The 70,486-nt window shown below is 48.9% G+C and overlaps 3 protein-coding genes across 3 annotated transcripts in view; 2 read left to right on the forward strand and 1 right to left on the reverse strand.

The window, feature by feature from the left end:
• The first annotated feature begins 23,524 nt into the window (after positions 1-23,524).
• Positions 23,525-27,538, forward strand: FPGT (fucose-1-phosphate guanylyltransferase). The gene is made up of 4 exons (XM_059478233.1): positions 23,525-23,611; positions 23,731-23,898; positions 24,749-24,841; positions 25,597-27,538. Exons 1-4 carry the CDS (start codon positions 23,542-23,544, stop codon positions 27,057-27,059), a joined length of 1,794 nt encoding a protein of 597 aa, XP_059334216.1. The 5' UTR covers positions 23,525-23,541; the 3' UTR covers positions 27,060-27,538.
• Positions 27,539-31,773: 4,235 nt separating this feature from the next.
• TNNI3K (TNNI3 interacting kinase) lies at positions 31,774-57,770 on the forward strand. Its single transcript, XM_059478231.1, has 25 exons — positions 31,774-31,813; positions 32,386-32,494; positions 33,830-33,915; positions 35,680-35,777; positions 36,230-36,340; positions 39,911-40,009; positions 40,294-40,432; positions 42,355-42,499; positions 42,588-42,692; positions 43,232-43,326; positions 43,899-44,048; positions 44,569-44,655; positions 45,044-45,100; positions 46,114-46,206; positions 46,292-46,349; positions 46,463-46,657; positions 46,998-47,102; positions 50,964-51,016; positions 51,185-51,237; positions 52,398-52,530; positions 53,257-53,366; positions 54,897-54,956; positions 55,171-55,340; positions 56,978-57,057; positions 57,179-57,770. Exons 1-25 carry the CDS (start codon positions 31,774-31,776, stop codon positions 57,247-57,249), a joined length of 2,502 nt encoding a protein of 833 aa, XP_059334214.1. The 3' UTR covers positions 57,250-57,770.
• Positions 57,771-61,696: 3,926 nt separating this feature from the next.
• ERICH3 (glutamate rich 3) overlaps positions 61,697-70,486 on the reverse strand; it is a 22,205-nt gene continuing 13,415 nt past the window's right edge. The window contains 7 exon segments of the mRNA XM_059477713.1: positions 61,697-61,897; positions 62,300-65,040; positions 65,808-65,954; positions 66,235-66,705; positions 67,537-67,758; positions 70,003-70,021; positions 70,097-70,382. Coding sequence (XP_059333696.1) covers positions 61,832-61,897; positions 62,300-65,040; positions 65,808-65,954; positions 66,235-66,705; positions 67,537-67,758; positions 70,003-70,021; positions 70,097-70,382 — 3,952 coding nt within the window. The 3' untranslated portion in view covers positions 61,697-61,831.

The following is a 70,486-nucleotide window of genomic DNA, read 5'->3' on the forward strand; positions in this document are numbered from 1 at the left end:
TGGAGAACGGGACACAGAACCTCGTGCTGCAGTGATGAGCCTCCTTCAGCTGCACATTACAGGCTGGGGCTCTCAGGAGCAAACAGCAGATGTCCTGAGAGCTGAGGAGAACCAGCAAGGCTGGAAACTCAGCCCACGCCTCACACGGGCACAGCCACAGGCCACGAACACCTCGATGCAGCTGCTGTGATTTCAGGCCGTGCTCATCTCCTGCCTGCCTCGCTGTGCTGCTGTGCTTCCAGCAGCATTTTCTTCCCTGTCTCTAATATTTTAATTGCTGTTTTAAAGAGCGGTATTTGGAAAGAGAGTCTGGTACGAGGTGCACAGGTCAAATAAACTCCATGTTTGCTCATCTTACAGAGGAAAAAAATAATTAGCCACAAGCTGGAGGTGTTTTCTTTCAGCCTCAGGGACCTTTCAGCAGCAGCCAGCTTTCTGCCTCTCGGCTCATTTACATATAGACATATATAGATTAATTAGGCAAAAAGAACTTACACCAAATTTAAAACCATTGACCTGTATTTTAGGTTGGCTGTCCTGGTGTCCTCGGGGTTTGTTCAGGTCTTGCTGTGTTTGGCTGTGCTGAATGCATTAGAATCTTTCTGTATCACATTGCTCACTATCTGGACATAACATTCAAAGATCTTAATCCCTGGGTCAGTCAACCCACTTCTCAAAGGGTCACCCTGTTCTTCCCCATGACAAATCAATAGCCCAGAAAGCAACAAATGCCTGAATGTGTAGGATTACTGTAGCCCCAGGTCTCAGCTATGAACTTCTTCAGTCAGGCAATAATTCCATGGAAGCTGTTGCTGTGCTCTGCATCTGAATATATTTCTTTGATAACGGTGCTCAGCACATGCACCCGCACTGAAAGCCTGTATTACTCAACAGCAAGGTATAAAATGAACCCTGAAAACCACTAAATCTGAATGTCAAAAGGCTGCTCCCCAGGCATCATGGCATTCCTGTAAATCACTAGTTCAGGACTTTACAACACTCTTACTATAGACACGGGTATTTATTGGGGTTTGAGATGCTGGAAACAGGATCCCTGTGCACATAAAATCCCAGTGATTTATTTTAATGCATTTTGTAAGTAAATTCTTGACAGATGGATGAAGCACCAGAAGGGTGACACAAGGGAGTCAGCAGGTGGACAGAGAAGCCAAGAACGGACTGGCACTGATCAGATTATCCACTCCAAATACCTTGAGACAAGCACAATCTGCCCACACAACAGACTGGCGCTGACCAGATGAACAGCAGAAATAGTGTGGAGTGGAGCCCTCCCCAGTTCCACCCTGTTCCAGACGTGGCTCCTGCCCGGGCTGGGGGGCACAGGGACCCTGGCAGCCATTCCCAGGTGCCCAGGCCCCCGGGCTGCACAGGGACACCAGGGCTGTGCCCCCAGGGCTGTGCCCCCAGGGCTGGCACGGCGCCCTTGCCAAGCCCTGCCATGGGCACAGCCCCTGCCCCAGCTCTGTGGCTCCAGCCTGTGCACACACATGCCTGGTGGGAGGGCTCCCCATCACCAGCGTGTCCTCATGAAGGCCCCTGCCAGGGCAAATCCAAGCTAAAGCATCAGCTGCCATTCTGTTGTACAAATAATCCTTGTGATTTTGCTCGAATGAAAAAATGGAGGCTTTTTTAGAACAATTCTAAAGCTAATGACCAGGTATGCCAGTGTCTCCCCCTGCTTTGTGATGTACCTGTCCCTGGTGCTGACTCCTCCAAGCAGCCACGCCAAGGGCCCCGATGCTGCCCAGAGGTGGGGCTTCGTGTCAGTCCACACCAGCACCACCAGGGCAAGGTGCTCTCCATCTGGGGGCAGAGCTGGCCAGGACTCAGGTCTGCACTCCTGCAGCTGCAGAGGGTTTGAAGTGTGTTTCTGACCCGCAGCCTTGCCTTAGAACCACCAGCTGGGAATGTTTGGATCAGGTCATTCCAAGCACACAGTACACCATGATTACTGTCAGGTCTCATTCACCACTTTTACTGCCTTATCATCTCATTGCCCTACTGAAAAAAATAACTTCACCTTCCTGTAACACTGTCTTTAAAAACCGAGGGAACCTGTGGCTCCAAACAAGCCGAGCCCTTGCCCATACTCTTGATGCACAGTCCTTGTCATGAATGCTGGACTTGGGGAGGGACTCAGCGTGCAGAAGGAAGAGCAATGCCCTGACTGAGACACAGAGAGAAAAAAACCTTGAAGTGTTAGCTGCTCGAAATAAAGAGACTCAAAACCACCTGCAGAAGAAATCGATCCTTCTGGGTCTCTCCTCCGCTGCAACCATGGTAGGTGTTGATGTAACAATCACAAATAAAACTCCATTAAAACCTGTAGCATGTATGTCAGTGGTGCCTTTTAACGAGCTCAGCCTGAGGGACAGCCCCTGTGTGCTGTTCCACTCGTTACCTCACGTCTTCACAGATGTCTCTTGACAGGTCCTTCCACAGTTGAACAGATTGTTTATGATGTCCTAGAAGAAAAAGAGCTTCGACGGGTGAAACCAAACTCCCAACCAGGGCTGAAGGTTTGTTTTCTTCTTTTATCCTTGAAAATAATCATTTTCACTAAACACATTTCCAGAGATTTTTATACCCACATTGCACATCTGCAAAAACTCAAGGAGTTTTGCTCACCAACAGAGAGGTAAGAGCTTTACATATTAAAAAACAACCGAAACAAGGTTTGGCTGTAAACACTTCCTGGATTAAATCTTGCCTGCTCCCATGTGGTTCTGAAGGCAGTGGCACAGTTTAATGCACCTGGGAAGGATCACTGTCGTTCCTGTTGGCATTGCCACTGCAGAGGCTGCTCGTGGTGCTGGACACTGCAGCTGGGACCACCAGAGCAGGGTCACCACCAGGCTCTGCCAAAGACCCTCCCTCACCACAGCACAACCTTCCTCCGAGCTTCCCAGGCAGACAAAGCTTGAGAACAGCTCACCAAAGTGAGTTTTAACTGCACACTAAGATCACTAGGGCCTGGTCTCACAGCCCAGGCTGCAGACTGAGCACTCCTCTCACCAGGGCTGAACTGCTGCTCACCATCAGCCTGCAGTGAATGATTTGGACAGTGCACTTTGCCTTTTCGTTTTGGAATTTACTGCTTTCCTGTAGCTCCTTCTCACAGATCTTCTTTCCTCTGTTTGCTTTATTTTTCTCTTTTTAGCAAAAAAAACTGGCCTCATCTACCTAAAATGCAGTTTTCAGCCACAAGTTGTTTATTACTTTCAGTGTAACTGTGGCAGCATTCTCTGAGTGACAATATAAATAAATAAATAACACCTTTTCATGATGCTGTAAAGACTGATTTTTGCCCTTGGCTGAGTTCTCTACATTCATTTATTGACTTAACTCTCAGTGATGAAAGCACACATTGGCTCCAGGACATGGCAATAAGATGTGTAAGCTGAGCAGTGCCAAACAGGGACAAAATATTGCTGGTCAAGATATGGCTGTTTTGTGTAGCCAGCTTGCAACTTTTTCAGCATGTAATTTCCCAATATGTTTCTTTGTTTGTTTGTTTGTTTTTAAATGGTGGCCCTCAAAACAATTATTGATTTTTTTAAAAAATTTGGCTGCCCTCTTAGTGCAAGCAGCATTCCCACTCAATAGGAAACATGGAGTGTTTATGTTTAACATAAACCAAAGGACAGTCCCAGACATCGCAGAGCTGTGAGACACAACAGGTCCTTCAGCATCCAGGCCTCGGTGGAAGAGCCCCTGGATGTGCCCAGTGACTGCCAGCAGTGCTGGTGTGGCAGTCCCCATGGCAGGAGGATGCTCGAGAAGCCAGAAATGCAGGGAGAAGTCACGGATTTCAGTAAGCCAAGGAACAATTGACTTCTGAAATATCTGGAGAAATATACACAGCTCCTACGTGAGAACCAAGAAGGGAGCAGTAAATGCTCTGTGCTGTCACCTCTTAGGGAGGAGTTCCCAGCCTGGCCTTTCCCAGGTGATGGGCGGATCACTGTGAGCTGCAGGTGCTGTGCTGCTCCCAGTGCTCCTGCCCCAGCTCGTGCCATCAGGGTCCCAAACCCACAGTGCAGGTGCAGGGCAAAGCTCTGCCCCAGGAGTGCAGGCAGGAGCCAGGACAGAGTGAGCCTTACATCTGATTAATTCAGTCTCGCTCCTCAGCAGCTGCTGCCCGGGTGAAGTCAGCACCAACCCAGCATTTCACCTCACTGGTTTCTGAACACCTCAGCACTTAGGTTAAGCGTGCATTAAGTGTTTGGCTGGACCAGCCCTTCCCAGGCAAAGCTCTGCATGGCTCCAAGCCATGGCCAGGTGACACACAGGTACAGCAGTCCCTTCAGCCAGGTGTCAGGCAGCAGCAGAGAACAGCCTTCAGCTGGGGTGTGCTGTGGGGCAGCGAGGTGGGATGGCACCAGGGGAAAACCCCAGCACCTGTGCAAGATAAGCTGCCAGGAGAGGAGCTGGCACCTGTGCACACAGGAGAGCAGGAATGCCTGTGGGGGGCTGGAATAGGCACCTTTGAGATGACAACCTGTCACCCCTCCCAGCCTTGCAGATGTGTCTGCTGGCAGTGCAGACAGAGATGGCATTCATTCATTAGAGTTAAACCTGTTAATGGGGGACACCCCAAGGTACCATTCCCTACCAAAAAACAAAATTTTAAAAATGCCCGGTACACACACAACTGCAATGTGTTTTAGCTTTTACACAATAACTAAATCCCAGCTCCCAGGATTCAGGATTCAGTATTCTGTATCAGCAATAATGACTAAAACTATTGAAAGTCATTAAAGAACTTGCTAATCAGTCTCTTAATTGAGGCTATCTGTTTTGCTTTACACAGAGACAAATTAAGCAGGTTAAAGCAGCTCCCAGCAAACATCTGTTGAAGCAATTCAAAATTAATGACAAATAAAACCGAGTTCCCTTTGTGGTTGATTTTTCTCCCAACGGTACCTATAAACATGCTGTCCTGACTTGTCAATTCAAAACAACTTTGCAGCACATTCCCATTCCCTCAAAACATCTGGGAATCACAGAATTGTTTAGGTTGGAAAAGCCCTACCAGACCACCAAGTCCAGCATCCCCCAGTGCTGCAGGGGCCATCACTAACCCACATGCCCAAGTGCCATCCACAGGGCTTTTAAATCCCTCCAGGGATGGGGCAGCTGTGCCAAGGCTGGTAAGCCTTCCCAGGAAGGAATATTCCCAATATCCACCCTGAGCTGCCCTGGCCCAGCCTGGGGCCGTTCCCTCTGCTCCTGTCCCTGTTCCCTGACTGTCCCCCAGCTGTGCCGTCCTGTCAGGAGCTGTGCAGAGAGAGATGATCCCCCCTCACAGGTCAGGGCTGGAGAGAGACATTAAGGTGTGGAGCCTTAACCCCCAGCTGTGGGAGCTGTGTGCCAGTGCCCCCAGTGCCCCCAGTGCCCCCAGTGCCCCCGGTGCCCCCAGTGCCCCCTGTGCCCCCAGTGCCCCCAGTGCCCCCCGTGCCCCCAGTGCCGTGGGATCCCTCCCTCAGCCCAGGGCTGCACACCTGCCATGCCATGCTGCAGATGGCTCCACAGGCCCAGGCCTCCGTGCATGGGCACCAGAGCCAGGCCGGGGCTGCAGCTGGCACCTGCCAGATGGAGAGCAGTGGCCAAGGAGCTTTTTGAAGGAAAAGCAGTAAAATCCCAGCACTAGGTGCAGTAAGAAAGCACCAGGAGCCGTGGGCAGTGCTCAAACACTAATTGGGACCTTGGAGAGCTGGCTGCAGCACGCCATCAGAGCAGGCCTCGGAGGCACTTTGGAGCAAGGGATGCTCAGCACCGCAGGTACCAGCCAAGGCTCTGCAGCCAGGGCTCTGACCCTGCCCCAGAGCTGTCCCTGTGCCCCACACAGCCCCCAGGGCTCTGACCCAGCCCAGCACTCTCCCCACACAGCGCAGTCTGTGTGCTGGCTGCTCCCTGTGCCCCACACAGCCCCCAGGGCTCTGACCCAGCCCCAGCACTCTCCCCATGCCCCACACAGCGCAGTCCGTGTGCTGGCTGCTCCCTGTGCCCCACACAGCCCCCAGGGCTCTGACCCAGCCCCAGCACTCTCCCCATGCCCCACACAGCGCAGTCCATGTGCTGGCTGCTCCCTGTGCCCCACACAGCCCCCAGGGCTCTGACCCAGCCCAGCACTCTCCCCACACAGCGCAGTCCGTGTGCTGGCTGTTCCCTGTGCCCCACACAGCCCCCAGGGCTCTGACCCAGGCCCAGCACTCTCCCCATGCCCCACACAGCGCAGTCCATGTGCTGGCTGCTCCCTGTGCCCCACACAGCCCCCAGGGCTCTGACCCAGCCCAGCACTCTCCCCACACAGCGCAGTCCGTGTGCTGGCTGTTCCCTGTGCCCCACACAGCCCCCAGGGCTCTGACCCAGGCCCAGCACTCTCCCCATGCCCCACACAGCGCAGTCCATGTGCTGGCTGCTCCCTGTGCCCCACACAGCCCCCAGGGCTCTGACCCAGCCCAGCACTCTCCCCACACAGCGCAGTCCGTGTGCTGGCTGCTCCCTGCAGCCCACCACAGCCTCCTGCCCCCGAGACAGCTGTCTCCAGACACCAGTGCGTTAGAGTCTCCTTGACGCTGACAGACAAGTTGGCACAGAGCTGTTGTTCTCTCTGAGGGATCTGCAGAGAGCTCTGTCCATGGAGCTGGCTCGTGACAAACGGCCCAGGGTGTTCATTTGCTTGGCTGATTACTTTGCTCATTAATACCTTTGCTCCCTGTACCTGCACTGCCATGGCAGCACAGCACAGAGCCCCACACGCCCCAGGGCAGCAGCTCCTCTGGCAGTAAGGTACTCAAACTGAGGGCACCAAGGTCAGGTACCTCTGCAGCAGCCTCTCTGTCCAGCAAACAGCGACACAAACAGTGTTTTCCATTGAACCCAGGAGGGAAATGTCCTCCAGCCCCCAGCCCTGGGCTCGTGGCAGCTCTCCTTCCCCACCTGGCAGCACTGCCTTTGCCCCAGCTCCAAACACAGCCTGGGCTGGGGTCATGGCTGGGCCTCCAGCCAGGGATGGACAATGCACCTGGGAGCTCACCCCTGTTGTCCATCATGGTTCATTTAAAAACATGCCTTTTGAGGGTGTTTGGGTAAAACCCTCGCCCATAACTGCCCATAAACCTTGCTCATAATTGCCCATAACTTCTCAGATGGATTTTCAAACTAGGCAGATGCCCAGCTTAAAAAGAAGTTGATGGAAACATTTACATTAGTAAGAGTTAAATATATTTCCAGAAAAAGTAAACCTTGGGAAAATCCCAGTGATCACCTGGCCACACCTCTAGGAGACCATCACATTTTACATCATGTCTGTCAGTGACAAAAACTGCCTTTTCTTATCACACTGGTACAAAAACTCAGATAAAACTGCACAGAAGAGGGTGAGGGAAAAGATGCATTGTAGGCTGACAGGCTGGGGTGACCCCAGCCAGGGGAGATGGAGGTCTCTGAGAGCACCTGGCTGCAGCCCCCAGCCCCTCTGGAGTGTGGAGTGACCCAGCCAGGGGAGCTTGGGGTCTCTGAGAGCACTGGCCCCCTATGGGGTGGGAACAGCCCAGGCACTGAGCATGGGGTGACCCCCAGCCTCTGTCAGATGAGGTGACACCATACACAGGCTGGTAAATCGGGAATCTCATGCTTGGTTATTGCCGAAACAAGGTCATTCAAATCCAGTATTCTGGCATTTACATTTCAACAACAGTTTTCCCCTCCCTTCCATGTTTTACATGTGCAGATGGTTCTGACACATGCTACCCAATGCCTTTTTGTGGATGTAGGTTTTTGGGTTGTTTTTTTTTTTCCTTTGCAAACCAGAAAGCTGCTCTAGGAAACCTAATGGATGAATTGTCTGTTCTCCAACATAATGAAGCTGGTGCCAAGTTTCCAAGCAAGAGCCATCAGGAAGCTCTCAACCATAATGCTCAAGACAGAGCTTTCAGATATGAAGTGGAACAGGAATCTCGGTGCTGCCCCAGCCCAGCAGGGAGAGGGAAGGCTGTGGCACAGCTGGCAGCAGTGGCACAGCATCACCTCACTGCTTAGCAGGGCTGTGGGCAGGAGCAGGAGATGTGCAGCAGGATGGCAGCAAGGTGAGGAGAGCTGTCCTGGGGAGCACACTGAGAGCTCCCTCCCTGCACATCTTGGGTGAGCCAGCAGCAGAGACACTGGGCACACCAGCTGGCACAGCCCCATGCCAGGCTGCTGCTCACGCTGGGGATTTCTCATCAGAGACCTCCCAAGGGAAGGAACTGCTGCTAGCACCCTCAAACCAGAAAGCTTGAACCACCTTCAGTTATTGTCTCAGCTCACCAAACACAGCCCCTCAGAAGAGGAGGGTTCCCCAAGCCAGCTCAGCTCTTCCCAGCCACATCGGGAGAGTGCCCAGCACCTCCTACGAGCACACCTGGAGCTCAGACCTTGGGCTGAGCTCACCTGCCCTCTCCTGGGAGAAGAGAGGGTAACTCCTGGCAAACAGGGGTTCATCCCAGTGCCGACACTGCTCTGGGGGCTGGCTCAGAGCCCATCCTGGTACCTGGGTGATGGTGCAGGTGGCAGTGACCAGGGCACAGGTGATTAAGGTGTGGCTTCCTGCAGAGACAGGCAGAGCAAACCCTGGGGTTCTGCTGCAAAGTGCTCTGAGCACCCAAACCTCGGGCTGAAAATAGGCCAGGAAGGGTGCTCTGGAGGCACCACTCACAGGCAAGAAAGAGGGAAATACCTTTTCCTTTTCTTTGCTCTACCACCAGCAGAGTGCCAGAGTGAATCCATGCTGTGGTTGTGTCATCTCCTCCTCCTCCTCTTCCTCCCAGGTGTGAGCAGGGATTTGCTGCCCTCAAACACATCTCAGCCAGGTCCCAGCTGGACTGCACAGCTGAGACACACCATTTCCTACAGCAGGAACCTGCTTGGGCATATCAAATGGGCCTAAATAGGAAGACAAAACCATTTACATAGTAGAAATTCCCCAGCTGGACTCTCTGCTGGGTCTTATTACAGCCTCCATGTCTGGACAGTTTTGTATTATCATATTTTCTAGAATATTGGATAAAGATGACAACAGGAGAAACAGTGAGGAAAATGATAATAACCTCAGAAAAAAAAAAAAAACAGATTATTGATCATGAAACGGAGACAGTTACAGATTCAAAATGAAAGTTTGGTTTAATTTCTCATGTTCTCCAGTCTCACAGGTCCCAAACAGAGTCTCTGTTTGATCATTTGAAATATTTGATTGTTAGGTTTTCCAGAAAGAGATGAGAAGTCTTAGTTCCAAGTTTATCCAAGTTGATCCACATGTTCATTTACCTTCGCAATGAAAGCGCACAGGATGGAAGCAGCCTGGCTGGGCAGGTCCCAGCACAACACAGCAATCATCCTGCCTCCCACAGAATGGTAAGAGGGCTTTTGCTCCTTGAGCCATCCCATTGGAAGGATGGGGCAGACATGATCTGCCTGTAACCACTACTTTTGACGGCTAAAAAAAGTTAATTAGAACTTCCGAAACAATGACATCCCATATCTCAAATATGATTCATCCTGCGTCTGCACGAGTCTCCTGAGGGTCATTTTCATAGCAAATTAATCTCTCTAATATCAGACTGAAGTTATCAGCAGTGACACCATGGCCACAGTGGTGGCAGCAGCAGTGGCCATGCTGCAGAGGCATGGGGGTGAGGCTGATGGTATTGAGTCTGACAACACAAAAAATTAGATAAAATTAAAATAGCTCAAATGGCACCAAGTACAACAGAGGCTTTTTCAGCCCCTGGCCATGTCTCTGGACACAAGCTCTGTTCCTTCATCCTTCCCTCTGGAACTCATGGGGACAACACCCCTGGACTGTCCTGCAGCACTCCAGAGGTGCTGCTGATGGAGACCAGGACAGACCCCCCAGTTCCAGCTGCTCCCAGCTGTGGAGACAGGAGCTGCAGTGGCTGCTCCTGGGGCCTTCTGGGGGCAGAGGGGATGAGGGGGTACCCAGCTGGCCAACATGGACACAACAGTGGCCACTCTGCCCTGCCTTCTGCCCCCAGCCATGGAGGAGACGCCCTGGTGCTGCTGAGTTAAACACCATTTCCTTTAGCTTGCCTTCCAGCGCCCGGTATTGCAGCTGGAGGTCCTGAGCAGTGTTCAACAGGGACACTTCAGCAGGCACACCATGCACTGGGAGCTGGGTAAATAAACTACAGCGAGGAGCTGCTCTAACTCCTCAGCAGCCTCTGCCTCGGAGACCATCACTGCCTTTTTGGAGCTCTAAGCCATTCCCTGAATACATCCTGGAAGTAAATTTGTCTGCTGCCTGCTTGCAAGCAAGTCAGATAATAGTTCATATTTTTCTTGGCAAGATGAGCTTCATAACTGGGTTCTAGCAAATATACTCTGGGATTTATACACTCATTTCATAGGCCATCAAAATTCTACAATATTTGACCAAATTTTTCTTTTTTGGCAAGCACTCTTGCCAGAAGGTTCATTAGCCAAGATTTGCAAAACTGGAGGAAAAATCAATGTTAGTACAGGCAGAGCAAATTCATTTGCTGATTAATTCAGGGATTGCGGGTATTTTCTTTAGCCCCAATTGTCTCTGGCAATACACAGGATGTGGCAACTGTTGAATCTCAAAGCCTTTAGCGTCACTCACAAACCAGGCTGAAAACATGGCCAGGCTGGAATTTCATTAAGCACAGGGAGGCATTTTGCTCCGAGGGTGACCAAGCACTCATTCACCATGCCTGAGACAGACACACACCCACCAGAGCCTGAGAGCAGCCCCACCACCACCACCACCCTCCTCCTGTAATTACAAAACAAACTATGCAACAAAATAAATGAGGTTGGTAATTTGTTATCGTTCTGCTGCTGCAGCAGCATGCTGAGGGTTGTAAATTAGGTGCTGTATTAAAAATGACAGAATCACTGTGAGTTCTGCACAGAGAGGGGGATTTCACTGAGGTGTTTGTGCATCTCAGCATTTGCACACAGCAACAGCATAGAGGGAAACAGCAACACAGAAACACTGAGAGGCCGCGATGCTGCTTAATAATGCACAAGAACAGAAATCAGAGGGGGAATTCTTATGTGGGTGCAGTGTGTGTTGGAGCAGAGTCCTGACAGTGGCAGCAAGGCAGGAAGGTGAGGGGAGGTGGCACCGGGTCCCCAGTCAGTGGGCAATGGGCACTGGGCAGACAGCAGGGGATGGCAGGCAGTGGGCATCCTGAGAAAGCCACATTCCACAGGGATCCCTCCCGAGCTGCACTGCTGCCCTGCAGGAGCAATTCTGAGCCATCCTCAGACAGTGCATCACCTGTCAGAATGCCCTCTGTCACCTGGCCCCAGGGGCACAAGGGGCCCATAAACAGATGGAGGTGGTCAGAGCCATCACCTGTGCAGCACCTTGGGGAGCACAGCACCCAGGGCGTGCCAAGGGCAGCAGGAGCACAGCAAAAGGGAACACAGGGACAAAATGCTGGCAGGTCAGCATGATGCTGAGACTGCAGACCAACGCAGCCAGAACAATCCAATGAGCCTGGAAAGCAATAACTGAAGTGCTGTCTGGCTGAAACACACAGAGCAGCAGCTCAGACACTGCTTGTTTATGACCCTTTGCACTTCCCAAGGGGTTTTACTCGGGGTGATCCCACACTCTGAGGCAGGATTACCCTCCCTCCCTCCCTGGGTTCTGCCGAGCACACAGCCCCGTATGGATTATTGAGCTCCTCATTTGCCATGCACTCTGGGCGATGGCAATCTGTGTGCTGAGAGGACAACCTGCCGATTACTCAATTTCCATGTGCATTATTAACGTGGCACATCGAGTACACACACATCAACAGCCCACGGAAAACCCTGTTTGCTCCAGACTCACACATTATGCAAAGCAAAGAAATTACTACAAAGAGGGCTTCCCCCCATTTGTTAGCAGGTTCAATTACTGGGCCACTTAACCTGTTTTAATGTTCATCTCCTTCTTGCTCCACATGAAAGCTTTATTGCCAGCACTACAATCATATAAATATAAGCTAAAGCCTGAGCCTGCTGAAGGGTGTTGGTTCCAGAGCAAGTAGAGGAGCACAGCAAGAGTTACTGAATGGGAAGGAGGCCAGCGTGCACCATGCTGTGGGTGGGTACATCTCCATTGCCATTGCAGGGACAAATTAACTCCTGGGTTTAATTAAAGGTGAAAAGCCTGGTTTAGCTCTCCTGATGCCAGCACGGCACAGGGAGGCTTAGCGAGGCCCCTGTCCCCCAGCATGCACAGAGAGTCTGTCTTTGTATTTGCCTCTGTCAGTCACACATATCTGAAGGGTTGGTAGAAAAGACGGCCATATCTCATTTCTTTCCAGGAATCAGAGAGCAGCTTTCATTCAGGCACCGTGCCATTCCCTGGAGGTGCTGGCCATTCCCTCAGCAAGCAGCAAGGCTGCACCGAGGGCACCTGGTGCCCCACAGGGCTGGCAAACCCCTCTGGGCACCGGGCTCACCGGGCACCCCTGCCTGGGGCTCCACACGGACAGCTCAGCCCCGAGCTTCTTCATCAGCAGGGGCGGCAATTAAACACATCCCACTGCGGCAGCGCTTTGACCACACTGCTTTGGAATGCCACCACAGCTTGGTCACAAAACACAGAACAAATGTATGTGAGAACTTTAGAAAACTCATCAAAGTAGCACCAACATTTCAGTCTGACTCTGGGACTTTCACAGTGTTCCTTCATTCTCTTTTAGACTTCATGAAATATATTAAATACCTGAAAACTTTTTCCTGAATTTGAAAGAGATATCTATTTAGGGAGACACAGAGATGCCATCATGATTTAGTAGAACAATTCATATAAAATCAAAATTTTCAGTAGGCTTACTCAATCACACTCTGTCTTTACTTATGTAGAAGAGAAAGATCTACTTATTTGTTCAACACTTCACTTTTCAAAGAGTAACATAATAAGTGAATTGATAAGTAGTGAAAGCATTAACCGTCATATGAAGATTATTACTCTGGTGCTTGGTCATACAATTAAATTTAGTGTTTGTTTCTCTGTCTCTGTGCAAGACAATAAGATTTCCCTTATGAATATCAAAGAAGGGACTGATAACATGAGGACAACTGCTCTGGGTGGCCAATGTAATTCATTACTAACCATGCATGTCATTAAAACTAAATTTTGCAATTACCTTAAGTGACCTCAAATGCTAAGGAAGAAGGTAATATTTAGGTGTGATTACAATAAATATGCATAAAACTATCCCCAAACCAGGTCACCCATTAAAAAAAAAAAAAAAAATCAGAACTCATTTGAATAATACTGAGGTGTAAAGCTGCATCAATTTTTTTGTTGTGTGTTCTGTGATGGACAGTAATAGAGGTGTGATTACATCCAGAGATATGAATTTATAGTTCTCATTTCTGGATAATACAGCCAGGAATGCATTAATAACAACTGAGGATCAATCAAAACCAGAAATGCTTTCTGAAAAAGGGGTAATTGAGAAACAGAAAGCTAGACACCTACAACAAATGGTTCTTGAGAGAGAGACATTATTTGAGAAATATGTTGACTGTTATCTAATTAAATAGAGGAAAACATGCTGGTGGCTGGACGCGCAGAAGGCAGCCTGCAGTTGTTGCTCAGAAGTGCTCATTAGCCAGGGAGCCGTGGTGGGCTGGAGCAGCCTGCAGAGGAGCTCGGTGACTCAGGAGCTTTGCTCACCCTTGGGAGACAAGGAGCGTCTCGCAGAGAGAGCAGCACAGTTTGGAGAGCAAAGGGCTGCCTCACCAGCCAGAGCCTCCAGCACAGACAGTTCCTCTCACTCCCGTTGGAATGTCAGCGCAATGCTCACTCCCGTTGGAATGTCTGTGCGATGCTCACTCCTGTTGGAATGTCTGTGTGATGCTCACTCCCGTTGGAATGTCTGCACAACGCTCACTCCCATTGGAATGTCTGTGCAATGCTCACTCCCATTGGAATGTCTGTGCGATGCTCACTCCTGTTGGAATGTCTGCACAACGCTCACTCCCATTGGAATGTCTGTGCGATGCTCACTCCTGTTGGAATGTCTGTGTGATGCTCACTCCCATTGGAATGTCTGCACAACGCTCACTCCCGTTGGAATGTCTGTGCGATGCTCACTCCCGTTGGAATGTCTGTGCAACGCTCACTCCCATTGGAATGTCTGCACAACGCTCACTCCCATTGGAATGTCTGTGCGATGCTCACTCCCATTGGAATGTCAGCGCAACGCTCACTCCCATTGGAATGTCTGTGCGATGCTCACTCCCGTTGGAATGTCAGCGCAACGCTCACTCCCCACTGTCTCTGGTTACGTGGTGGCCAGCTCAGAGCAGGCTCAGGTGTCCGGATGGAACAGCAGGCTCCAGCGATGACAGCAATGATCGCCCTGTCCCCTGCTTCACCAGGCTGTGCTTCACAGCTCACACATAACTCTGTGACAGGCCCTAACAATGGGAAGAAGCTGATCCAGTTCAAGCCAGCTCAGCTGTAATTGCGCTGTGTAGATGACCAGGCTGTCCTCCCAGCAAAGCTGGGCTCTGTCATGCTGCCCCGCGTGCCCGGGGGCTCTCAGGGCTGCTGCCACATCCTGCAGGCACCAGATCCTGGTGTAACACTATTCCTGGCTGGTTTTCCAGCCCAAGATCTTCCTTTCCATTCATTTTTACCACAGCATCCCTGTATACCCAGGCCTCACAGCAGCAAGCCACCATTGCAGAGACAACTGAGCACTGCCACACTTATTGAATCCATTGAATGCTTCCTTGATCACCTGAATTGTTGGTGATCCAAACCCATTTAATGTCCCCAGGAGATTCAGTTCATCAAGGTGGTACAATATGTGATCTACAGGATGTGACTGGTGCTGTTAAACTGACTACAAGATAATTAGATGCTAATGTCACCACTGTGTCAAGACGACAAGAATGTCACCCTCTAACACATCTGTATAATTTCTGAGTGACTGCAATGTCACCTTGGAGGTTGTGTAAGGCACCCTGATGGCATGATTGCAGGGCTGCCCCATGAAGGGTGGGCAGAGCAGGCACCAAGAGCAGTACAGGGGTGGAAAACTGTCTCACCTACCACAGCACAAAACCTGCAGCCAAGGGCAAGGACATAAATGCTGGCCTCAAACATGTTAATTAATGTCCCCCTGAAGAATGAGGACAAAACCTGAGATATTCTTCTACACTCTCTATTTAAATGTCACAGATACATAGAATAATGGAATCACTGGCTTGGGTTGAAAGGGGCCTTAAAGTTCATCCAGTTCCACGTCCTGCCATCGGCAGGAACATTGTCCCAGGTGCTCCAGCCCCAGTGTCCAGGCTGGCCTTGGGCACTGCCAGGGATCCAGGGGCAGCCTCAGCTGCTCTGGGCAGCTTGTGCTTTCTGAGCTCCTTGCCAGGCCAGACACTGATTTCTCCCAAGGGGGATTTGGGTGACAGCCGCCTCTGGGGAGCCCCGTCTCCTCACACCTGCCGGTCTCCCCACCAGCTGCAGCCACAGCAGCCCAACACAGCCCCTGTGCAAACAGGGAAAGCCCAGTCAGCAACAAACACCTGGTGTGACAAGGAGAGGCCCTTCACAAGGAACTCCACACTGCCAGCAAGGACTTCACATGGATGATTCCACCTCTGACTCCTCAGTGAAGCAGCTGCAATAAAAGGCTGCAATAAAAGATTTCAATGGCCTTTGCAGCATCTGGACCAAGACCAGCTCCTGTCCCATGTGATCTAATGAGAGGGTAAATGAGAGTTCAGCGCCCACCATGCATCCAAACCTTCTGCTTTTATGGGGTCTGGTATGTAGAAACTGTTCTCTTCTCTACCACAAACCTGAAGTCATTTAATCTCAGCTGGATCTTATCAGCTGTGATGTACCCATCAGCTCTTTGACACAGAAATCAAAGAAAACACTCGAAATAAAAGTAGACAGACATAGTATGACAGAGGAAGGGGTTATCAATAAAATATTATGAACTTTAAATGCGCAAATATAGTCCAGAATCCCATTCTTTTTTTTTTTTCTCAAATAAAATGCTGTTACAGACAGATGCCCTGTTCATAACAAAGATCATCAGGAGGAGCCCCATGGCCTAGAACAAACCCATTCATACCTCCCCTGGCCTTGAATTTAATTGAGCAGTCAATATTGGCCTTAGTGTTTTAATTATATGCTGAAAACTTTCTTAATTAAGGACATGTAGAATGGATATGGACACTTAGAAGTGCAGACACAATCTCTGTCTTGTAAATCCATTTGCCTGTGGTTTATGAGATCGGGGCCCATGCATCACCTCCAGTTCCCGTCCAGCACCTCCAGCTCCTGTCCAGCTCCTCCAGCTCCTGTCCAGCTCCTCCAGCTCCCACCCAGCACCTCCAGCTCCCACCCAGTACCTCCAGCTCCTGTCCAGCACCTCCAGCTCCTGTCCAGCACCTCCAGCTCCTGCCCAGCACCTCCAGCTCCTGTCCAGCACCTCCAGCTCTCCTCCAGCACCTCCAGCTCTCCTCCAGCACCTCCAGCTCCTGCCCAGCATCTCCAGCTCTCCTCCAGCACCTCCAGCTCCTGCCCAGCATCTCCAGCTCTCCTCCAGCACCTCCAGCTCTCCTCCAGCACCTCCAGCTCCCGCCCAGCTCCTCCAGCTCCTGCCCAGCTCCTCCAGCTCTCCTCCAGCTCCTCCAGCTCCCGCCCAGTACCTCCAGCTCCCACCCAACACCTCCAGCTCCCACCCAGCTCCTCCAGCTGCCCTCCAACACCTCCAGCTCCCACCCAGCACCTCCAGCTCCCACCCAACACCTCCAGCTCCCACCCAGCACCTCCAGCTCCCACCCAGCTCCTCCAGCTCCTGTCCAGCACCTCCAGCTGCCCTCCAACACCTCCAGTTCCCCTCCAACACCTCCAGCTGCCCTCCAACAGCTCGGGCTCCCAGGGCCATGGCCTGTGCCCACAAACACCATTTATCCATGCATGTGACCAGTTAGGTACATAATTACCACTTTATATTCACTCTCAGCTGGAGCTTTTGAGTGCTGGGCATGTTCAGAGGCTTGACACTAAAACATGCAGAGCAGTGCATTAAGGCATCAAAAAGGGTAACTTAAAAGTCATTGCCATGGCTACATGACAACTTATTTTGCAGTATAATATGTTCTATGAAATATGTATGATCCTATTCAATATATATCATTTGTTTTTAGCATTTCATTTCTGATAATAGCCTTTTAATGATAATCATGGTCTTTTAATGACTGTAATAATTAGACTCTTATACATCAACAAGTTTTATGTTAAATATGCTGAAATCCTTTAAAAATATTTATTTTTCTCTGCAGTTTAGAAAGTGCTTTGCTCTTTTGCAGTGTCTGGAATCTCTTTAGAATCACATTAAAAAGTCTTCCGGGAGCCTCACTTCCTTGCCTGTCTGCCAAAGGCTTCTCATGTCTTTTTCTTCTTCCTTTAAGGATGTGATAAAGACAAGAAAAATCAAGCACCCATTTTTTGCATCTAAAATGTAATTGGTAACATTCTCCATCTTTTAACTAACCAGAAACCATTAAATCTTGGTGCTGAAGTTGTAAACAAGGGTCTCAGAACAGCAACACAACACTGAAGTTGTTCCAGACCCATCACTCCCAGCACCACTGGCTCCTGGATGTCCACACAACCAACAATAGCTCTTTGTAGACTTTGCTTTTTTCCTTGCAGAGCCAATAGTAGGCAGCTTTGTAGTCTATAACTTCCCCATTCTTCAAAACCCCATATCCTTCATTCTTTCTTGGTGAAAAATATTGAGAGCTTTCAGTGAGGTCATATATCCAGAAGGGAAACTCACGGTTCATTCGATCTTGCAGCGCCCCAGATTACACAGGGAGGTTTAATTATACATCTAACAGTTACTCATTTCAACACAGCTTTGTTAGACTTTTATTAAAGACAGGGATGGAAAAAGAGAGAATTATTTGTAATTCTCTCTACTTTTTTCTACTTTTAAAGGGAAAGCTATATGCTGTGGAAGTTTTCCCACATGTCTGCCCCCTGACACAGACCTGACCCATCTCCTCTGTTGGTCATACAAGAGTCGAGATTAATTGTTTTTCAAATAAATAGGAAATACTGCAAAAAGTTTGAAATGAACAGCACATTGCTTTGTGCCTGCCCTCCTGCAGCCTGCCCTGCACACCCCCAACAGCAGGATGACCAGGAGACAGAAGGCACATTTTGGCCTGGCCCGAAGCAGCCCATTTGGTCAATATAGGTTCTAACATTTTCAATTACGAAAAACTCAGTTTAAGCAATAATTATAGCAGATCCCCTCTATATAGTAGCAATGGAAGGAGAACACTGTCACAATTGCCTATGGCAACAACTTGAACAAAAATGGGTTAGAGGGGAAAGAACATAATTAGGATGAGACACACATGCCTGACTTTGAAAGGCAGAAAGACAGTTTCTGCCTGATGCATTAGAGAAGTGGCTCCAGAAGAGCTCAGTGAGCCCTGGGCTTATCTATCCCACACAGGACGTGGCACACAGGCTCCATGGAGCTGCTGGAGCACTGGCCAGTCTCAAAGGCAGAAGAAAACCTCTCTTCTTTCTCTGTTTCCTTCCTTTTCTTCCTTCCTTGCCTTTGAAGAAAAAATTCCCAAAAGACATTTGTGCAACCAATAGACAATAATATATTTATAACAAATAAGTGCAACAGAAACATAGGCGATATATTAAAGGAAAAAAGTGCAGTATTGAAAAGGGAAAGTGCTGGGAACGAACAGAAAATAAGAATATTGATACTGCTGCCAGGAGCAGTACAAAATAATCATTCCTGTCTTCCTGCATCAGCATCACCGTTCAGGGAGCACATCTGGAGAATGCAAAGCCAGTTTTTGCTACCCACCCCTCATTTCCAGTACAAAGCTGCAAGGTCAGAGCTTGGTGGGTGTCAGGAGTGAGCCCTGCTCAGGGTGCCCAGGCTGGGCCCAAGGTGGGTTCTGGGGCTGAGCCTGAGCCCAGCTGAGCTGCAGCACGAGGCCACCACCCTCACTGGGGAGATCCTCAGATGGCTTAAATAGCAAAGAACAAGCCCAAACCTTTAAAACAATCAGGGAAAAAAAACCCACCAAAACAAACAAACAAAAAAAAAGAAACATTTTTCAGGTACATTTGCTATCAGGGAACTTGGGTCCAATCCCATCAATGCTACTAAAAGTATCATCACTTTTAGTGTAAAGCCTGATTTACAGGACCTCATGTTCCTGTCAGAACAAACCAACCCCATCCCCCTGCCTTGCTCTTTTGTGTCTCAGGCCCAAAAATCACACCACAGTCAGAAACAGACACCTTCTCCCACTCACTGAACACTCCACTGGAGTCTTTCTGCTGAACTCCTCCACTCTGCTTCTCACCAGACATTTTTCAAAGAGTGATTTACACTAGGAGTAATAGTTATCAAATATTTGGTGATTATATCAAAAATAGAAACTTGTACACAACACTGTAATGATAATACATTGGACTTCTGCTAGCATCTCCTCCATACTTTTTGAAGATTTACTGTGGTTGGGGTTGGGTTGGTTTTTTAAAGAAAGACTGAATGTATGGTGCCATCTCCTGGACAGTATAACCGAATCTACCAACAGTTAAGTGTTTTTCTCAAAAAACCTTGAGAAGCATTTGATTTTACTTCCCTACAGTTCACAGAATCACAGACAGGTTTGGCTTGGGAAGGACCTTAAAGCCATGGCAGGGACACCTTCCCAGGTGCTCCAGCCCCAGTGTCCAGCCTGGCCTTGGGCACTGCCAGGGCTCCAGGGGCAGCCACAGCTGCTCTGGGCACCTGTGCCAGGGCTGCCCACCCTCACAGGGAGGGATTTGTCCCTAGTCTCCAATGTAAATCTCTCCTCTTTAGTTTAAAACCATTCCGCCTTGTCCTTTCACTATCTGCCAATGTAAAAAGTGACTCTCCCCCTCCCTAAGTTCCTTTAGAGACTGGCAGGGCTCTGGGCTCTCCCTGGATCCTTCTCCTCTCCAGGTGAGCACCCCCAGGTGTCCCAGCCTGGCTCCAGAGGGGCTCCAGCCCTGCAGCAGCTCCATGGGTTCCTCTGGGCTCTCCCCATCAGCTCCAGGTCCTTCCTGAGCGGGGGTCCCGAAGCTGGGCATGGTGCTCCAGCAGCCCTGCAGTGCCAGCTTGCCCACCCCAGAGCAGGGAGAAGGCAACCCAGCCCATAAAGTGGCAGCTTAGCTTCAGACCGTTTGTATAGAGGGAGAGAGACTTTTTTTCTGGGCTTTGTCAATTTATTTCTAGCAGGTATCAATGTCTGTTTAATTCTAACATACTGCCCCATGGGACTCATTAGCAGTTTAACAAACTGTCCGGGTACAAACACACTGCAGATAAAAAGACAGAATCTTAAAATATTGTATGTATGCCTGCAAAAATAATCTGGGTGAATGATGAAGGGTGTCAGGGAAGTGCTCAACCAAATCAAACATTGAAAACATTCCTGAGATGGGCTGTTTAAATATTAAATAAATACCCTGAACTTCTGCAAATGTCAAACAGGACAAATGATGGAATGCTATTTTTCCTAATCTGTTTCCCACTGTAATTATGGACTCTATACTCCAGCTAAAAAGATCATTTATCTTCTGCTAAGCATTTCAATTGCTTTGTCTCCAATAAATTGCAGATATTACCTTTGACAGGTATCTAAGCCCAGCACAGTCACAGCTGATGTGCCTAGAAAGTATTTAACATTTTTCTTACATATGACTTTAATAAAATGTTTACAAAATGTTTCACCTCTACTTTAGTGGAAGTTTTTTTACCAAATTATGTATTGCTAAAAAAATAATTTCTTTTACCCAGATATATTTTAAGGAGGCAAAGCTTATTTACAGGTAAATGGTCTGAACTGTATCCCCTTTTTTTATAATACCACCAGTGTAACAATATTTATATTAATATACAGTAGTATACAAATAACAACACACGTAAGTTATTTTTCCATGAGCTGACCTGGCCATCAGCATGCAGTGGGGACACTTCCACTGTGACACGGGTACACAGATAATTTATGCAAAATAAACCCAAAGCATAAGTAACTGCATGTGTGAGAACTGGGAAACTAATCAAGTAGAGACAGCGCTAATGAGCTGGCAGGCAGGAGCAGGGGCTGCGCCAGGCGTGGGGACAGCGGGGAGGGGAGAGCGGGAACAGAGCGGGGCACGCTCTGCAGACGGAGCAGCGGGGCTGGAAGCACCTGCGGCATCACCGAGTGCCACCCGGGAGGGGAGAGCTCAGGAAACACCTGCGGGCTCACCGAGTGCCACCCGGGAGGGGAGAGCGGGAACAGAGCGGGGCACGCTCTGCAGACGGAGCAGCGGGGCTGGAAACACCTGCGGGCTCACCGAGTGCCACCCGGGAGGGGAGAGCTCATCCCCGGGAACCGAGCAGGGCACGCTCTGCAGACGGAGCAGCGGGGCTGGAAGCACCTGCGGGCTCACCGGGAACCGAGCAGGGCGCGCTCTGCAGACGGAGCAGCGGGGCTGGAAGCACCTGCGGGCTCACCGAGTGCCACCCGGGAGGGGAGAGCTCATCCCCGGGAACCGAGCAGGGCGCGCTCTGCAGATGGAGCAGCGGGGCTGGAAGCACCTGCGGCATCACCGAGTGCCACCCGGGCGCCATGCCCCTGTCCCCAGCCCTGAGCGCCCCTCCAGGGATGGGCACTCCAACCCTCCCTGGCAAGGCCTGACCCCCTTCCAGTGAGGAATCCCTCCTGCGTGGCACGAGCCAGCACCACACCTGTTTATTTTTGCCACCCGAACCACGTAGGCATTTCCTCCCATTTTTATGCAGCATTTAAAATCCAGTTCTAAGGAAAAGGACCATAAGAGCACAGATTCACAGCACTTATCAACACATTTAATTCACCTTGAAATACCAGATATTTACTGTTCTGGGTGGGAGTATAGGAAATCTGAGCTAAATCACAGACTTTAATTTAGCAGTTATTTTTTGTGGCTATTTAAGCCAGGCAAAGCTGAGCAGCGGGTCTGGTGTTACAGGTCCATCACTGCTGAGAACAAGCAGTTTCTCACTGTGCCTCTGCAAGAGCTTAGATTACAAAAATGACATAAAATCTCAGCACTTTCATAAATATTCAGGGCTTGAGCATTTTCCATCTGAGGTGTTGGAGGGAGTCGGGCTCTTCCACTGGCAGCATAGCTCACACCACAGGTGTGGGAAACCTCTCCCTCACACAGTTTGATGGGATTTGGTGGAATAAGTGTACTCAGAAACAAATGCCCGTGCTTGTTTTTTCACCGCACTACTCTAGCACAGCCGCGAGTGAAGGGATACTTGCTCAGTGATAAATGCAGCTGGGGTTGTGTCCTGCAATCGCAGCACAAGCGAGGTGCCAGCGCTGCGGGGCCGTGCTGGAGGCGCAGTGCCAATATTGGAGCGGGACATCCTGGGCATGCTGGTGCAGCATCCAAAGAGAGATCCTGCCCAGCCCGGACAGGGGCCACAGATCCGCGGGGCCTGCAGGGCCTGGGCGCTGAGCAGAAAAGGGCTGCAGGGAAAGCCGGGACTGCCGGGCAGCATTGCTGTCAGCAATGAAAACCCCGCACGAAAGAGCAGAGGTGTAGCTCCAGCAGAAGAGAGCATCGTCCTTACTGGAGCGGGTCGAGAGCACAAGGAAGGATCAAAGGGATCTTTGTGGTGTGCATTGCTCTGATTAGGACTGTTATCCCCTGCATCACAGCCTCACACTGAGGAAGCACAGTGAAGCATTTATCTTTTTTTTCTTTAATCTTCTCTGTCAGCGGTTTACAATCACGAAAAACTATGGATTTATCGTACATTTTTTTAACTTCATAAATTCTTTTTTTTTTCTCAGTAGCTCCTATTGTGCTTTTACAGCTACTTTTTATTGTGAGATTTGTGTATAATGAGATCTTATCACAGCAAAGCCTTCTTTCATTCCCCTCTGACTGCATTTGGTATCTGTAATCTCACCAGACTCTCAATACAAACGGAACCCGCAGATCAAAACCCACAATATCCGAGGCAAGGAACCGCAGAGCGAAAAATCTTCAGCAGGAAAAACCTTCCGCTGTGTGACTCCTGCCGGTGGCTATGAGAGAAAGCAGGCGCTATCGGCCTGGTAGGTGCCGCTCCCTAGCTCCCAGCGGGGCGGGAGGGGCGGCAGACGGCAAAGGGCGAGTCCGGGAGCTGCTGGACTCTGCTCCTCAGCGGATTTACAAACCGGGCACCCGCCTGTACCCTCGGTGGGTGCAGGGAGCGGCCCCGAGCCGCGCCCGTCCGGAGCCCCGCAGAGCCGAGCCGAGCCGATCCGAACCGAGCCCAGCCCCGCACAGCGGAGCTCCGCAGAGCCCAGCCCCGGCCCCGCCCGGCCGGGCGGTCCCGAGGGTTCCGCCCGCCCCCGTCCCGCCGGCGCTTCCGGGCCGCGCTCCGGGCCGGGCCCCGGCGCTCCGGGCCGGGCATGGGGGAGCGCAGCGCGGCGCGGCGGGAGGACACGGCCCGGCGGCTGGCGCGGTTCGCGGCGCTGCGAGGTGCGGCGGGCTGGGGCGGCCTGCGGGGCCGGGCCGGGCCGTGTCCCGCGGGGCTGGGGGCGGCCCGCGGGGCCGGGCCGGGCCGTGCCGGCGGAGGCTGAGCGGGGCCGTTCCCGCAGGCGCGGCCGCCCGGCCCGGCGAGCTGTGGGACGTGGTGGTGCTGACGGCGGCGGACGCGGCGCAGGCGGGCGCGTTCCGGGAGCAGCTGGCGGAGAAGCTGCGGCGGGAGCAGCTGCCCAGGGCCGTGCGGTACCTCGTGTGCGCCGACCCGCCGGGGCCCAGGATCGGTGCGTGCGGCTCGGGGCTCCTGCGCGGCCGGGCCGCGGCTCCGGACAGCGCTCGGGGCTCGCTGCGGGGACGGCGGGCATCGGGGCGGCGGGAGCCCGTGTGGGACCGCGGGGCTGCTGCGGATCGGGCTGTGCCGCTCCTCGGAGCGTGTCCTCTGGGTGTGGGATAGCACTGACTCGTGTGTTGCACATTCGTACTTGCCTTGACCTGGTTATTTAAACAGTCTGATTATGTTTTAGTACACTACCCACTGGTGATGTAAAAGTGGTCTCGCTGCTCATAATACCTTCCTGTAAGTCTTAATTCCCATTCACTTTGATGTACAAATTAAGTAATCTCAGTATTATCTGCGGTGTAGAGTAATATGCAGAGGTTAATTCTCAGGAATCTGGCAGTTTTAAGTTGCATGAGCTCATAAAATATCCCAAACCGTTCCCTCAGATCCCAAACGTTTCTTATTTCCATACTGTAAATGTCAGGAGTACTTCTGAACACTGCCTTGAATCCATTACTAGGCTTTTATGTGACTTGTTTCTTACAGGAGCTGTTTTTTGTGGCTGAGTTATGGCCTATTTGATTGATTAAATGCTTCAGATGGTGGGGCTGTGCAGAGGTGACTGGGAGGGGAAATCACAGAGATTTCTCTGGAACTGTCTGCTCAGGATGCCATCCCCTCAGAGAGCACAGGCTTCCAGAGGGACTGTCCATCAGCTTCTGTGTGTGATCTTATCAACCGTGATATGGTAGAAAGTCTATCCCATCTCTCTGGCTGGGCACCAGTACACGTCACCTGTCAGAACAGGTCTTACTGGAGCTCTTCTCACAGATGCTAAAATGCTTTTCCTTTAGGAAATGGTGGATCAACTCTTCATGCTCTTCGGTGCTTGGAAGAGCAGTATGGTGATCAGTGGACTTCCTTCACTGTGCTGCTAATCCATTCTGGTAAATTTTATATATTTTACTATAAAGTGATACCTGTTCTTTTGTCCTTCCTTAAAATAATAAAGTGGCAGAGGAGCTGGAGATCCAAAATACTGTTCCCTGAGAAAAGTAACCCATGTGTCTGATAATTTGAAATTAGGCTAGTGCTTGCCAGATGTTACTGTCACTTCAACACTTTTTCTCAGCACCTAAAGTTGCTCAGTCAGTGAGAAAGATGTGATTCACAGGTGTGATTTAAATTTCTGCCTTGAAACATCCATTTAAGGAACACAACCCTCCCTCAGGGGACCTTGGGCTCCTCATGCCTCTGGGCAGGCTGAATACTTGCCTTCTCATCCACTGAGTCAGGCCACTTCCAGATGTGGGAGAGCATCAGTGCTGCAGAGGAGAAAGAAACCAAGTGATAACAAGTGTTGTGACCAAACCTTGGCCTATTTGACCCATCACTGGCTTAAAATTCCCATGAGGAATGTGGTGATTCTCCTCCAAGCACAAAGCGGGTAATGTTTGCTTTTGTCACTTCAGCAATAGATAGCTCTGAAACAAAAAGGTAACAAATCAATCACAGTTTTAATATGAGCTAAATAAGGCGGGCTGGGTTTTGGACATAAGGTCAGATGTGCTCTGAGACTTGGTGTATGACCAAGCTGAGAGGTTGTTAACGCTTTTGTGTAGCTGTGAAATAGCTGCCTAGGTTTAGTTTTTTGCTCACTTACGTGCAGTGTCTGTGTGGAACTGAAAGAGTCTTTTTCCAGGTGGTTACAGCCAGCGTTTGCCAAGTGCAAGTGCCCTGGGCAAGATCTTCACAGCCCTGCCGCTGGGCGAGCCCGCGTACCAGATGCTGGAGCTGAAGCTGGCCATGTACGTGGACTTCCCCCGTCACATGAAACCAGGAGTGCTCGTCACGTGCTCGGATGACATAGAGCTGTACAGCACCGGAGTCACAGAGGCCATCACCTTTGACAAACCTGGCTTTACTGCCTTGGCCCACCCCTCAGATCTGGCAGTCGGGACCACGCACGGGGTGTTTGTGCTGGATCCGTCCAGCTTTTCGGGAAAGGGAGGGCTGGAGTATGGATCATGCTATCGCTTCCTGCACAAGCCTGACGTGCAGACCATGCGGCAGAGTGGTGCAGTGTGCGTGAGGAGGGGTCACCCTCAGCTCGGCTCCCCTGGGAGCTGCGGAGACTCGGCCGTGGCCTCGGAGTGTGTGTACACAGACAGTGTATTCTACATGGACCGCAGCACTGCCCAGCAGCTGCTGCAGTTCTATAAGCAGATGGGCACTCTTGGCTGTGAAATAGATGCGTATGGTGACTTTCTCCAGGCCCTGGGGCCTGGAGCCACCCCAGATTACACCAAAAACACAAGTAATGTCTCCAAGGAGGACCCAGGGTTGGTGGCAGTGCGGCAGCAGCTGTACTCCCTCCTGCAAGGCACCGCCCTGAATGTCATAGTCCTCAACAACTCCCAGTTCTACCACATCGGGACTACTCAGGAGTATTTGTTTCATTTTACTGCTGAGAGCAAACTGAGATTTGAGCTTGGCTTGCGGCCTGTGGCTTTTAGCATCTTCCCTGACTCAGCCAAGACCTTGGATCAGTTGAGCATCATCCAGAGCATCCTTGAGCCCGGGTGTGTGATAGGGCCTGGCTCTGTCGTTGAATACTCCAGAATTGGGCCTGAAGTCTCAGTAGGGAAAGGCAGCATTGTTAGTGGGTCCTACATAAATTTCAATGTGGACATACCCTCACACTGCTTCCTGAGTTCAGTAAGTGTGAAAATGACTGATCGAGTGGAGTATGTCACCATGGTGTTCGGTGTACGCGACGACTTGAAAAAGTGTGTGAAATTGCTGTCAGATATACACTCCCTCCAGTTTTTTGGAGTCACCTTGCCAGAATGCCTTGACCTCTGGAGCTTAGAGGCTTCAGACCAGCTCTTCTCCAGAGACAACACACGTCTGGGGCTGTGGACTGCAAGGATTTTCCCTGTTTGTTCTACTCTGAGTGAATCGGTTAGGATGTCCCTGAACATGCTGAATTCTGTGCAGCACAAGTCAGCTTTCAAACTGAGTGGCTTTCAGCTTCTGTCTGTTGAAGAAATGCTCACCTACAAAGATGTGGAAGACATGCTGAAGTTTAGGAAACAAATTTATTATGAAATCTGCCTACAAAGACAAAAAGAGAAGTCTGATTATAGAATGAACGGTACTTGATCAAACCTCCTGTTTTCATTTGTGGACAATTGATTACTTCCCTGCTTGTAAGAATCCTAAGGGAGAAGTACACAGATCTCTTCTCTGATCTCATTGAAGTAGAAATGAAGGAATTGCATAACATTAATAAAGCAGCAAATGCAAATAAAGTGTTCTTTGATTAAAACAGGGAAATATTTCAGATCTAAAAACAGTATTTGGTGACCTTTTGTGGGTTGGATGTTGTGTCTTGTAGCTTTTTGTCAGAATACAATAGAGAAAAAAATGTCTATTTGGCTGAAAACAGCTTTAAAAGCTTTCACAGGGTAGAATAGTAGCAATGTGGAATAATACAACAACTTATGTTTCCCTCTTTTTATGCTGCCATTTTGCAATACAGTTTCAGACAGTAGTTAGGTGGAGGTAAAATGATTAAAAGTGCTTTTAATTCAAGACATCTTGTCCTGGGCATTAATAAATTTTTCTCTTTTGTTTCTTAACTTTTTATTCTTTCTTGGTTTTTGTCAGAAGAAAAAAGATTGGCATGAGTGATTATTCTTCCCCTTGTGACTCATAGTAGTGGGGTCAACACCAGTCATCAAGACATAATGATTTATTTTTTTTCTAGTAGTTGTTGGAAGCTGGCAGTGTGATGGAGAAGCTGCCAGCTCTTTGTCACCCACGAATTGACTGATGTGTGCCTTGCAAAAAGAAGCACCTTGTATTTCTCTAAACTGAGCTGTTGCAGTCTTTGCTGTCCTTGGTGGGGCAGAGCAAAAGCCAGAGAGGTTTGTTGTGAGTGGCCCCACAGTACTTATCTTCTTGACAAACCCTCTTCCCCTTCTTCCCCTTCTGCAAATAAAGTTAATATTGAAGTCCTCCTGTTTCTACTTTAGATGCCCAAGATCCAGGTCCAAACAGATAAATCTGCTGGTTTTAGGAGTATGCTGTGCAGTGTATCAGCATGATTTGGCTGTAAATGTGATGCATCTTTTTCTCTTGAATGTCTCTGTGGGTTTTCATGTTTTATTTAATGTCTCATGATGACAGTGTTTATCTCCCTGCTGACTGAAATCCCAAATGACACCTTTCTTATGCCACCTACGAGGCAGCAGAGTAAGGTCCCCTGAGCATTACCCACCCTTCTTTAACTGGCAGTAGGTTTCTTCTTCGTTAATAAACCTTCCAAGAAGAAATAGAAAGAAGTTAAATGTGGAGGTTGGGAATTGCTGGAGTTGGCTTCAAAGGAATAAGAATTTCTGAGCAAATAGTCTAACAGTCAGTATGAATTACTAGTTAAACAATGGAAGCAGTAGGTTTGGGAACACTCAAGTCCAAGATAAGCCCTTTAAGTCAGAAAGTGAAAGTAGTCATAGAGCATGGAGTTGTCATTTGTATATCGTCCTGTTTGCATGATTTATTAATCTATTGCTGCACAAAAGATTTTAGGAGAAACATGTTTGATGCAGACTTTGCATCTTGAGTTGGAGACCAAACTTTGGTTGGTACAGACTTCCCTGAGGGTTGCTGTGCTGCCAGCTGAGTTCTCTGAGTGTTTGGTGACAGTGAAATGCATCCTTTTAACATGGTTATCCACTTTAACTGATACAATTGCATTTGTTCTGAATTCCAGGTATTGATTTCATTACTGAAAGCAAACTGGATAAAAATAGGAAGTGGATTTGTTTCTGGTGCATAAGTATTGGCAGAATGAGGAAAAGTGGTGACGGAACAACTTGTGGAAAAGGTTGTGGTAGGTGGGGCCAGCAGCAGCTGCTGTGGTTTAGGGAGCAGTGTGAATTCCAAGGCAAAAAATAAAGGAGTGTCATCCTGGTGGTAGCCATGGACCAGCACAGCTAGCCCCCAGGTCAGATCTTGAGGCAAAGGTTTTAAGGAAAAAAGAAAGTCTGTTGTAATGGAATAAGCATGGATTTACCAGGTAAGAAACATTGCACTGCTTTAATTCTGAGTGTCACCCACTGCTTTCCTCTTACTCTGAACATTTTTGTCTCAAATTGAGAAGGCAGATTTCAGTCAGTATTAGCCCTGGATAGCATCAGCAGGCTTAATGGATTACTCTACGGGTATGGGAATATCTAGTGGTGTACGATTCCTCATTTTTACATTGCAATCAAGTTTAATGTAAAATGTTATGAAAAACATTGTATATTTTATTTACAGACAGCTATACTAGTTATTTTCCCCTGTGATATATTCAAAAGCCACGTGGATGTGGCACTTGGAGACAGAGTGGTGGCCTTGGCAGTGCCAGCGGAGTGGTTGGGCTTGATGGTCTGGGAGGGCTTTTTCAGTCCAAATGCTTCTTTGATCCTACAGTTCTCTGTATTGCAGCTATTTGTGAAGTGTGTACATTTTTAGCTATAACAAATAGCAGTCCTTACAGCAAAGATCATGCTACAGTGTGAGTGCATCTTATTAAAATCAGAAAGCCTGCAGAGCAGACCCTTCCTGACAACAATAATCCAAGGCTGAGGTATTCAATCCATGTATGTATTTTATCCTATTGCATTTACAGCTCTGGGTAATCTTTGTATTCCACAGTCAGCTGTTAATGTAGATGACAACAATTTTCTCATGCAGCCGGCTGGGATAAGTGTGTCCCAGGGGAACTGAGAAACTTGTGCAAGGCCACCCAGTAAAAGTCCACAGCAAGGTCAGTAATTTGGGGGTTGCTGGTTTCCAGTACCAGGCCCTTAAAACAAGACCATCACAGCATCCTGGCCCATGATTTTCCTGCAGTCTGAGTGATGAAGGATGCAGTCGTGAGAGTGCCAGGCATGCAGGACCTCTGTGGATGTGAGTCATCTACTGAAACCTAGAGTTTGATTTTGTCTGATCCTCACAGTTTCCCAGATGGGTGCAACGTTCATATATCCTCTAGATCATTGCCTGGCTCCATCTCTCCTGAAATGCAATTTGGGCTGGTACAATCTCAAACAAACTCAAGATGAGCTTTTAATGATTTTTTTCATGTCAGCTTTCTTTATTCAATTAGTTTTGCTGTGTAGTGCAATAATAGGGCTCATAATGAACATGATTGCAATGATTTCCCTGAATGCCTTGAGCAGGCGCCGTGATCAGCAGAGGTTTAGCCCTGCTGTCTGTGCTATCCTGAAACCTGAGAGGGGGTATTTCAGTGACCTTTGGTGCAGGAAACTGAAACCTGAGAAATTGGGCCCTTAACAAAGAGCACAAGGGAGGGCAGCTGAAATAAAAATGAGCAGCTGAGAAGAATCTGTGCCAGAAGGATTTGGGGAGCTGGCGAGAGGAAGTAAGCTCCAAGGATCAGTTGGATCTGCAGAGTGATGTTCGTGCTTTGTCAGGGTGCTTTTGCTCGAGTTCACAAGTTCCAGCCTCCTCTCGTTCCCAAACCTCTGATGTAAGAGCTCTGTTTTTTGCTCTCTGCACTTGAGCCCCCGTGCAAAGACCTCTCTAATGTTGTGGAGCAAAAATAACAGCGCAGTGCTGCTGTGCACTCTGTTCATCTGCTGCCACGGGGGAGCCACTGCGAACACCTGCTCCCTTACAAGGGCCAGGGTTCCTCCACTTTCTTCTTGAAAACATGTGTTTTCTTTTAGCGCCCTTTTCATTACCTGGGACATACCTTAATGTCACCATAACGGCAATGAACTTTATAGGAGCAGCTTACAGCTTCCTCAAGTAAATGATAGATGTGGATAGTGTTAACTGTGGGTGTGTTCTGATTATCTGAAATAAAGATAATTTCAAAAGACTTACTCCTGTAAGCCCTCCCTGCAAAGGACATTTAAAACCTCAGCTCTCCCAGTTGTTTGGAGACTGGATGTGGGAATCAGTTGCCAGGCTGGTGCCCTTGTGCAAATCATTGGTCAAATATCACAGGATACACCGAGACAGCAGTTCAGACTCTTCAGACAAAGATCCTTGGGTTCATATGTAAGTTTCTGCGAGTAAAGGGACAGGCTGGTAGTGCCAGGAGTTCAAACTCTTCTGAAATAGATCCTTGGATTGGTGTGTAAGTTTGTGCAGGTAGGCACAGGCTGGTAATGCCAGCAAGGTTGTTACAGCAGGCTGCAGCATGTGGGAGGATTTAGAGATGTGTGTTCTGTTAACTTGTCTGCTTGCCTGAAATCCTTCACTGCGATGAGAACTCACACACACAACAGCTGCCAAGGTCAATCACCTCACTTTAAATACATAAATATATCAATATAAATATTTATGTGTGTATGTTTGCATTTCACTTTGAATTCTATATTGCCCTTCCTGAGTGCCATCCCCAGATGCTCCCAGTGCCACCCCCTGTGCCAGGGGGTTGTGAGGGGCAATCATCCCTGGCCTCTCTGAGCTGGGCACCCCTGCGCTCCTTGGGGATCCTCACAGAACACCTGGGATTCAGGTGCTCAAATTCCCTTTTCTCTACAAAATCAGCAGCAAGCTGCCAAATTACCACTTCCCACTAGTTGTAAGTGCTCCGCAGATGAAGGCAAGTGTTTGTGTGGGAATGAACTGGGGATTTTAAGCAAGCTCAGTGGGTGTTTCTATGACTTTAGCCCAGTGGACAGCACAGGCTGTTTCGCTCCATGCTATTGTTGCATGACATTCCTCTTGGCACAACGTTTATTTTTAGCCAGAGACTATCACAAGTATTTTTCAGCAGGACTGTCACTGCCCCTGAACAGGGAATCATATTACTGCAAGAACTTTGCTGAAACAAAGAAGATAAATTGGACAAATGGGAAATTATAAATCTAGACCAACCCAGACTTGCACGGGTAACTAATGTCACTTTTTTACAGGCAGTGTGCCATCCATCCATCAGAAAGGAGCAAATGGTATTTCAGGAGATAACTCATTCCTGGTTTACTCTTGAGTTCAAGGCTCAGGTATTGTTCTTGACTTAACCCAGATACAGGCTGTGAAAGAAGACAAAAAAGCCAAAAAATCTACTAAACTAAATTTATTTGGGGCAATAATATAAGATCATAATAATTTGTATACTATGTTGATTTAACTCATACTTCATGAGAAAAACCTTTAAGTCTCTAACCTTTTTCTGCTGTGTGTCTGTTGAGGAAAAAAGAACTAACAAATGCAACCTGAACTTTAAGTTTTCTCTTGAATATTATTTAATATTAAAATACATATGCACTGTCTCTGAAATCCTTGTATATGGTTCTATATTAGCTGCAGTAGGAACAGTTTAATAGCTGTAATATTTTAAACTTTATTAGAAATATATGTGAAACTGTACAATTGGACGTTTAAAAATCCAGTGTTTTGGTTACTGCGACATTGTTATTTCTGTGCTTTGAAGTGTTTAATCAGTTTGGAGTTTTTGTTGTAGATGAATGGAAGAAGAAAGTCAGTGAATCCTATGCCACAGTCACGGAGCGCTTGGAGGACGACCTGCAAATCAAGGAAAAGGAGCTGGCAGAGTTAAAGCACGTTTTCAGGTAAAATATTCTGTGAATCTGTTTATCGATTTATTTAAAATGACTATTTGTTATCAAACAGTGTTTCCAGTTTCAGGTGTTTTATATGGACAGAGTTTCTCCTGTGTGGAATGCATGTTCCTTATGTCTATTTTTGGGAATATGTCATCACAGTGCTGGCTAGAGCCCCACAGCAGAGTACCAAAATTAGTGGCAGCTGATTATTAATGCCAATATTTTACAACACACACTTATATACTTTTGTAAAATAGGTAGCTCTAGTACAATGTCTGATTTTGCTGTGCACTTTTCAGTTTTGCTGGCGTGTTTCTGCAGACAGGAATATTGCTGAAGTGTACCACTGTGAGCAAACACAAAAGCAGTGGATTCAAAGTTAGGATGGGACTGGTTTTCTCAGGACAGCACATGCTCACACTCAGGCTCACCCAGCTGAGTAACACAGACCTGTTCGTTACCTGCAAAGCTCCAGTGCAGCCAGCTCCCAGCTCACAGACTGGAAAGGAGCTGAGAAAAGTATCGAAACTTCTTTTTTATTGTAACCTTGTTAAATACCTGTAATGGTTGCTCCTCCCTCAGGGTGGGTTTATTGTTACACAAATCCGAGTGTTCTGCAAACTCAGGGTCACGGGTGTGCTGATACTGGATGGAAACTTCTATGGGCAGGCCAAAATTGAGATTCTCCAAAGCAATATTAACTGTAGGTGTATTTTGTTTTCAACAAATATAATTACTTAGAGTGTCTGATGGATCACTAACAAATTAGTCTGTGCTGAAGGAAACCCACAAGGCTCAATGACAAAAGCTAAAATGTCCGAGTACTGTCTCATTTAACAACCTGTAAGCAAGCACAGTGATCACTGCCCCTGTCATTTCATCTGTGGAGTATAAACCCACTTTTTGATAGGCTTTTCCTGGTTATTCTTTTCATTTAGCAAGATGGCCCCTGCTATATGCATGTCCTACTCATTGATTTTAAAATCAATACACATATTTTAAAAATACATCATACTTATTATTACATTAATATAGACGTGTAGTTTATATGGATTGTTTATATTTTTAAAGAGTCTTTCTTCTGATTTCCCCTAATTTAGATAAATTTAGAATGTATATATTGTGATTGCATAGCCAGATTTCTCAGAAAACAATAAATCTGGACCACTCAACATGATAGTAGTAAAGTATTTCTAGATTTACAGACTGTACCCTGGGTATAAATTCAACCTCGCATCTCAAAAAAAATTGCATTGAGATTTCTCTTTTAAATGTTTCCTGTATGCAAGAGGCTGTGCTGAAAGATGAAAGAAATACTCATCTGTGAAATCCCTTTTTCAGCTCTGATGAAGCCTTCTGCAAAGTGAACCTGAATTACCGCACGGAGAGCGGGCTCTCGCTGCTGCACCTGTGCTGCGTCTGTGGGGGTAGGTGTGGGGCCCGGCACCCTGCCCCAGCGCGGGTCTGCCATGGCTGGCCGAGGCCTGGGCCCTCAGGGAAAGCCTCAGCTGTGTGTGGGGTAGGTGTGGGGCACGGCACCCTGCCCCAGCGCGGGTCTGCCATGGCTGGCCGAGGCCTGGGCCCTCAGGGAAAGCCTCAGCTGTGTGTGGGGTAGGTGTGGGGCACGGCACCCTGCCCCAGCGCGGGTCCGTTCTGGCTGGCAGAGGCCTGGGCCCTCAGGGAAAGCCTCAGCTGTGTGTGGGGTAGGTGTGGGGCCCGGCACCCTGCCCCAGCGCGGGTCTGCCATGGCTGGCCGAGGCCTGGGCCCTCAGGGAAAGCCTCAGCGGGAGCAGCAGTTCCCAGCAGGGCTCTGAGCTGCCCTGCCCGAGGCTTCAGTGGAGCCCAACAAGGGCTGATCCTTCCGTCTGACCAAGGCTCTGTGCATGATGCAGCATGATCCACTGCAGGTGTTCAGCTCATCCTAAATTGCTTCTGATTGATCAATCCAAACCCATCGCAGAGCATTTCTGGCTCCACATTTCTGTCCTGGCTCGGGCTCCAGGACAGGAACCTTGTTGTAGCGGCACTTTGTGGTACTTACACCACCAACTTTTCTACCGTAATGAAAATATCTGTATTTCATTTCACATTGATTAAAAGAAGAATTACTGAAATGCTTTGCTGAGAAGCATCAGCTGATAGGGCTTTTCCAGATAGCGCATCAGAATACACAAGGGAGGAGGGCAAGATGTGTTCTGGGATGCTCATACAAACATACTAATGGTGGGATTTTCCACTTGGATCCACACAGCTGCTCTGTTATCCACAAAAAGTCATTAGTTCATGTACTTGCTTTGCTCTTGTTATACAATTTTCAGCAGATACTGGCTGAGAGAGGCAGAGACTTTTACCCTGAGGTTTCAGCTCTGCAAAGTACTGACATGCATAAATGATTTTATCAATCTTAGTTAGATGTTCACTATGAGGAACAACCTGATCCTGCACTACTGAAAAATGAGTGGATCTTTACTTGTCATTTTTGAGTGCAAGATCCTATCCAAAGATGGCATCAATACATGGGAACATCAGTGCAGATGGGGTAGCTGAGAGGAAGTTTAGGAAAACACACACTTATCATTAGTTCTGTGAACACTCAGAGAAGGGCAAAGAACTGCTAGATCTGACATTGTCCTTGGCTATTGTCACAAATGCTCAAAAGGCAGATGAATTTATTGAATTTATGTATTTATTCACTGTGTGTCAGAAAGGTCAGAGCAAAGCTCCTGGCCTGGACCACATAAATGGAGCCACATTAGCACTGCCCAAAATGACTGTCCTTGTGAGGATGTCCTGTGTAGGGAGAGCAATGCTCCAGTTCTGAGATGGCAAAGGAGCTCAGTGACAGGGAAACCAGAGGCTCCAGAAGCACCTTCTGGCTCATGGAGCTCTCTGCAGCATGCTCTGCATGCCAAAGGAGGAGTTTGCTTCTCTAGAAGCTCAGCTACCCTTACCAAACCCTCATTAAAGTGTGAACAAACAGTGAGCTGGCATGTGGCCAGACCTGCAGTTGTCCCAGCCAATGAGGTATTTCCATCAATCTCATCATTCTAAAGTTTCAAAATATATATTTTATTACTTGCCTCAGGTCAGCAGTCAAGATATTTCTCTGCTTTCAAACTCACACAGGAGCTTCTTGCCTCATCTGCATGTTCTTTCCTGTAACTGTCTTTTCTCCACTTTTCTCTCTAAAGGCAACAAATCCCACATCAGAACTCTCATGCTAAAAGGGCTGCGCCCGTCCAGACTAACGAGAAATGGATTTACAGCTCTGCACTTGGCAGCTTATAAGGTAAATTATTTTAAATAGAATTGATGACGGGAAATCAGAACTGAGCAACTGATTTGTCTGAACTGTCCAGATGAGCTCTCTAGTCATTATTTCTGGTGAAAATGTAAGTTTCACATCTGTGGTGCATAGAGAAATGCCCTTTAATGAGCCCATGCACAGAAATCAGCGTGTGCTTTTGCAGTGTCATTCGCGCAACTCCAGTGCAACATCCAGTGCAGCTCGAGGCAGAGGAGCTGTCCAGTGCCACCATAAAATGAGGACAGAGAGTTTTTCAGCAGCCAGGCCTCAGTATAGAGAAGAGAGGCCTGGTGCTGGCAGAGCTGCCCCCGCCTGCCGCGGCACTCGGCCCCTGCACCGCGGCTGCTCCCTCTCCACGGCAGCCAGGGCTGGGCTGCGCGCTGCGGCTGCGAGAGCCTGTCCCAGGAATGATGTGCGTTCATCCCGGCCCGCAGGACAACGCGGAGCTGCTGACGGCGCTGCTGCACGGCGGGGCGGACATCCAGCAGGTCGGGTACGGCGCGCTGACAGCGCTGCACGTCGCCGCCATCGCCGGCCACCACAAGGTACGTGTCCCTGCGCTCTGCGGGACTCGGGTGAGTGCTGGCGTTGGCTGGTCGTTCTGGTTTACTGTCTTTCAAAACACAATTCAGAACTGCTTAAGTACAGCTGGATTTTGTTTAATTTTTTCTGCGTTTTGGGAATATCGTATCTGTGCATGTATTTTTACACTGAACAAACATGCACAAAAGGACGCAGGTCAAAGGTTGGACTTGATAGGTCTTGGAGGTCTTTTCCAATCTTGATGATTCTTTGTGATAGTTCAGTGCAGAATGATGGTGGAGCTGTTAACCTGAGCCCTGACTCTGGGATGGTCCCATTCACAGGTATTTACTGTCTCCTTTGTGGACAGTACAAAGAGATCTCCTCTGAGCACTCTGGGGTTTCAAGCAATTTCTAAAACATCTGGGCCTTCTGCCCTAAATGTCAAAGGCAGACCTGCTGTTGCTCCCTTGTCCTGAGCTCCTGCTGAGGTTATGGGCACGTTTAGGGTGCTCACAACCCAACAATATTAACTCAATAAGAAATAAACTGTTAGTAGTATTGAAAACTTTCTTATTTCTTCCTTTGGAATGATCAGCTCTGTATCTGAAGCATCTATATAGAGTGGGACTCTATATATATATATATATATATATATATATATATATATATATAAACTCATTTGGTTCATCTGCTGCTCAGGGAACCAAGGATTCGTGGTCCGAGTTCTTGCTTTCCTTCTTTACATAGCTGTGAGTTTTTCAGTCAGCTTAGAAGTTCCTCTGCCAGATAAAGTAGCTTGTTTTGTCCACAATTTCATTAATATTTGTGGAAACATGGAATAATTTTTTCAAACCCCTTTATAAGGGTGGGTTTTTACCCCTTGCCCTTTTCCAAAAGACAAAGTCCTTATGATGTCTGTCTCATGGGGTTTTTGTTGGCTCCCTCTAACCTTCAGAGTGGCTTAATTAATTGTCTTTGAAGTGAGATCATTGACTTGAGTGTTCAAAAAACTTCTGATTAATAAACCTTTTGTAAGAGAATTTTAAGAAAAATTGCAAAGTAAGACTATTGTGCAAGTCGTTTAAAGTATTGTTTTGAAATAACATTTGGTTGTGCAAGGAGAGGGAAGCATTAGCTCCCCTTGTTCTCCAGGCTGTGCGGTGTGAACCCCTCTGGGATGCTGCGGCTGCCTTAGGCCAGCCCACCCAGCTGCTTTCTCTGCAGCTTGGGAACGTCCCCTGGGTTACAACTTCACTTCCACTCACTGTCAGTCTCCTGAGGATAAAAATCTTTGGGTTTTTTCCTACTTAGTTTCTGAAGTATTTCTATCCTTGCACATCCCTCCAGCATAGCCTCCTACTTGTGATGCCTATGACAGCTTTCAGTGCTTTCTAAGACTGCTTTCTTCTCTCCTAGAAAGATATCTTGTCTGGGAGACTATCAAGCCTGTCTCTGTACCCCTCTCATCATTTACACTTGAGTGGAGTTTGCTTAGTACAGCGCACAGAATTCTATTTATCAGGGGATCACAAAGCAGCAGGCACGGGTGCAATTGCTACAGCCTGGAAAATGTGTCAAAACCCATCTAGTTTTATGTTCATCATCAGGGATGGATCCACATCACTCAACACAGTTTTTTCACCTTGAAGATCCACCTTGAAAGCTTCTAGATGAATCTAAATTTTGAATTCCAGCTCCCAAAGAATTTGAGGAGAATAAGGAGTTATTAATTGGAGTTATTCACATCCCTGAATGTGTTACAGCCTCACACTTCATGGCTAAATTAAAATCAGCCTAATCCAAAGACATTTCAGTTATATTAATGTAAAAGCTACGGGCCCAAACATCTCTTTTCAGAGACAACAGCTACAACTTCAGGTTTTTTTCATGGTAGTTTGCTGGAAAATGTCTTAGTAGACTAAGCATTTGAAAGCCACCAAACCATTAAATCCCTGGCTGGCTGGCTCTATGTTCCCACCTCTGGCTCACCAAGATATTGAAAATTGGCCAGACACAGGAAACACAGTGGAGGGAATCAGCTGTGTTAGCTAAATAATGGAGTGTGTTCTTTATTTAGCAGCTGAGCATATTCCCACCCATCCCCTGAGTGCCTGTTGCTGAGCTGATAGAACAGCCAGCAGAAAGATCTCAGGGGATCTCTCTTCAGATTTTTGTTATGTAGTCAAATGCTTTTTTGAAATCAGCAGCAAAACATATGTGACATTTGGCAAGGGAAATTCTGACTGTATGTAAAGGGGGAGAGGGGATCACAACGAGAGTGATGCAGCACTGAGGGCATTCCAGGGAGGATGCAGAACCCCACACTTGGCAATAATCACACCTGGCCCTGCAGTGCTGCCTCTGGGGGAAATCATAGCTGATGCCATGGAAAAATGGTTAAAAATAATGGGAAATGGATACATTTACATTTTTCAGGGCACGCACTTTGTGCAGAAAATATCTTCAGGCCTTCCTATGAAAAAAGAATAATTGTAACTGTGTAAAGAAGCAATCCCTGTACACTGATGTTGCCTGGGAAGAGTTTGTGTTCTCAGAGCCCTCGAGAGTTGCATGGGCTGGACTGACTGTCCTTGCTGTTGCATGTTTTATGTGATTTGGGGGTCTCAGCTGAGCGAGCCGGTGACAGAGGTGCACGGTGACACCTGGCACTGGCTGCCCTCCTCCAGGGGCTGTCCATGGGCAGGCACTGGTGTGAGCAGCACAGTGCAGGATGGCCCCTGCCCCGTCCTTGGTAGCGCCTCAACCCCAGCTCTTTACCCTGTCCTGACTCATGGTTCTGTGTCCTTCATCATCATGACTCTCAAATCTTTGCACCCATCAAACTGGTATGCAGAATTTCTGAAGCAATCCCCAGCCCAAGCCCTCTGTGTGCCCAAGGACTCCCTTGTGCTTCAGGAAAACCCCCTCGGGCTTCAATGTAGAACCCAAAGTGGTTTCATTCAGTCTTCTATTTTGGCAGCTATGCAGCAAGGCATTTCCTGAGAGTTCATAGCTTTCAAAAAAACATGGGCCTCCTGAAGGACCAAAAAAAAAAAAAATTTGAAAGAAAGCACTTAGGGTTATTTATTGAAGCCAAAGAGCTGTTATGTTCTAAAATACAAAGAAATCTTTCCGTGTTTGAGGATTTACCTTCACACATTTAAATTTAAAAGGATCTTTCATTTTGTGTGACTTTTTCACTTCTAAAAACTCTGGTATGTTTACAGCTCTTTGTTCATAATGGCTAGAAGAAAATTAAAGGTTGTTTGAGACAGCCAGACGGCCATTTCTGCATCTCTTACTTAATAAATCAGTTTTTTTAGTGGCATGCCGATTTTCAGGCTCATTTGTAAAGCATCAGTGACATTCAGTGTTCAGTTCAAGTACTGTAAGCTAATCACTTTTACATGCTCTGCACCTTTCTAACCCGTTTGTTCGGGGCTGTTTGACGTGTTTTAAATGGGAGGCATGAGGTCTCAAAGTCCCGTTTCTCCAGCTGAGCACATGCAATGCATGCACGGAGCATTGTAGCGGGCCCGTAGCACACCCCCCCAGCGCTGGTGGTGGGCAGTGCTGCTGTTTCCTTGCAGGCTGTGGACATGCTGCTGCAGCACGGGGCCTACGTGAACGTGCAGGACGCCGTGTTCTTCACGCCGCTGCACATCGCTGCCTACTACGGCCACGAGCAGGTAAGGGCCCTCAGCCCTGCCCCGGGGCACTCGGAGCCTGCTCCTCTCTTGTGCTGCTTGGGCTCTGTGCATTTTCACAATTCATGTGTGCTTGCTTTTGAGAATTTTAATATTTTTATAGACATGTAACTTGAAAATGAGTTTCCTATTGAATCAATCTCTTCTCCCTGTTTTAACTTTACAGAGATGCCCATGTATAGTATCACCCAATGCACTGTTGTATCTGGTTTCCTCAAGGTTTTATTTTCATGTAATATTTTAATCAACCCTAATTAATTATTTAGGTAACCCACCTGTTACTGAAGTTTGGAGCCGATGTGAATGCGAGTGGTGAAGTTGGGGACAGACCTCTCCACCTGGCTGCTGCCAAAGGCTTTCTCAACATCACAAAGCTTTTGATGGAAGAGGGAAGCAAAGCTGATGGTAAGAAAACATATTTAAAAATCCTCTGTAACACTGTGTTTTCTAGACAGAGTCCTAGCTTCCTAACACATCCTCTTTGTATGTGTGTCTGTGTATCATCTTTGGACAACTGAAACAAGAAAACAGCAGTTGGAAAGCATTCCTTGGTTAAGCATGCTGGTTTGTCATCTCATGTTTACTTTATTTTCAGTAATAAGTTAGAGGTAAAAAACAGGGGCAAAAAACAAACTTAAGATTAATATACAGAGGTGGCTTATTATTTAGACATTGATTCAGGTAGGGAACATGTGGCCATGTGGTGGGGATCTGTAGTCAAAGTGACTCAAGTGCACAGAGAAATAGTGAACGCGGTGTAGGAGAAGGATTTAAAGTCAAAATTATGCTGCAAGTAATTTAAAATAATTCATAAGGAAGTCCAAATTCCACAGAGACTGTTTACAAGGGCCTGTAGTGCCAGGACAAGGGGAATGGCTTCACACTGGCAGAGGGCAGGGTTAGATTAAACACAGGGAAAAATCCCTCCCTGTGAGGGTGGGCAGGCCCTGGCACAGGTGCCCAGAGCAGCTGTGGCTGCCCCTGGATCCCTGGAGGTGTCCACAGCCAGGCTGGACACTGGGGCTGGAGCACCTGGGCAGTGGGAGGGGTCCCTGCCCACAGGAAGGGACCTGAAAGATCAGGGTCCCTTCTAACCCAGGCCATTCTACGATTCTGTGAAATACTGAGCAAATTCCAAATTATTTAAAGATTGTCTTATCCTCAGAGTAAGAGAAATGGTTTTTGGGACGTAGCAGTACATTGCTTGGAAATGTACTGCTCGTTAATACATCAATTTACCGTGTTCTCTGGGAGTCCTGCCTGCAATCACACATCCTCCTCCTGCAATAAAAATGCATGGAGGGAAGCAGCACAGTCAGGTCTGTGCGTGCTGTTTTCAGAAGTGAGCTCAGGGTGTTTCAGCCTCGATGTGTATGCACTGGGCTGAAATAATTATAATAAATGGGGGGAAAAAGAGACGTTCTCTCATCATGACAAGGCAGTGGGAGGTTTGCCCTCTGTTAGAGAGTTTATTCCAAAAGGAAAGAATCTGGGGCACCATTTCAGGTCCTTTTCTTTAAACTCAAAATCTTCTGCACAGAAAAAAAGAAAAGGGAGACTGGAAGCTGGAAGCCTTTTGCTCTTAAAGTAGCACACTTTGAAACTTGCTGTAAATGCAGCAGCAGAGGAAAAGTCTTTAGTGCCCAGGAATGAAAGGAACTGGGGAAAGAACCTGAATAAATTTGGCACTGTTCAGTGCAGACCAGTAATTGGGGTCACAAACTTGAACTGTTTCTTTTAACGCAGTGTGAGCCCAAACCTGCAGCAATTGCCCATCCCATAAGCAGGCAGAAGGCTCCCTGGCATGGGGAGCTCCATGACAGCTGGCAGGCTCCAGCACTCCCATCTGCAGATCAAGGATCCCCCAGGGACACTCTATGCAACTGCCCTTGGAATGTTTTGCTACGACTGGTACATGCCAGCAGTTCTGTGCTGCCTGGATGTTCCCAGTTCTGTTGATGTTGTTATTGTCTTACTTTTGCTACAAAATTGCTGTTTCTAAAGGTCATTTATAACTCATGATTCCTTCACGGAAAGCTTTGTCAAAAGACTCAATAAGTTTGCAGCTGGAAGAAAGCAGTCATGCCCCAAGTTCAGAAAATCACCTTGACAGTGCACTGCAGGTGGCACAGAGCAATGTGGGTTTGATATCCAAAAGATCACAGAAATTTCAATTTTGAACAAATACACCCCCAAATATTGTTCCAGGAGGTTTCAAAATGCATAGACACAACACATAAAATTCTACTAAACATCCCAAACCACCCCAGATACACTGTGTTAAGGATAAAATCCTTTCTGTGGTCTTTCTCTTGGTGAACCGGCAGTGAATGCTCAGGACAACGAAGATCATGTGCCTCTGCACTTCTGCTCTCGATTTGGGCACCATGATATTGTCAAGTTCTTACTGCAGAGCAGCTTCGAGGTGCAGCCCCACGTGGTGAACATCTATGGAGACACACCTCTACACCTGTGAGTGCCCTGGAGCAGCTGCTGGGCAGGTTTGGGGCTCTTGGGAAGGCTGGTCTGGCTAACTCCTCTGTACTGGCTTCCTCTTCAGTGCCTGCTACAATGGGAAGTTTGAAGTTGTCAAGGAAATAATTCAGCTCTCAGGAACAGAAAGTCTCACTAAAGAAAATATATTCAGTGAAACAGCTTTCCACAGGTGAGGTGTTCAAATGCCAATGTCAGTAGAGCTTCACTTACACACGCGTGCAGCACAACACCCAAAATTACAAATGTGTCACAACACCCAAAATTACAGATGTCTCACAACACCCAAAGTTACAGATGTCTCACAACACCCAAAGTTACAGATGTCTCCCCACACCCAGGTGAGAGAGCAAGCAGGGAGCTACACAGGGAGGGTGAGTTTGTGTCATGAGATACATGACAGGGTATGAAGCAAGAGGCAAAACAAGGCAGTGAAAATCAGATTCACCAACACCTGATTGGACAGTGGTTCCTCTCCTTGTCCAGTCTGAACAGACTGTTTGCACAACTGTGCAAAATTAGGTGATTCAGCAATAATTAGAATGTTTCTGAAACAATAAAAATGAATATGCTCTGGTGGATTAATCATGCATTTGCACATTTCTAATCATCCTTTATTACTGCATTTTTATTTCTTTGGAATTCTTTTTTGCCTACCCAAAGTACTTCTTTTATGGACTGTGGAACTCACCACTCCCTTTACTTCTGCAGCGCTTGCACCTATGGAAAGAACATAGAACTTGTCAAGTTTCTTCTTGACCAGAATGTTGTAAGCATCAATCATCAGGGGAGAGATGGGCACACAGGTAACATCTCCATACTTACTGGGTGTGAGGGTATATACCAGCCCCACAATATGCACCATGCACCACCAGGATTTCCAGCACCCCAGTACCTTTCAGGCAGAGCACAGCTTTCTAGAAATATTTTTACTGGAGGCATAGAAGTGATAAGACTTCAGTGAGGATGTATCAGGCTCATTAGGGTGTATATGAGTAACAAAACCTGTTCCTCCCATATTAAGGCTTCTAAGTAGTGTTACAGATCATTCTGCAAAGAGATAGGCTTCTGGAATGTAGTGTCTGAAGGGCTGCACACCCTCCTGTCCCCACTACACAGAGCTGCCTTTGTTTCCACTTGCTTTTTCTCATATACAGAGTCGTTAAATGGGGTTTGCAGGTGGCAAAGTGGTGGCACATTGTGCAGAGGCAATAGATTGGTTCTTGCAACCTTAATGTTTAATTTTCACCTCTTGCCTCAGGTATTTTTTGACAACATATTTATTTATCGAGGAGATCAATTTGCACTTTACAGTTGTTGCTGCAGTCCCGTTCTGTGTTCTGACAGCTGTGCTCCCCACGCTTCTCTGATGTTGCAGGATTGCACTGTGCTTGCTACCATGGCCACATTCGCCTTGTGCAGTTCCTGCTGGATAATGGAGCTGATATGAATCTTGTAGCTTGTGATCCCAGCAGGTCCAGTGGAGAAAAGGATGAGCAGACCTGTTTGATGTGGGCTTATGAGAAAGGTATTTCAATTCTCCAGTTTCTGCTACAAAACCCACAGAAGCTGTGCAGGAAGGAGAGGGCAGCATGGGAAGGAGATAACACTGAAAAACAACCTGCCAATGTCTGCAGACAGAGTTCCCACCACCTGTTCCCCAGGCACTGGCACAAAGGGTTATAAACACCAGCCCTTCAATTGTCATCTCAGATCTCTGCTAAACATTCATTTAATCCAGCAAAAAAGAGTTCACTGAAGACGATTGTCAATTTCCTTTGCAGGATTTCTGCCGCAGGGTTTTCCTTTGCTGTATCTTGCATTTTAGGTGGACTCAAGAAAATAACATGCTTGTTTTTACTGGCAGAAATTTCCCATATTTCTACAATTAAGAATCACAGTAGGTTTAGATTAGCATCACCATGTGTTTGCATATTTTATAGTGATGTTTTACATTTTTTTAAAAAATACCCTGATTTAGTATAAAATAATATTTTTTAAGTCTTTTGAGTTACCTGCAAATCTTCATATTTCTCTTTCCTTCCTAGGTCACGATGCAATTGTGACCCTCCTGAAGCATTACAAGAGACCTCAGGATGAATCCCCCTGCAATGAATACTCCCAGCCTGGAGGAGGTATGGGCTGAGCAATCATTTTATTCAAGGGGCCTGATCCAAAGACTGCTGAAATCTCTGGAAGTGCTCCACCCATGTCAGAGAGCTTTGGGTCAGTCCTGTCCAGCACAAATAAAATCACAGTCATGAGACTCAGCACTTTCTGGCCATACTCAGATTCCTTTCGAGGCTGCAGCCATCCAGCACCCCAGTCTGCTGTGCTTGGTATAGTGAGGAAAATGAACTGTATCCCAGCCCAAGCCAGCTCCCATCAGATGTGTTGGTGTGTTCATCTGAATTCTCACCCTTTATTATTAATTCTTTCTGGCACCATTGACTCATTAATTTATCAGCACCATCACTTATGTTGTCGTTGAACTCCATCATTTCCTTCTGTTCTTTATTTCAGATGGTTCCTACGTGTCAGTGCCATCCCCCCTAGGGAAGATTAAAAGCATGACAAAAGGTATTTGCAATGGCAGATTGGGAAAACGTGAACTCTTGTGGTCCTTTGATCCAATGTGTTTGTCAGCCTGAGCATCCTACACAGGATTCATTATTCCTGGACTTTCTGTGGTACATTGTTCTATTTCCCTGGGGTAATTTTAGGAACATACTTAGCTTTGTTACTCAGTATAATGACAATTCCTGTATTTGTCCTGTTTTCATTAATTTTTAAAATATATATATATTTCTTTTTATTTCTTTGAGGAAAGGCTGTGATGTGAAATAGCACTAATGAAATACCCATTTCTCCATGAATGCAAAGTATCATTTAAATCACACCATAGAATGCCTGAATTATCCTTATAAGAAAATTTCTGTCCAAAAATAATTTGTGTTGCTCTGAAAAAAATACAGCTGAAACATTCAGATAAATATTTTAAGATATTTTAAGATATTTCCTCTTTTTTTTTTTTTGTGGTACTTTGAATTTTCAACTTTAAATGTTCACTCTGAATGTCATCAAATCCTTGCATCCTTCACATAGCAGCATCAAAATGCTCTGTTTAGAAATATTCTGATAAACTTTATAATAATAAACTAAAAATTTCAACAAGAGAAAGACATTTGACAACTAAATTCAGTATAAAGTTTAGATTCCACATTTCACCAAGAGCCAGTGAGCTCTGGAGTAGCATCCCCAGCAGCAGCAATGGGCACTGGCTGCACAGAAAGAAGGGATGAATTCTCCATGTAAGGAATTCTGCACTACCATCCCATGGTTCAGGCAGAGTTTGGGGACGTGGGGCAGTGCTCATGGCTGGCAGGTGCTAAAGCCAGGAGGGCCCAAGGCAGCCTGTGGCATTGCAAGGATGTGTCTGTCACTGGGCTTTGCTGTAGCAGAGAGCAGGATTGGCAGTCCATTTACAGGGAAAAATCAGCTTTCCCAGCGCAAGAGCTCTGAATTTCAGTGCTTTTACGCTTGGTCCTCCCCCTGGCCATGTTTTACAAACGGAATGGGTGTTTCTCTTGCAGAAAAGGCTGATGTCCTCCTCCTCCGTGCTGGTTTGCCATCACACTTCCACCTGCAGCTCTCTGAGATAGAGTTCCACGAGATCATCGGCTCAGGTACCAGAAGTGAAAAGGCATTCACTTTAAATGTTCCATGTTCATAACAAACATATTTGAGCTTATTTATTTTAAACTATTTTAGGGTCTTTTGGAAAAGTCTATAAGGGACGATGTAGAAATAAAATTGTTGCAATCAAACGGTAAGTTTGTCGTGCTTTTCCATCCTGCTTGGTCAGTCACCTAGTTTGAAGCATTTCAAAAGCCCATACTTTATGATACCTTTGCCTTCTGCTTCCTCTCATGTCACTCCAAGCTACCGAGCCAACACCTACTGCTCCAAGTCTGATGTGGACATGTTCTGCCGCGAGGTTTCCATCCTCTGCCGACTGAACCACCCCTGTGTCATCCAGTTCGTGGGAGCCTGCCTGGATGACCCCAGCCAGTTTGCCATTGTCACCCAGTACATCTCGGGGGGATCACTCTTCTCCCTGCTCCACGAGCAGAAGAGGTATTGCCCTCATCCACCAGCGGGCCTGCTTACAGAATTTGGAACAGCAGGGAATCTAAGCTGATGTAAATATCCATTTCAGCATAGGACAACAGGGAAAGGAACACCCTAGAAAATGTTGAGCTTTGGTTCAGTTTATTAGGTGTACAAGATAAACTGATAAGTCTTCACAAACTTGTTGTTGTCATTATTTTACAGTATATAGATTTACTTCACATAGATTATGTAACATTATTTTGTATGTAAAACAGTTTTAAATGTTGCACGATTTACAGATCAGAATAATTTTCAACTGTCTATTAACTTCAGGTAATCTTTTATTTTATTTTACAAAATACAGAATTCTTGATCTGCAGTCTAAATTAATCATTGCTGTAGATGTGGCCAAAGGCATGGAGTACCTCCACAATCTCACACAACCCATCATACATCGGGATCTGAACAGGTCAGTTTCTGTCTCTAACCTAAAAATTTAGACAACATGAAGGCTCAAAGCCACAGGGACACTGTGCAGTGTCCTGCAACCCCAGTGTCTCATTAGCACTCAGTTGAAAATAATCTCAGGGGTTTTATACAAACCTGTACAAGTCACAATAGCTGAACTGTGGTTGTCCTGGAAGGCTGCAGTAGCTGACAGTGTTTTCCTGCACCTGTTTGTTTTCCTGAATCTCTGTTTTCCAGTGCTGAGTTTCAGCCTAACACCGTCTGTCAAAGGGCACTTGGTCACATTCCCTCTTCACTTCCTCTCCATCCCTTTGCTTTGTCTCTTTTGTGTAAATATTTCCCCCCAGTCACCGAGTTGGTGTGTTTCTTGGTTTGCTGAGCTCGTTTGTTACAGCTAACTAACAGCAAGCAGCTCTGATTGCTGCCCCTGGGAGCTGGGATCTTGCATGGGACTGGGCACTGCTCCATCTCCTTGGTGGTGTCCCAGTGGGAGCACTGAGGCCTCGGTATCTGCAGGGAAAAGCCTGTTCTTTCTGTTCTAGCTATGGGAACAGTCTTGTGCATGTTGCAGCAACAGGGGATGAAATACTGAGGCTGCACTGACTGCAAGATTGAAGTAGAAAATGACCCTTTGCTAAAGCCAAAACATGGTCCTTTGCTCTCGAGGGCTGACAGAGCTATAGGCAGGCTGGAATGGCATCTGCACTGTACTTTGAGCCTCCTTCACATACCTGCATCCCTGCCCAGTGCTTCCAGGCCACAAACCTGTGTTGTTCCAAGGGACAGCCTTGTTCCTGAGGCAGTGGCACGAGCCAAGAGCCCCATGGCTGACTCTGCAGCCTGTGGAACTGCTCTAGGGCAGCCAAGGCTCAGACCTCACAGTGCAGCCCCATGCCTTGGTGGCTCTGAGGAGAACAATTCTGCATTGCAGGATTTTAGAGAATTATTTCCTCAAAAGAAAACCCAAATCAGTACCTTCCTAGAGAGCCAGAAAGCCCCACAGCAGCCATACAGATCATATTTGTAAGGGTCAGAAGATAATGTGCTCTGGGGTTGTTGGTGCCATTCATGTGTGCTGCTGAGAGAACTCAACTTCTGAAAGTTTAGTGCAAGAGCAGGAGTCATGTTTGCAGCATGAGTCCCAGCCAACCCACAGGCACAATTACCAGATGAAAATCTTTGCAACAGCTTAAGAGAAAGACTAAGAGTGAAATTCTGTGTTAAGTTTTGCCAGTGGCTTCACAGGAGCCTCATATTTTTTACCTTAAATTTTCACATAACTCATAACCACCTTTGTGAATTCTGAAATCTAATGCACTGCATATAATGCATTAAATAAACCTGCAATATGGCTTGACAGAATAGAGAGGAAAATTAATCTTTCGTGTCTCTACCCTGGAAAAGGGGTTATCCTTCCATTTGAAGAATAATTGGGAGTTTTATTTTGCTTTTCAGTTCTGACTGCTATCAGAAACGGTGACATGCATCAACTTATTTCCACTTACAGCATGGTGAGGGATGGCAGCCACGATGATTATAGCACTTTAATAAAAGAGACCATTTTATTATCCATTTAATTTAAGCCATAACAGCTGAACATGGCTGGAGGAAGCCTTTGAGCGACTGACCTGCTTTTGATGACTCTGACTATCTGTGAACACTTCTGAGAGCTGCTTGGTGAGGGAGATGAAAGAGAGGATGGCAGCCTGGTGTAATGAGGATGGAGTCTGCGACTCCTCTTTGTTGAAATATCCCTTGTGAAATCTTAAAATATCCATTGCTTTTCATTACACCCACAGCATGTTAAAGGCAGAAGGATCTTTTAATGGCCCGAATCCCTGTGAAAGGGACATGCTGAGCCTGTCACTTGCCATGGGAGAGAGAGGCCTCCGTGCCTGGCAGACCCAGCACCACATCCTTTCACAAAGCCAGGATGATTGCACACTCCTCGTTCTTATCTCGTTTTCTTCCTTCCATGGTTTCATGATGAGAACAATGCCTGCTCTCACCACTGCAATCCCTGTGTGACCTTAACAGAAGACAATTAATTTCTGATTCTGCTGAACTCAGTATTAGTCTTCTGCCAGCTCAGTTCAGCTTGGATTTTTCTTGCTGTATTTCTCAAAACACAAGCTTAAGAGTTACCTGTTTCATCTGAGGTTTTCAAATTTTCAAGTGCCACTGAGGCAATAATAGCATTTTTAAGATGTACCTTCCAAGCCTTATTTCTGTGGGGTGTATTTTTTACTTTAAAAAAGAAAAATCAGTAACTGTAGTGCTTCCTGGAGGTAGCAGACTGACAAAGCCCTCCCAGAGCCTGCTTCCTGCTCTCAGATATGCCCATCAATGCACTCAGCAGCAAGATGAGCATTTCAGCACTGTTGCTCAGATCCTGGCCCAGGGGAGGTTCAGGTTGGGCATCAGGGAGAATTTCATCACTGAAAGGGTGGCCAGGCATTGGAAGAGGCTGCCCAGGGCAGTAGTGTATTTCCCTTCCCTGGAGATGTCCAAGGAACAACTGGACGTGGCACCCAGTGCTCTGGCCTGTGGCAAGGTGGGGATTGGTCACAGGTTGGACTCTGTGATCTTGGGGGTCTTGGAGACTTCTTTTCCAGTCTCAAAGATTCTGTGCTTCTATGAAAGGCTGATGCATGCCATGAGGAGAAAGGGAATTTCAGTTTATTTCTCTGCTTCTCCACAAAAACTGTCAGCCTAGGTCTTCATTATGTCTTGACTTGTCAAGTTGGATTTATTCAGGTCTACACAATCCTGGAATAGATTGAAGTTGAAGCTAGGGCTCAGTGCAGTTTATTCACATTGAGACATGGTGATATTTTTTGTCCCTGCTGACAGAGGCCAAATTTGAGCAAAGACCACAGCAAAGTCTGTAGCTTTGTATGGCTTGTGTACCTGCACCTACCCTGGGGCACAGCCTTCAAGAGTCTCTCTAGTTCAGCCTTGTGTTTGATTCATATTTTCAGTTGGCATATGGTGTGGGTCTCAAAACAATTCCACGTGTCATACTAAAATCATGTCAATATTTTGATGGAAGGTACGTGTGAGAGCTAAAATCAGATCAAAGATAAATCAAGAGAGTCATGGTTACAGTTTTATGGTTAAATTTATCATCCCAAGGGTTGGATTTAGGTGAAGGCGAAAATCTTGAAGACAGTGATTTGTGGGAGTGCTGCTTGAGAGAGCTTAAATTTTTTTCTGTCCTAAGACTGTTATCTGTTAAAATTTGTGTTCCTCACTTGACTGTTCTTGTTTGTATCCACAGCTCTAATATAAGCAAGTTGTGCTTTTTGTTGAGACCATCAATATTACTTCCATTTTCCCTCTTCATGTAAACTCTTGCCAACTTTTTCATTTCTGTTTTTCATACACTTTTCACTCTTCTGAATTTTCTTGGCTCAGTCAGCATTTGATAAATATCCTGAGAGCACTGTTGTGTCCACATTCCTTATGTTGTGATTTGCTCAGCCCTTCCACAGCCCTGTGCCATGAAGGTGTAGTGACTGGGGCAGGGAAATCTTCATCCCCAGAGGAACTGGAAACCTGTGACCTAGCTAAAGCAGCTTCTGGGTCTTTCCCCAGGTTTCCATTTTGTTTGAAACCCTGAGTTTTTGTTGCTGATTTCTAAAAGTCTCTCTGGATTTGTTGCATACAAGTCAGTCAAAGGTTGGCTTGCCCTCTTGGGGTAATGTGTACTTTCTAACAGTAAATATGAGGCATACCTATAGACATTTAGCTATCTGAGGAGGTAATTTGAGCTCAAATGTTTAGCTAGGACCCAAAAACTATAGCATTTTCACCGTCTTTAAGATGCTATCAAACAATTACCTATGTTTTTTTTCCCCAGTCACAATATTCTCCTGTATGAGGATGGTCATGCAGTAGTTGCTGATTTTGGAGGTAAGGAGTTTTTATGAAACACTTATAAATTAACCCAAATTTTCTAAAAGTAAACATGTGCTTTCTGAGGGGGCACATGGAAATCCCTGTGAAATTGCACTTAAGGTAGGAGTTTTGTATAGTAAGTGTATTGGCCTGAGAGTAATTCTTTTTCTTGCTCTGTTTCAGAATCTCGATTTCTACAATCCCTGGATGAAGACAACATGACAAAACAACCTGGGGTTTGTTTCTTTTGTTTCTTGCTTTATTCCACATAGTTAATATCAAATAGGCAGGCAAACACAGTTTAGGAGAAGAAGACATTGGAAATACCTTTATTGGAATAGGTGGACAGGTGTAGTATCAAATCTCTCTCAATGTTTCTCTGTCTTGATTTTATTTTTTTCCTCTGTCTTCAATAACAGAGATGAGGGAATATATAACATCTGCAGCAGAAAACAATGCTTTATAAGGCTATCTTTGGAGCTCTGTTGCTCCAATTCCTTACTAAAGAGTTATTTTTAATCCACTCTTCCCTACTCACATTCTGTTGGCAGGTGGTTCCTTTTTCTAACAGCTACTCAGCACTGGTTCCCTTATTTCACGGTTCTTTTCTTCACAGCAGCCTGCTGCTCACAGTCAGATTTACAAGACAGCTGTTCTCTTCGTGGGTTTGCGTCCAGATGTGTGCTGTGTGTCACTCCACGGCCAGGAATGTTCACATTATCCCAGCTGTTAACGTGGCCCGGGGTGGGTGATGGCATGGAATGGAGGGGGCAGTGCCAGAGGATGGTGGTGCTGCCCCAGGCCTTGGCAAGCAGCTGGTTAACACTCAGGAGTGGCACTCACTTCGTGGTGGAGGGTAGGGAGCACAAGGACTCTAGAAATCCACCCTGAACCCATCACCCCAGAGAGAGAGGAGTTGCTTGTGAAGCAGCCTCAGAACTGGGGGTCTGCAGGGAGCAGCGAGACCCCAAGAGAGCAGGCTCCAGTCCAATGCAGCTATTGCCAGCTTTTACTTCTGCCAGCTGGAGCAGTGGTTAATTCCCATTGAATGGCATGTGGGCATATATCTCTCAGACCGTGTCATGTGGTCTCTGGACCTTGAGCCTGGGGTTCTGCTTTTATTCTCACCCTACTGTGATGTTTTAAGAAACATCTGTGGCTCTATGGACCTGAGACAGCCCCAAGCTAATGCAGGTACATATCATGCACTGTAACACACTGACTGGATCTTGCAAGCCAGGTGAAAGCTTTTCCTGGCAGATTACCAATTATTTTATGGAGTGTTGGAGGCAGGAAATATGGAAACAAAGGAAAACAAGCATACAAATACAGGAATAGGTGCTTGTTTGAGGAGGCAAACACTGCTAATGTGTGATTGCTGTTTCCTGGTGTGCAGAACCTGCGCTGGATGGCCCCTGAGGTGTTCACCCAGTGCACAAGGTACACCATCAAAGCCGATGTCTTCAGCTACGCTCTGTGCCTCTGGGAGCTGTTAACAGGGGAAATTCCCTTTGCTCACCTGAAACCAGGTAACATGCTCAATGAATTAATGTTTTAAATTTCGCTGAAGTCGAGAAGTAGCTGCACTGTGTAATTTTTAACCCATACCATACTGAAGTGTGCTATTAAGTGCTGAGATACGGCATTTGGTGAAGAGCACAGAACTATCCTATCTAGGTCTAGGACTAGCAACAAGACACTGACTACAGAGTGTCTGTCTCTCACATGAATATTGGGATTGCAGAGCCATTCTCTGGTACATCTCCTTGGTGTGCCTCAGGACAGCATCCACAAACCAGGGGTAAAGGGGGGTGTACAACAGCAGAGCAAGATTTCCAGGGCTGCCCTTTGCACTCATGAGATTCTGCCCCCTGGGTGTCTGACAAGAGCTGTTAGGGGACATGAGTGCTGCAGGACAAGGTCAGAGCCAGCATGGGAAAGGAGGGAGGGTTCAGCCCCTGTGCCAGTGAGACCCTCACTGCTGTCTGACCTGTGACAGATGGCCTGGGGCCATGGCATGGGCATCCCAGTCTGCTCTTGGTCCGATGGAAAAAGCCTCCTTTAACCTCCAGCCAGCCTTTATTCGTTGGTTGGACGGCTCAGCAGAAGGTTTCCACACCTGCTGGGTGTCTCAGCAGCGGGCAGGGGTGTTCCTGGGGTTGGTGTGACTGCAGGGCTGTGTCTCAGTGTGGGCAGGGGTGTTCCTGGGGTGACCCCAGGTGCTGATGGTTGTTGTCTCTGGCTGTCCCGTGCAGCGGCAGCAGCAGCAGACATGGCTTATCACCATGTCCGTCCCCCCATCGGCTACTCCATCCCCAAGCCCATCTCTGCCTTGCTGATAAGGGGCTGGAACGCCTGTCCTGAGGTGAGTATCCCCAGCAGAGGGAAAATGGGCTCTTAGCTCTGGCTGATGCCCCCAAAATCACAGTTTCTGTGGGAAGGGTCACTGCAGAAAGCCCCCAAGCAGGTAATGGGGTGTGTCAGGAAATACAGGAGAGTTGGTGAATTGAGGAGGAAAGTAAATTAACACTTAGCCTTTCAACAAAACTTAATTAATCACGTAATGCTGATTGTGACTTGAGCTGTTACAGAATGAGTAGAAAATTCCTTGCTGCTCTCAGATTTTTGTAAGCAATGGTTAATGACAGCATGTAACACACATTCATTTTAAATTCATTAATAAGATGTCATATTAAAGTGCTGACTTAGGTGGGCACTGAGATGGGTACAGTCCCTGTGTCTTGTCACCATTCCCACAGCCAGTCAGCCCCTGTAAGGAGACACCATCTTTTCAGAGCCCCAGTACAGTTTGTTGCCCATTTGTGACTCCAATGTCACTTCATCTTTAGAGCTTCAGGACAGAACTATAAAACTATTGATGGTTCAATCAGCCCATGGATGGCCAGAACTTTGCACAAGATGTGATCAAAAACTTGCCAAAATTATCTTTATTAAGGGTTTTTTGCTATCGTTCTTTATTAGGCTCTATTTTGCTTTACTAAAAGTGTTTTGCTACCATTTGTTATGGAAAAATGGTGAGTTTTGGGGCTCAACGAGTGTTCTCAAGTAAAATCCCCCACTGGTCCCCAAAGGTCTGCTCAGTTTAAAAGAAAGAAAGGGAGTGGGGGTTTTGCTGGATGGCCATGACATGCCTCCAAGTTAGAAAATGTATCCTTTTATTTATCTTTCATTTCATTCAAGGCTCATCCCAGCTGAAAACTAGTTCCCATGTGCCATGTCCCTGTTTCTATTTATCAGGTATTTGAACATCTGTTTCCCAGAATCTTTTGACAGCAGCTGTTTCCAAAGGCAAACTGGTGATTAGAAGATTAGCAGCATCTCCTGAGAAGTCGTTTTCATTGGCTAATTGGATTTGTGAGCTTTAATTAGAGCTAGGGAATTCGCCATAAGGCCTAGGGCTGAGCTCTGTAAAGAAGTAAACAGTTTTATTAAGTGCAACTCTCATGGACGAGGGAGGGAGGAGGATGGCCACACAGACAGGCTGGCCAGGAACTCATCCACTGCTCATCTCTGCTGTTGCTGTGTCTGAAGTCCTGTTCATGGCCAGAGAGAAAGTCAACCTAAAGAGCAGAGCCAATAATTTATTGATAGTTTTTTTGTGATCTAGTCATCATTAGCTGAAATCTAATTGTTACAGAAAGAGAGATCAATTGCAGTTAAAGTTCATATGCACACACGTCTTCACGTTGTAGCTCAGCACTGAACTTGCAGATTTCATCAGATTCCCAGACAGACTGACAGCTATGCCATGAAGTTCAGAGAGGGGAAATGATGGGGACTGTGGCTCATCCCTTCCCTGTGTGTCAATCTAATCCCATCAGATTTGTCCCCTTCCATTTTTAACCCAGCTCTGGTTTTCCTGCTGTGTTCACAGGGGAGACCAGAGTTTTCAGAAGTTGTCACAAAGTTAGAGGAGTGTCTGTGCAATATTGAGGTAAGGACCTGGCTGCCAGCAGGGGAGGTCTGTGTGTGTGCAAGCGGATGGGAGTGCCAGTGGGCACAGGGACAGTGGCAGCAGCCGGGGACAGCGGTGGCTTTGGAGCGGCTGCAAAAGTCCAGGGAAAAGTGGGATGCGACTTATGAGAGAGATGAGGAAGGACTTGTAAATATGCCATAATGGTACCTTTTTTTTTTTTTTTTTAATCCAGTTAATGTCTCCAGCCTCCAGCAACAGCAGCGGGTCCCTGTCTCCCTCGTCCTCCTCGGACTGCCTGGTGGCCCGGGGTGGCCCTGGCCGCAGCCACGTGGCCGCGCTGCGCACCCGCTTCGAGCTGGAGTACGCCGTGAACGCGCGGGCCTGCGCGGCCTGGGCACAGGGGTGGGTACGGAACCCCCTGCCTGGGCATGGGGTGGGTATGGAACCAACACCCGGGCTGCCTGGGCATGGGGTGGGTATGGAACCAACACCCGGGCTGCCTGGGCACAGGGGTGGGTATGGAACCAACACCCGGGCTGCTCATGGGGTGGATACGGAACACCCTGCCTGGGCATGGGATGGGTATGGAACCAACACCCGGGGCACAGGGGTGGGTACGGAACACCCTGCCTGGGCATGGGGTGGGTATGGAACCAACACCCGGGGCACAGGGGTGGGTACGGAATGCCCTGCCTGGGCATGGGGTGGGTATGGAACCAACACCCGGGCTGCCTGGGCATGGGGTGGGTATGGAACCAACACCCGGGCTGCCTGGGCATGGGGTGGGTATGGAACCAACACCCGGGCTGCTCATGGGGTGGATACGGAACACCCTGCCTGGGCATGGGATGGGTATGGAACCAACACCCGGGGCACAGGGGTGGGTACGGAACACCCTGCCTGGGCATGGGGTGGGTATGGAACACCCTGCCTGGGCATGGGGTGGGTACAAAACACCCTGCCTGGGCATGGGGTGGGTATGGAACACCTGGGCTGCTCACAGGGGTGGATACAGAACACCCTGCCTGGGCATGGGGTGGGTATGGAGCCAACACCCGGGGCACAGGGGTGGGTATGGAACCAACACCCGGGCTGCTCACGGGGTGGGTACCCAACACCCAGGCTGCCTGGGCACAGGGGTGGGTATGAGCCACCGCGCCCTTCAGGTTCCCCTGACGTGACTGAAGGACAGAAGCAGGCTGTGCTGCTGGGAGGTGGCATGGCAGGAGGGGAGAGCACTGGACCTGTGCCATCAGCTTGTCCATCCCAGAGCGCAGGCTCCATTGGGAGAGCAGCGGGGGAAGGTGAAAGTGTCCTTGCTGAGAAGGGAAGGGGCAGGTGGACAGACAAAAAGACAGAATCCAGAGCCTTGCAGCAGCTACAGAGGCAGGAGACAACTATGTAAGGAAGAGCCTGACAGAGGTTTGTGGCAGTCAGCATTTCTGGGACTGGTTCTACCAGGGTACATCCTAAAAGCTGGGTATCACTCATTTCATGACTACAGAACAGTAAGAATGCCTGATATTTTTAAGGTAGGGACACACATGGGATCTACATTATTGTACCATTAAGAACTGGTTTCAAGGGCAAGCATAGCAACTCCCATCTCTAGGATCAGGGATGAACCACGTTAGCAGGATAGTGGGTTTTGTCCATGACTGGAAGATAATTCCACTATCTTCTTTGCCTGAGAAATGTATTTGCAAGAACCTTATAGCAGTGACACATAAAATACATGTCAATGACCCCGGATTGATGCCTGGAATTGTTTCCAAGATGGCAATCCAGAGACAGTTGTGAAGCCCCAAATGGAGTATTTGAGGGCAGTTACTCTGAGAAGGTAACTGTGTGCCAGTAAGCCCTGGGGGCCATGGTCTCACTTCATGACTTATTCTTGCTTTTTGTTTACTGCACTGCTGTGGCCAGGCCCCACGCTGATGTCTCATGGTCTTTCCTTCCACTCTGGAAAAAAAGTGCTCATGGTCTGGAGATGTGCCATCATCAGTCTCACAAACTGACACCTCGTGTTTAAATTGCAGCAGTGGGCAGCCCCCTTCTCAGGGCCTGTCTCTGGATGACATGAGAAGGACCTTCCAGTACCCAGCCGTGGACAAGAACGGTGAGCTGCTGCAGAGCGCTGCCCGCGCTGCCGGGGCACGGGCCAGGCTGCCGTGCTGGCACTGCGGGGCAGGGCTGGGGAGCACTCTGTGCCAGCTGCAGGGACCCTCTCTGCTCCGCAGGCTACGTGTCGGACCCCTTGAGCACCATGAGGTTCCACTCCTGCAGCAGCAGCTTGGAGGACAGCAGCTGAGGGAGGGAGCGTCCGCTGCCCCGGCCCGGCATCACCGCGGAGCCCTGAGTGTCACGCTGCCATCCCTGGGCTGAACAGCTTGGGTGTTGATGACAAATGTCCCTGTCCTGCATTCTGCTTTTGCACTCCCTCAGCTGACCACCCCGTGCCCTGCAGCACCACCTCTGACCCTGGGGCATTGAAAAAGAGAAGAGAGGCAGGGCAGCAGAAGTTGAACTCTTCCTCTAGAAGCAATTACAGAGTTAATCACGCTGATATTTTCTGGGGTCTTTTTTTCAAAGTAACAAAAGTTATCTGCAATACTGTCTGTGTGGCCAAGGCAGAGCTGCCTCCCTGGCTGAGCAGGAATCAGTATTTCCCATTGATGGCAGGGTTCTGTGATGTTATTGAGGATGCTGTTTCTCTGCAGCCATGATCCCTGAAGCAGGTCTGCAAAGAGGCCTCAAGCAGTGTGACAGACATGAGCTATGACTGCATGGTGGGCTCTGACAATGGCACACCTGCCATTACTTCAATAGTGCTGAAGCAATAAAAATGGGGAACATTTCAGTAAGTAAAGCTTAGAGGTCGTTTTCCATTGGTTCTGTTTCACTTGCTGAAAAGTTGATTGGGAGGAAGCTGTTACAGCTCTGTCACAGCTCTCCCAGCACTGCCCCTGGTACCAGTCAGTGGTTACCACTGCTCCACTGGGCTCCTGTCTCAGGTGCTGTTCCATTTACACCAGCAGCTGCTGGGACAGTAGAAATGCCACAATAAATACGCAGGAAAGCCTGGGATGGGGCTCCCCAGGACCCTGCTGGACCCTGTCTGCAACTTCCAGGAAGTCACGAGATTCCCATGGAAAGGGCTGAACAAGAGGAACTATAAAGCTCCAGCAAACCACAACAACACAACATCCAGATTTGTCTACAACTGGAGGAAATCTGCTGTATTTTTTCTAGGAGTACAAGCAAGGTTGGCAGTTTTCATGCTGTGAGGGAAGAGGGGCAGAGCAGAAGGGAGAAGCTGCATCTGGGATGCTGATGAAAATTGCCTGCCTGACTCTAATTGGCCAGAAAATGATCTGCTCCACATGGCTGAGCTACAGAAGCACAGGCAGGGAAGAGGCTGATGAAAGAGGGTGGATAGAGATAAGGTCTCATTCTGGTCTTTGCATTGGCCAGAAACACCATTGGTGCAGAAAGGATCCACTGTCATATCTGAAACATCAGTTCCAGCACAGATTGTTTTTCAACAGGTATCTTACAAATATCTCTGCATTCTTTTTCCCTTGCTTAAAGTAACCAGGCAGTGACTCTGCATTCAGTGACTGGGCCTGAAAACCAGAAACTAAACTGGATTAGAAAAACAAAAGTGGAGCAAGGAAGCAGACTTCATGGGCATTAATACCTCTGTGTACTCACTGATACCTGAGCTGCTGGTGTCATCCCTGAGCACCTTCTCAGAACATGTCAGAGGGGAACACAGGGAAACAACAACAACAAAAAAATCAGAATGCAAAACTTTTTTAGTTTAAAAGCTCTTTAAAAAGACAAGTGCTTGCAACTAATTTTAATACTAATTAAAATTACTGGTTCCTTGAAGGATACAATGTCTTAGTTAATTGCTCTCTATAGCAGAAAATCAGGCTCAGGGGGAAAATGTGTTTCATAGGAGTGATCACTTAGTGAAACAAACAAAAACTCTGAAATATGTAAATGAGTAGAACATGTTCCAAAGCAGTTTGTAAGAGTGCAAGTAGCCTGTGCTGTTTCCAGAGAAGCCCCAGCACTCCAAAATATTTACCAAGAATGAGATGCTAAGAGGATTCTTACCCTGTTTTGGACACCTGCCAGTGCCTGGCAGCTGTAGTGATATTTTAAATGGTTTAACATATCAGCAGTAGGTGATCTAGATTAAAACAATCTGGTGTCCAACGAGACAAGGGTTTGGACAGCAGCCAGAAGTGAGCCCAGCAGCAGGTCCCAACATTCCCCAGCATGGCACAGCACAGAAAAGCCAGGACAGCACAGGACAGCCAGGATAGCACAGAACAGCACAGCACAGCACAGCCAGGACAGCCAGGACAGCACAGGACAGCCAGCACAGTCAGTACAGCACAGCCAGGACAGCACAGCAAAGCACAGGACAGCACAGAACAGAACAGCACAGCACAGCACAGCCAGGATAGCACAGCACAGCACAGCACAGCCAGGATAGCACAGAACAGCACAGCACAGCACAGCACAGCCAGGATAGCACAGCACAGCCAGGATAGCAGAGCACAGCCAGGACTGCGTGGCTGGCACAGCACAGGGGGCTGCCTCAGAGGCTCAGCCCCAATGGGCAGGCAGAGCAGTTGGTCCTGTCTGGTTTGTACAGCTGAGCCCCAAAGCCACGCAGCAATTCCCAGGCAGGAAACCCACCTTGCAGCCCTCGTTTCAGACAGATGGATGAGCTGCCCATGCTGTGCACCCCCAGCATCCTTGGTGGTGTCTGTGAGTCACTGTTGCACGTATCTGCCAGCAATGCCAGGGCTTGGTGCCCATTCCAGGAGCTAGACTTTAGACTTTCCCCATCCTGTGTCCACAGTGCACAGCTGGCATGGTTTTGAACTGATTCAATGCATCTCTTCAGCTGTGGAATGTCACCAGGTTCCAGCTGTTTGAGGCACATCTGAGGCACAACCATCAGAAACCAATGACAGGCAACTGAAAATACCTGACACTTCAGGGAGTTAAAAAAGCCTTCCTGATGAGCCAAGAATGAGTTTTGCCAGTGGCAACACTGTTGGATAGTTTGCTTTGCTCACATATGCTCACTTTAATAATTAGTCTTTTTTTCTTTTTGCTGCACATCTTGTTTTTCCCTAAGTGCAACCTACTTTTCATTTTGACGTTAATTACTAATTAGCACAATATAGGAAAGCAGAAAGGACTATGGGAAGCTTTTCCAAACCTATACAATTATCCTTTTCCATGGTTTCACTTATTACCAAACTTCTGCCTGCTCAAGTGACAGGGACACTAACATTTTGGAAGTCCACATATATGTTCCTAACCGCAGGATTCTTTCCCCCAGCTGTTACAACCATACACATAAGTGTCAGTCATAAATATTTCAAGACTGTTAAATAATGATTTGTCAGCATTCCAGTTCCTTACAGTCACACTGCTCTGTTCATCAAGGCCTTCTCTGATGCCCTGGCTCTCCTGCAGCCCCAGAGGGGCTCCCAGGGAATCTCTGCCAAGGCAAATCCCTGCATCCCTCTCTGTCTCTGCTCACCTGTCCCTGGGAATTGCCGCCCCTGGGTCCGAACACCCAGGTGTGGCCACACCTGCAGCCCTGGGCGTGAGCTTTAGAGGGTACCTGCACAAGGCAGCTTTAGTGGCACAAACATTCACCCCAACATCAGTCAGCCCATTGGCAACCAGAGGCAGACACTGGAGCTCAGGCCCTGCTGCACTGGCAGGGCTTATTCCTACAGTTAAACCCCTGGCACAAACTGAAGGAGCGGCACAGACTGGTACAGGTATTTAATAGGCCTGAGTGAACACGTAGGCATGGGTATGGACAGAGAAAGCACAACCCTCTGAGACATGTGCAGACTAAACACACACATGCAACCAGCTCTAGTACAGGAATGTCTCTAGAAGCAAACACACAGCAACCACTTGATCACGTCTGAGTTTCCAGTTCCATGTATATTGATCTGACGTGACTCACAGCACCAATCCACTCAAAATCCTGCCCATTTCAGCGTCTTTTCCCTCCTTGAAAAGGCAGTTACAGTCCCCACTCTGTGGGCTGAGGCTGCTGCACCCACCAAGCTTGGAGTGCCTACAGGCTGCAGCCCCGCAGGGGTTTTGCCTGGCCCAGAAGGGTCCTGAGACCCCAGTGCTGCCAGAGGCGCAGCAGAGCTGAGAAGAGCCTTGGGCAGCAGGGAAGGGCAGCCAGGCTGAGGCAACTCTAAACTCACCACCCTCCTGGCAGCCTCAGCTGAGGCTCCGCTGACTACTCCTGAGTGACTCCAGCAAAAGCAGAAGGCCAAGCTTTATGCATTTACAAATACCTGTTGCAATTATTCTGATTTAACAAATTTCAACATTTCCACGTGCTGAGAATGCCCTGGAGTGTGGCCAGCAGCAAGCCTGGATGCCCAAGGGGAGGGAAGCCCCCCACACACTCCTGGCACGGGGGCACTGTGCATGCAGGAGGGCTCCCCTGCCCTGGCATGGGTGGGGAAGATGCCAGGATAACAGCCCTGCCTGCCTGCAGGAGCAAGCGGCGCCTAGGGGAGGAGGGGAAGTTCAGTCAGCCCAGTACTTCTCTGGTTTTCAAGAAAAACAAGGCAGACAGGTGTGGAACAATCCTTGTGATTACTGTCCTCGTCCTTCCAAAGGAGTGCTGCTTCCCGGGCTGGCAGACACAAGCTTGTTCCCGTTGTCTGCTGCACGCTGAGGAGCTGCTCCAGTGAAACGTGACAGGTGGCTGCGCTACTCACGGGGTGAAGAGAGAGAGGAGCGACATCCCAGCCGGCACAAACCCGCGGCCCGCTGAGAGCATGTGGCAGGACACAACACCGAGGGGCTGCAGGAAAAGCTCAGAGCAGGGTTTCTTCCCCATCCTCTTCTGAGGACATGATGAGTGGGTCTGGGTATGCACTATCCTACAAAACAACAACCAAACATCACAGAAAACGTGCTGAACTCGGAGCTGCTGAAGTACTGCTGTGACATCTCCTACAAGGAGAGGCCGGAGTCACAGGGAAGCCGAATGCTCCCAGGGCTCACTCGATGCCACAACAACTGTAACACCTCCCGGAGGGGAGGGAGGGCGGAGGGGCTGTGAGAATTAGTGCCACAGCAAAGGCATTTATTTGCACGCGATTTTGGGAATAGGAAAAAACGCAGAAGCCGCCACTCAAAAGGACTTATCACCCCCTGACCCAGCTACCGTCAGCAGACATTTGAGGAACGGATAAAGAATGGGACGAGGTGGTGCATCCCGTCTGTGACAGGAATCGGCCTGGGCACTGCCGGGGGCAGTGGCTGCCCCAGGCAGGACTCACCTGACGGGAACTGCGGCTCGTGTCGCCCCCGTCAGCGGCCGCCGGGACACTCGGGCTCCCTCCGACGGGACCGTCCTTCCTCGGCTCCGCGGCTCCGGCAGCGGGCCCGGCACTGGCCGAGACAGCGGCCACCTCGCCCTCTCCGGTGTTCTCAGGGGCACTCGGCTGCTGCTCCCCGGCTTGCCCTGCGTCCCGCTCCATGCCCGGCTCCTGCCGCCCGTGCCTGCCCCGCGCTGTCCCTGTCGCTGCCGGCTGTGGCGGGGTGCCCGGGCACGGCCCCTCGCCTCCCGCTCCTCTCGCCCTCGCCGCCACTCCCCCGTGCCCGGGGCCGCTCGGGGCGGTCTCTGCAGCGGCCTGCTCCCCCAGCGCCCCCGCTCCGAGCCCCCCCGGGTGCCCGAGCGGCTCCGCGCCCGGCTCCGGCTGCTGTGCTCCGGCGGGCGCCGCGGCCCGCGCCTCGCCCCCTGCCGCCGCCTCCCGCTTCCCCTCGGGCCCAGCAGCCGCAGGTGCCCCGGCCGGCCCTTCCCCGGCCCCTCCCGGCTCCCCGCCCGCCGCCGACACCGGCTGTGCCCCTGCCCCGCTCTGTGCCCCCGGCGCTGCTGCCGTCACCCCGGCCTGTGCCATGGCCCCAGGGCCCAGCCCGCCAGCCCCGGGCACTGCGGGCCCCCCGGACACTGCCGGCTCCCCGGGCACTGCGGGCTCCCCGGGCACTGCGGGTTCCCCGGGCACTGCGGGCTCCCCGGGCACTGCGGGCTCCCCGGGCACTGCGGGCCCCGCGGGCACTGCGGGCTCCCCGGGCACTGCCGGCCCCCCGGGCACTGCGGGCTCCCCGGGCACTGCGGGCTCCCCGGGCACTGCGGGTTCCCCGGGCACTGCGGGCTCCCCGGGCACTGCGGGCCCCGCGGGCACTGCGGGCTCCCCGGGCACTGCCGGCCCCCCGGGCACTGCGGGCTCCCCGGGCACTGCCGGCCCCCCGGGCACTGCGGGCCCCCCGGGCACTGCGGGCTCCCCGGGCACTGCGGGTTCCCCGGGCACTGCGGGCCCCGCGGGCACTGCGGGTTCCCCGGGCACTGCGGGCCCCCCGGGCACTGCGGGCTCCCCGGGCACTGCGGGCTCTCCGGGCACTGCGGGTCCTGCGGGCACTGCCAGCCCCCCGGGCACTGCGGGCTCCCCGGGCACTGCGGGCTCCCCGGGCACTGCGGGCCCCCCGGGCACTGCGGGCACTGCGGGCTCCCCGGGCACTGCGGGCCCCGCGGGCACTGCGGGCTCCCCGGGCACTGTAGGCCCCCCGGGCACTGTTCCCCCGGGCACTGCCAGCCCCCCGGGCACTGCGGGCTCCCCGGGCACTGCGGGCCCCCCGGGCAGCGCTCCGGGCCCGGCCTGCCCGCCCAGCACAGCGATGGCCACCAGCCCCGGCTCCCCGGCCCGGCTCCCGCACGGGCCCGCCGCCCACTCCCCGGGACACGTCTCCTGCCCTCCCGCTTGCCCACACCTCAGCCACCCCTCTGTCCCCGCTGCCGGCTCCTCTGAACCTGCTGCTCCATCTGTGGCCTCCTCTTCATCCCCCGAGCCCGCTCCGGCCGCCCCTGCAGACCCTCCCACCGCCTCTCCCTCGGGTTTTCCTTCCACTGCTCCCTCTGTCTCTGCTTCGCTGCCCTCAGATGGGTTTCCACTCCAAAGTGCTTCTGCTGCACCCTCCTGCTGCACTGCCAGTGTCTCCTCCACCTGTGATGACCCCTCAGTGACAGGATCCCCCCGAGCAGCCCCCAGTGCCCCTAACCCAGGTGCCACTTCCCGTGCAGGACCCTTGTCAGCCTCCACAGACTCTTCTCTTGTGTCCTCCACTCTCTGGAGAGCCTGAGCACTCTCAAGTGCTGCTGCAGCTCCGGGGACAGCTTTCCCCATCTCCATCCATTCTTCCTCTGACACTTTCAGCTGGGAAAACTGACTTGGCTTAACAAACCCTTCCCCTCCAGACATTACTTCTCCTGTTTCCATATCCCCTAGTGCTTCCCAGAGAGCCCCAGGCTTCCACAAAGCCTCCTCCCCTTCAGAAAAGTCTCCTTCAACGGCCTTTTCTCCTTCAGGGCCCACAGCTCTGGCATTCCCATCTGTAGCTGCCACATCAGCATCCTCTCCCTCTGACACAGCCGCCACCGTCGTGTCCTTCCCTGCAGACCCTCCCTGCCCCAGGGGCTCCCCTGCCTCGGACACTGGCTGGCCCACCTCCTCCTCTGCTGGGGGCCCTCCTGCTCCTTTGAGGCCTTCGTCTGCAGCCTCCTCCTCAGTGGTGCCCCCAGCCCCCTCCTGCCCCTGGGGCACGGTTCTGTGTGCCTGCCCCCCTGGCAGTGCCCCAGCCGGCCCCTCTGTGCCAGCTGCTGCCCTTCCCAGCGCCACCTCTCTGTCCGTGCCCTCTGCCAGCACCTCCTGCTCCCCAGGCGACCCCTCTGTGCCCAGCTCCACTGCCTGCCCTGTTCCCTTTCCTCGGGGCCGTTCCTGTGCCACGGTGCCCTCCTCGGGCGCGAACTCCCCCAGCGCAGCCCCCGTGCCTGCCTGGGGCAGTGCATCCCCTGCACCCCCTGCCCCTGCAGCTTTTCCTGCGGCCTCTCCGCTGCCGGCATCTCCCCCAGCAGCCCCGTCCCGCGCCGGGGCTCGTCCCGGCCCTGTCGCCTCCCCTGCTCGTGCTGCTGCCTCCTGCACATCCAGGCTTCTCCTCCCTTCTGCCAGGAGCCTTCCATCTGCTGCTGTTGGGAGATAATCAGACATTGGTTTGCTCAGCAGCCTGCCGGTGCTGCATGCTTCACAGGGTTAGTGCTAAAGGTGCCATTTCTGCCCAGCCATGAGGGACAGCAGCCTGGGCACCCAAAGAGAACGTGCTGTGCTGCTGCTCATCACATCCCTGCACTCTGACCATGATTTGGTACTGCTGTTCTGGCATCTGGCATAAGGAATTTAACTAAAAGTGTTGATGCAAGGCCAGTCATGCTTGTCCTGCCTGCTCTGCCTCCCTCCCTACCTGCAGGGAGCTCATGTGTGTGTGCAACACCTGTAAGCTTGACAGTGACACTCAGAAAGTCAGAAATAGCTGACAGATTGCTCATGTGAAATATGCTCAGAAAGGACAAAGAACATTCAGCTTCCTGTGGATTCTGTAATTACACCAGGAAATAATACAGGGTTAATTCCTGCCCCTGGGAACCAAGGCATTTCCCAAGGAGGCTGCACACTACCAGGAAGCACATGGTACCTCACTACATTCCTGCTTTCCACAGCCATTTTCTGACTCACAGTTTTTTCATGGCCTGGATTCTTCTCCCAGAACCATTTAACGGCCAAAAAAAGCATTAATTATACATGACTACAGATGCCACCTAGTCATCACCTGATTTTTACAAGTTAGGTAAGAAACAAAGCACAAGGAGACTTAGATAGCCAAAGGAAAGGGAAAGGGCAAACGCTTCCATTACAAGACTTCAGGTAATCCTTGTGTCTGACTGACAGCCAATCTTACCTCCACTGGCACTATGCTCTGTATTTGCTGCATTCTTTTCTCCCTCATTGGCACACAAATCACCAGGCTCAGGGTCAGAATTCACAGGATGATCATTTCCAGTTGCTTTTGCTGTTTCCTCCTGGACTGGTTTGCAGTCTTCAAAAACTATCACAAAGAAAACAGGAAGCAAGAAAGAGAAACCATTAAAAAACAAAAAGGGAGTAGAAGCCATTCAGCCATCTCAGCTTTAAAATGGTTTAAAATTCATTTTTGGCCAAATCCTTTCACTTTAAGCACTAGCAGAGAAACACTGAGCCAGTGTAATGTTGTGAGTGGATATTGAGCCCACAGCAGCTCCAGCAGCTCCCCGTGCTGCAGCACAGGTGAGTGCAAGGCAAACAGAGCAGCACAGGCATGCAGAGCTGTGCAGAGGGACTGTACTCACCCCCTCCTTCCTCACGCCAAGGGGGCTCTTCGTTGCCATCCTCCTTGCCCAATACCCTGCTTTCCCAAGGCACTGGAGGACATTCCTCCTCCTCCTCACTCATGTTACTTTCTCCTGACCCAGTCTGCTTGAATTCCCCGTTAACCTCAGGGTTTTGATGCTGCATTGCCCTTATGTTTTCATGAAAAATTCTAGTATCTTCCCTTGCTGTTAGATCTTCTGGTTTTGTCTTGTCTGCTTCATATATTCCTTTCTTTTCCAGCACAGAATTCTCTTGATTTTCCTTCACTCTGAGCAGTTTCTTCTCCCCATTCTCATTTTCACAGTGTGCATGTGCTGCACTATCAGATGTACTTTTGATATTGCAATCCTCTTTGCAATTCCCATGGTCTGCCTTCATTTCAGCTTGCGAGTCAGTCTCAGAGCTGCACTGAGTGCTCATGGATGAGAGAGAGTCTGCAGGTCTCCTCTCTGAAAACAGCAAATTTTAATTTAGTATTTGTCACTAAACCTCTGCATTCACTGGGCACTCACAAAGGGACACAATCCCATCCAATAGCATTCTCTGAATTATACCATCTGAGGATATTGTGACAAAATTCCAGTAAGTGTAAATAGAAGAACATTGCCCAGATGTATGAAGTATTAAAATGAAAGCCATTTAACATGGAGGGTTTTTTTCTGATAATAGAAATAAATCAAAGATTTATAGAGTAGCTCTATCAATCACATAGAAATACACCTCCAAATGCACCTTTAAATATGGCTCAGACAGGGTTTAATACAGACTCTTCAGCTTCCTTAGATAAAATACTTCAACTACAGCAACAATCCCTCAGCACCCTTCTGTTAACTCATTGAATATTAGAAGGATCTCCAAAACCATGTGTAAACCCTTCAGGCTGAACTGGAGATGAAGTTCACTGTCTCCTCTAGAAAAGCATTAGAGGCACCATCATATTAAATTCATAAATGGAAAATTTGAGGGGAAAAAAGACTGTAATTCTCCATCAGACAGTGAGCTGAACAGCAGAGCTGACTTGCTGCTGTCCACAATCTACAGGGCTCAAGGACAGATTGGTCTAACTCAAGACTGAAAAATCTAGTCAGGCCAAGAAAATAAAAGTGTCAGAACTATAATCCATGCAGAAGTGCACTGCACTTCAGTGGCACCATTAATGGCAGATAAAACAGATTTCAGTAGGAAGGGCATATGCAGATCAACATACATACTGGACACGTGCAAACTGTAAAACATGCATCAGGTCAGCTTCTCCAAGCCTTGTCATGACCAAAACTAACCTGGCAGATTATCTTCAGAGTCCCTGTCATCAGAATATCTGCCACTTTTATCTTTCTCACTGTCAGAGGCCTGCAGTGCCTTCTGAGATGAGGTTTCACTCTCCTTTCCATAGTCTAAATTATGGTTTTTATCATTTGAGGATGACTTTGACATTCCATTCATTTGGTCACCAATCTGTCCCTCTTCATTAACTTCTTCATCTTCAAAATCTTCATCATATTCTAAAATAGAAGAATTGTATTGTGAGACAGGAAACAGAATTCACAATTTTAAAAGTTCTTTTTAAGCAGATAGAAACACTGAGCCAGTGTTAATGTTCTGAGTTGATATTAATTAACGTCATTAATCTCCTTTTGCCCTTGAATTTGCACAGTCTTTTTAAAGCCATGAGAGAATCTAAGACCACAGATAGGAATTGTGAGAGCATATTATCATAAAAAAGCATTGTGTTTTTCATAGAGTAGCAAAAATGTAGCAAAACTAAAGGTATGAGTAATACATTAAACCAAAAATAAACAAAGCTACCAGCCATGGAAAGTGAAAATTTAGAGCTGGGAAAACTCAGAAATTAAATGTAAGAATCTCTTGTAACAGGAGAAAAAACTGGATGTGATGAAAAGAAATTAAAAGCAATTGAGAAAGCTGGAGAAAGGTAATATAGTATACTGCAAAGTACAATAAATGTATATTGACATGGCTAAATAGCAAAGAAGTGTCTTACAAGCTCAATGAATTTAATGAACACCAGCCAAAGGGCACCGCAGAGGCACGCTGTTATCACAGTGCTCTAACGTGCTCCTCCAGCACCCGGGGGAAAACCCAGAGCAAAGCAAGCCTGCACAGAATCACCACTCTTATATCCACATTCTGGAGCTCAGGCAGGCTCTAGCCTGCCTAGGTCTAGGTCTGATGGACCACAGAGTAATCGTCTGATGGACATCTGAGAGATCCCTGAGCTGGAGGGGACCCACAGGGAGCCTCGAGTGCCGCTCCCGGCCCTGCACAGCTCTCGGCTTGGCTCTGGAGGCGGAACCCTCTGCGTGCAGGAGCATTAGAGAAGCTCCCCTGGCCCCAAAGCTGTGCTCTGCACACCCCAGGCACAGCACGGGCATGTCGGGGATTCCCACCCAAAATCCAGAGCAGCCCTGCAGCCGCGGGCTCCCTGCGCACGCAGGGCAGCTGCACTGCTGGAACACGCTGCTGGAACACCAGCTGCACTGCTGGAACACGCTGCGCCACGCAGGGCAGCTGCACTGCTGGAACATGCTGCTGGAACACCAGCTGCACTGCTGGAACACGCTGCTGGAACACCAGCTGCACTGCTGGAACACACTGCTGCCACACCAGCTGCACTGCTGGAACACGCTGCGCCACGCAGGCCAGCTGCACTGCTGGAACACACTGCTGCCACACCAGCTGCACTGCTGGAACATGCTGCTGGAACACCAGCTGCACTGCTGGAACACACTGCTGCCACACCAGCTGCACTGCTGGAACACGCTGCGCCATGCAGGCCAGCTGCGCTGCTGCCACACCAGCTGCACTGCTGCCACACCAGCTGCACTGCTGGAACACGCTGCGCCACGCAGGGCAGCTGCACTGCTGCCACACCAGCTGCACTGCTGCCACACCAGCTGCACTGCTGGAACACGCTGCGCCACGCAGGGCAGCTGCGCTGCTGCCACACCATTCCTCACTTTGCAGGTTTTTTTGCTGCCCTCCCTTCCTTCCATCAGGGCTTTTAATGCATGGAAGTGACAGAACACCAAGGACAGAAATGAAGAGTTCCTGATGCAGAACCAGTCAGGCAAACAAACAATTACCAAGACAATGAGAACTAAGGGAATAAGGAGATTTATTTTTCTGTATTAAAAATCAATTGAGATTCCAATTGCAGTGTTGGCAGTGAGGTCTCTGTCAGAAGGGCAGTTCCTCCTGAAGGAAAAAGGCTTCATTAATCCCAAACACACATCCGGAGGGACTAACGACTGTCAGATGAGTAGCAATACTGCAGAACTGTGAAAGCAAAAATAGGAATAGGAAGTAGGAATTAAAATCTCTCTGTGAATGCGATTGCCTCCAAAGAAGATTATGATAAGGAGGAAGTAAAGGCAGAGACTGAGCTTGATGCCTCTTCCATAGCTGAGTACACCTTCCACCATCCCAGACTGCTCCAAGCCCTGTCTGACTTGGACTTGAATGCTTCCATGGATGGGGCAGGCACAGCTGCTCTGGGGATCCTGTGTCATTGCCTCACCACCCTTCCTTACTCACTTGCTTGGCTCTTGCAAACCACCTCATCCTGTTGCCTGGCTGAAAGGAGCCCCTCCAGTTCTGTGGCCCAGATACAGACATCACCGCGTTTCTCATGCCCCAGTCAGAGCTGGCGGTCCACAATCCCAGACCTCCTCCAGAACCATCCCCTCCCATTTCTCATCCCCTGCTCATGTTTGGGAATACTATACCACTTTCACTGGTGGTTTCCTGAGTGGTGGTTTCCTGAGTGGTGCCTTCGGTCTCCACAAAAGATCGGTCTTCTGTTTGTGCTTCTTCTTCTACTTCTTCTCCTTCTATTTCTTCTATTTCTTCTCCTTCTTCTTCCTCTTCTTCCTCGCAGCACTCCTGTTCAGAGTCGAGAGTTTCGTCGATAGTGTCCACGCTGTCCTCTTGGCTGGCTATGGTGAGTGACACCGAGTCTTCAATGGATTTGGGCGGCACGTTGCTGTCACAGGGCTCGCTGTGCGCGCAGTAAGGAGAGCAGGAGCACATGTGCGGCCTCGAGTAGAACTTCAGCTTCTTCTTGGGAGGGTACAGCTTTTTGTCCAGACCCATCGCGAGAAAGCACCTATAAAATAACGCAGATTGGGAAGTGTCACATTTTTCTTCCTTTGAACAAGAGAGGGCAGCAGACACAGCGAGTTCAGCTCGTCGTTAGCAGGGACAGCAATG

This window comes from Ammospiza nelsoni, chromosome 9 (genome assembly GCF_027579445.1).
Source record: "Ammospiza nelsoni isolate bAmmNel1 chromosome 9, bAmmNel1.pri, whole genome shotgun sequence".
NCBI classification, from domain to species: Eukaryota; Metazoa; Chordata; class Aves; order Passeriformes; family Passerellidae; genus Ammospiza; species Ammospiza nelsoni.

Excerpts from the sequence above, each read along its gene's own strand:
- FPGT (XM_059478233.1), top strand. The coding sequence starts at position 23,542 with ATGGGGGAGCGCAGCGCGGCGCGGCGGGAGGACACGGCCCGGCGGCTG. Across the intron at positions 23,612-23,730 it reads GCGGTTCGCGGCGCTGCGAG|GCGCGGCCGCCCGGCCCGGC; the intron begins GTGCGGCGGGCT and ends CCGTTCCCGCAG. Across the intron at positions 24,842-25,596 it reads TGTGCTGCTAATCCATTCTG|GTGGTTACAGCCAGCGTTTG; the intron begins GTAAATTTTATA and ends GTCTTTTTCCAG.
- TNNI3K (XM_059478231.1), top strand. The coding sequence starts at position 31,774 with ATGGGAAATTATAAATCTAGACCAACCCAGACTTGCACGG. Across the intron at positions 47,103-50,963 it reads ATACATCGGGATCTGAACAG|TCACAATATTCTCCTGTATG; the intron begins GTCAGTTTCTGT and ends TTTTTTCCCCAG. Across the intron at positions 57,058-57,178 it reads CCCAGCCGTGGACAAGAACG|GCTACGTGTCGGACCCCTTG; the intron begins GTGAGCTGCTGC and ends TCTGCTCCGCAG.